This window comes from Eucalyptus grandis, chromosome 3 (genome assembly GCF_016545825.1).
Source record: "Eucalyptus grandis isolate ANBG69807.140 chromosome 3, ASM1654582v1, whole genome shotgun sequence".
Classification (NCBI taxonomy): domain Eukaryota; kingdom Viridiplantae; phylum Streptophyta; class Magnoliopsida; order Myrtales; family Myrtaceae; genus Eucalyptus; species Eucalyptus grandis.
In genome coordinates this window covers 37,390,655-37,462,743 of record NC_052614.1, presented here as the reverse complement: position 1 = coordinate 37,462,743, position 72,089 = coordinate 37,390,655, and the positions used below count along the sequence as shown (strand labels likewise).

The 72,089-nt window shown below is 41.4% G+C and overlaps 1 protein-coding gene and 1 long non-coding RNA gene across 2 annotated transcripts; both read left to right on the top strand.

Moving 5' to 3' along the window:
• Positions 1–31,159: 31,159 nt before the first annotated feature.
• Positions 31,160–33,649, top strand: LOC120291122. Its single transcript, XR_005548967.1, has 2 exons — positions 31,160–32,079; positions 33,386–33,649. It is a non-coding gene; the product is annotated as an uncharacterized LOC120291122 (long non-coding RNA).
• Positions 33,650–40,165: 6,516 nt separating this feature from the next.
• LOC104439598 (glycine-rich protein DOT1) lies at positions 40,166–40,654 on the top strand. Its single transcript, XM_039309587.1, has one exon. It carries the CDS (start codon positions 40,166–40,168, stop codon positions 40,652–40,654), a length of 489 nt encoding a protein of 162 aa, XP_039165521.1.
• The last annotated feature ends 31,435 nt before the right edge of the window (positions 40,655–72,089 follow it).

Here is a 72,089-nt window from a genome sequence, read left to right as displayed (position 1 = left end):
ATATGCATGTGATATGATGATGATATGTGCATGGATGCATGGCAATGATGATGGTACACGTGATATGATGATGATATGTGCATGGATGCATGGTAATGATAATGGTACATGTGATATGATGATGATATGTGCATGGATGCATGGTAATGATGATGGTACATGTAATATGATGATGATATTACATGCATGGATGCATGGTAATGATGATGGAACATGTGATATGATGATGATGTTACATGCATGGATGCATGGCAATGATGATGGTACATGTAATATAATGATGATATGTGCATGGATGCATGGTAATGATGATGGAATATGTGATATGATGATGATGTTACATGCATGGATGCATGGCAATGATGATGGAATATGTGATATGATGATGATGTTACATGCATGGATGCATGGCAATGATGATGGTACATGTGATATGATGATGATATGTGCATGGATGCATGGTAATGATGATGGTACATGTGATATGATGATGATATGTGCATGGATGCATGGTAACGATGATGGTAAGTGTATGATATGATGGTAGTGACTATATGATGATGTATGTACATGAGGTATGATGGCATGAGCATGATACCAAGGTAAGTTGTGTATGTATGCCTTAACGACATGTGATGCTATGATTGTGATGATTGTGTGGCACGATGCATTGAGTGGTCTATTGGTCCTTTACCTGCTGAGTGACTATACTCACCCCTTCGGGGACCAACATTTCATATTAGTAGATGGATTGAGTGGTTGGATATGACCGTGAGGAGGAGGATAGCAAAGGAGGGAACTTTTGGACGCCGACACTAGTTGATGAACCTTAAGCATACGATTGTGGGAGGAGAAGTCGGTCATCTTTTGAAGTATAGCCTAGTATAGAAAACTATGGCATTTGATGTATCGATGAACGATGTCCATATGGTTTAAGTGAATAAAAGTGTGCGGCTTTTACCTATAAATGTTTAGTTGGTGTGCATCGTTTTCTGAATATAGGGAAGGGAGTTGTTGGATGTGCTTCCGTATATAAATTGCGCAAGAGACCGAACTAAAAGATGTAAACCCCTAGGTTGTATGGACCCGCTGCAATTGAAATTGTATCAGAGTGACATGTTATTAGGAAAAGTGAATGGTAAGCGAACTGTGGCGACCCTAATCGGATCGAGGGCTGTGAAGGGGTGCCACATGGGCCTTAGGCCCAAGAGCATGGATTTTTGGAGGAACGAATGGCTGGCCCAATTGAGGCCTATGAGGAGTGACCGTCGACCAAGGGGGTGGAGGAGTGGCCGGCCCACTTCTTCCAAGCCCAATCCAAGCCCAAGCCCATCTTGCATGTGGCATGCCAAGTGGCAAAAAGAGGCTTGCATGCATTGGCCATTGGGAGAGGCAAGTAATCATTGCCAATGATGGAGTTTTGGGGAAATAAAAGGGGAAAGAGTGTGAGAGGGTGGCCGGTTAGTGGCATTCGGCCAAGCCAAAGAGAGAGTGAGGGAGTTGCGAGAGAGTGGAACCGAGGAGGAGGAGGAGCTCGCCCGTCGCCGCCCGCACGCCGTCCGTCCGTCGCCGGTGTGCCATTCGTGTGCCGCTGTCTGCTTGGTTCTAGAGGCAAGTTGGGATCGATTTCCACTATTGCATGTGCATCTTGCATGTGTGATTTGTTGGTGGTAGATTTCGGATGTTAGGGTAGGCAAAACCGAAGCTAGAATGTGACTTGGTCTTGAGAATGCCTGCTGATTTCGTGAATACCGCCTGACCCAGAATCTTGTGAAGGCTTGCATGCATGCTTCGAGTTGAATTTTGACTTCGGTTCCTTCATGAAAGTTGTATCCAACATCTTAAAATACAATATACTAAAATTTGGGACAAAATGGTGGAGATTTAAGGGGTCAAACCCTCATCCTACGAAGACACTAGATCTGGAACTGTTTTGCTGACCTTTCGGTACATTTGTGGTTGGATGTCGTTTTTTACTAAGAATCTCTCTTCGACTTCTGCATGAAACTTGTATAGAGCATCCTAAAGACTCACATACTCAAATTTGAAGTAAAATGAGCAAGTGTAGCCTAGTGAATCGACTTACTCTTGAAGACGGTAAATCTGGAGACGCGGTACAGGACACCTGAGACTTCATGGACCCATATGATGACTATACTGTAGAAAGTTGACTTAGATCCCTTAATGAAAGTTGTATGGGACCTCTTGAAGTAAAACATATCCAAATTTCAAAGGAAACGAAGAAGAATAAAGGGGTAAAAACTCGATATTTTGGAGATGACTATAGTGGACGTTTCGGTGCTAGAATCAGAAGCTTCGGATGACTATAGAAAATGATCTATAACGAATCCGGCCTAGATGTCTTCACAAAAAATCTACGTTAGTGTCTTAACTATATCCTGCTAAAATTTCATAATTTTCAGAGGTCGTTCAGACATTTTAATCGAATTATTTCAAAAACTGCACATTCTGTTTCGATCCGAAATTGCATGCTGTATTTGTGTGAGCTATATCTTCTTGTGTGGAACTCTATTTGGCACGTGTTTTTCATGAAATTGTTATCTTATTGACTTGTCTATCACATGTCTTGATTTCATGATTTTTGAGAAGCATATGCATATTTAATTTAAATATTTTCTAAAATGGTACATGCTGGAATTTTGTAAACTTTATAAAGGCATGAAATATGGACCATTTTATATTGCATGGACTCCGTGAATTTTATTGTTATGAGTGATTGTGTCTTGCTGCATGTATGACGATGATTTGAGATGCATGTATGAATTGAAGGATGAATATGATCTTGATTGCCATCACATCACATGCCATGTTAAAATTGAACTATAATTGAACATGAGAATTGAGATAAATGAGAAGGCCGTCGGAGGTGCGAGCTGACGATGCCCCGGGAGTGTCGGGATGCCTGGCTAGAAGGGTACAGCCGGTTGCCCGGTGGTCATGAATAGCCAGATACCGGAGGGCCTCGGGAGTACCGAGAGGTGTCGAGATGCCCGGAGAGTGGGGGAGCCAGAAGCTCGGCAGGTATTGTGCCGAGGGATACCTCGCGATGCCAGTTTGGGTACGAGATGCCTGGCTAGAAGGGTACGGATGATTGCCCGGTGGCCTTGAATGATTGAATGCCGGAGGGTCCTCGTGATGCTAGTTGGGGTACGAGATGCCCGAAGAGTGGGGGAGCCGGATGACTGATTGTATCTTGGATACATATGGGATGCAAACATTGGTCCCGGGAAAGAGAAATGTGGCGGTCCAAAATGAAATTGGAATTGAATTATGCATGATGATAAATGCATGACATGATAATGATATATGCATGACATAATGATGAGGATATATATGCATGACATAATGATGATGTTATATGCATGGATGCATGGCAATGATGATGGTACATGAGATATGATGATGATGTTATATGCATGGATGCATGGCAATGATGATGGTACATGTGATATGATGATGATGTTACATGCATGGATGCATGGCAATGATGATGGTACATGTGATATGATGATGAAGTTATATGCATGAATGCATGGCAATGATGATGGTACATGTGATATGATGATGATGTTACATGCATGGATGCATGGTAATGATGATGGTACATGTTACATGATGACGGTAAGTGTATGCCTTGATGGTAATGACTATATGATGATGTATGTAAATGAGGTATGATGACATGTGCATGATGCCAAGGTAAGTTGTGCATGGATGCCTTAATGACATGTGATGCTATGATTGTGATGATTGTGTGGCATGATCATTGAGTGGTTTATTGGTCCTTTACCTACTGAGTGGTTGTATTCACCCCTTCGGGGACCAACATTTCAGATTAGCAAGATGCCGCTCCCTGCTGTCACGCGGGGCGTATTTTACGGCCTTCCTTCAAATGTAGAGGTTGAGTGTGTGGAGATCGACTGTCCCACCATTCTTGGCTTAACATTCATTCAAGTGTGCACCTTAGTGATGTACGATGTGGGCCTGGCTGAGGGCCCTGTCATTCAGGAGTTTATATCCATCCATGTTCATCGAGACGGAGTGATGCGTGAGATGTTGCTGCCGCCACCGCCTGATGCACCGGGATGGGTGTGAGGGCCCGTGCGTGAAAAGTAGGAGCTGAAACTTTTTAGGATGATTAGCCGATGCTAGATGATGGGGGATCTTGCATGATAGACGTAGTGGGTTGAGTGTTTCTTTTTGGGTTTATGGCCGAGTGTGGCTACATGTCCTGGCCTTTCTTTTGATGTACTGACCCAAGGAAACCCTTCTTGAAAAATATGTAAATAAAGTGTCATGGCTTTGTCTTTTATTATGATGTTTAGTGGTGTGCAATTGTATCGTGGTTGATGGAGGGAGAGAAATGGCGATATCATATTTTGCTTCCGCTAATGAGTTGCGCTGGGACCGTTTTCAAAAAAAAATGTCTATGATTTACGATGCTTCTACTAAGAGATGTGATTAGGTGTAGCATTAAGTGCCTGTGATGACCTAAGGTGGTTCAGGGTGCCACAGTCGCCCTTTTTGGTATCAAAGCGATGGTTATAGGTGGAGTGATAAGGAGCCTCATTTGGAAATTGAGGAACATGATGACAATGCACACCATAGGATATAAAATGGAATAATTGAATAACGGGTGATGAGTATTCACTCGTAGATCCCTAGTAGTTAGTTTTGAGTTGTCCTTAGGTGCCAGTAACATGTATATGTTACTTATGTAGTAGTAGTAGTTGCTTTGAATAGAGACAGTGAGTCTCAGATTATTCCTGAGGCAATGCTTGGAAATTGCAGGAAAGTCATGGTGCGAGGTGGAAGTGTTCATCCATCGAGGGCTGAAGCCTCTGCTGCTAGGGCTGAACCCCGAATGGAAGACATCCTACAGGCATTGGCCAATATTGGAAATCTGATGGAAAGGTAGGCGCAGCAACAACCTGGAGCAGAACGCCATACTCAAGGACTGGTGGAACAGTTTTTGAAGCTGAAGCCACCTAAGTTCGGTCGAATGGGAAGTCCTGAGGAAGCGGAACATTGGATTGATGGAATGGAGCAAATTTTCAGGTTGTTGGACTGCACTGCTGCTGAGAAAATAACTTTGGCAGAGTACCAGCTAGAGGGAAATGCAAAGTTTTGGTGGAGAGCATCGAGGGACACAATCTTCCCACTAGGTACTGAGGTTAACTGGGAAGAGTTTGTGAGAGCTTTTAATAGAAAGCATTTTTCTGACTGTGCTAAGGATAGGAAAATTACTAAATTTGTTCAATTGGAACAAAAGGAGCTGACGGTAGACCAGTATGAGGCTAGATTTTCTGAACTATCTAGATATGCTCCTAGGCTAGTTGAGGATCAAGAGGAGAAAGCTAAGAGGTTTTGAAAGGGTTGAGGACTGATATCAAGAAACAACTAGTGCCTCTGAACATAAAAGATTATAATGAGATCTATGAAAGGGCACAGTTGGTGGAGCAGGAGTTGGTAAGGGAACATTCGGAGGATAAGAAACCATTGTCCTTTGGTGATGTGAGAAGGGGTAAGAGACCCTATACAGGTCAAGGTCAGACCTGGGAATCTAAGAAGAAGGACAATTTTGGGAACTTTGGAAGAGGTAAGGGTAGCCTGAATTTGGGAAGGACACCTTATCAGGATGTGGAGTGTCGAATGTGTAGTAGGCGGCATGGCCCAGGACCTTGCATTGGGCAACCAAAGTGCTATAGTTGTGGAAAAATAGGGCATATTAAGAGAAACTGCCCTCAGGAAAGAGATCGCATGCGAGTATGGGCTTGGTGCAGCAGTCGTAGCGGAATGCTGTTAGGCCAAACTTACCAAGGAATCCCCAAAGGCCACCAGCACAAGGAAGAGTGTATGCGATCACCCAAGAGGAAGCGGAAGCTTCCAAAAATGTTATCTCAGGTACGATCTTTATAAATGATAAAAAGGCATATGCATTGTTTGATACGAGTGCTACGCATTCATTTGTGTCTGAAAGATATAGACAGTTGAGTAAGATAGAAACTATGCCTCTTGAGACGCCTCTTTGTGTTTCTACGCCTCTAAAGGATATGTTATTGTCTACGCTGGTGTGTGGAAATTGTAAGATAACAATGGGGGGAAAGGATATGGAAATAGACTTAGTTGTAATGGCCATGTATGATTTTGATGTTATCATAGGAATGGACTGGCTTCGTAAGTATCGGGCCCAGATGGATTATTATAGGAAAGTAATCCAATTTACCTTGCCTGATCAGTCTAGTTGTGAATTTCTGGGAGGTCAGACCCACCTACCTGTAGCGCTTATTTCAGCAATAGAAGCCCGTGCGTTACTTGACAAAGGATGTCTAGGGTACTTGGCCATGGTTAGAGATTATACTAAGGAAGAGCCTAAGATTGATGAAATTCGGGTAGTTAACGAATTTCAAGATGTATTCCCCGAGGAATTGCCTGGATTGCCACCAGAGCGAGAGATTGAGTTTGAAATTGAATTAATGCTTGGAACAGGACCTATATCAAAAGCCCCATATAGGATGGCCTTAGTCGAATTGAACGAATTGAAAGTGCAACCGCAGGAGTTGCTTGACAAAGGATTCATTAGACCAAGTGCTTCACCTTGGGGTGCACCGGTCTTGTTTGTGAAAAAGAAAGATGGATCGATGCGCTTGTGCATTGATTATAGGCAGTTAAACCAGGTGACCATTAAATATAAGTATCATTTGCCTAGAATTGATGACTTGTTTGACCAACTCCAGGGAAGTTCGGTCTTCTCTAAGATTTACTTAAGGTCGAGATACTATCAGCTAAGAATTAAGAAAGAGGACATCCCTAAGACTGCATTCAGGACTCGTTATGGACACTACGAGTTCTTTGTTTTGCCATTTGGATTGACTAACGTGCCGCTGCATTTATGGATTTAATTAATAGGGTATTTAAACCTTATCTAGACCAGTTTGTGATTGTTTTTATTGATGACATCCTGATATATTCGAGAGGACCTAAAGAGCATGAGCAACACTTGAGGATAGTTTTGCAAACCCTGAGAGAGCATAAGCTGTATGCCAAGTTTAGTAAGTGTGAATTATGGCTGGACCAAATAATATTTTTAGGGCATGTGGTATCAGGAGAAGGAATTGCAGTAGACCTAGCTAAAGTTGAGATGGTAATAAATTGGCCGAGACCGACGACACTTACTGAAAATACGAAGTTTCTTAGGACTGGGTGGTTATTATAGGAGGTTTATCGAAAGATTTTCACAACTGGCTGGTTATTATAGAGGTTTATCGAAGGATTGACTAACAGGACCTATAACTTTAACTAAGTTGACCCGAAAGAATGTGAAGTTTGAATGGAATGGGGAATGTGAAAGGAGTTTCCAGGAGCTTAAAAGGAAATTGACCTCGGCTCCAATCTTGACTATACTAACTGGACCTGATGGTTTTACAGTGTATAGTGATGCATCTCACAAAGGACTGGGATGTGTTTTGATGCAGCATGGCAAGGTCGTAGCCTATGCATCTAGACAATTAAAACCCCATGAGCTGAACTAGCCAACGCATGATTTAGAGCTAGCAGCTATAGTGTTTGCCTTGAAGATATGGAGACACTATTTATTTGGGGAAAAGTTTGAGATTTATTTGGACCATAAGAGTTTGAAAGGAGTTGAACATGAGACAAATGAGATGGATGGAGTTGTTAAAGGATTACGATTGTGAGATAAAATACCATCTAGGGAAGGCGAATAAGGTAGCGGATGCTCTTAGTTGTAAGTCGGCTATGGAGATGGCCAGTTTAAGAATGGCGGAATGGAGCTTGTTAAAGTCCGTTACAGACTTAGAATTTAAATTGAAAGTAGATCATCTTACCGGTATGCTTAGTGCATTAAGGATTGAACCGGAGATTATTCAGAAAGTTAAAATCCTGCAAGAGTTTGACCCGGAGATTTTGAAAATGAAAGACACTGCGTCTTTAGGAAAAAGACCAGAATTTCAAGTCTCTGATGATGGAATAGTAAGATGCCAAGGACGACTTTGTGTTCCTGACAACGAAGAATTAAAGAAGGAAATTCTATCGGAGGCACATAAAAGTAATTATAGTATCCATCTGGGTAGTACGAAGATGTACAGGAATTTACGATAGCAGTTTTGGTGGAACGGTATGAAGGCAGATACGGCTAAGTACATTTCTTAATGTTTGACGTGCCAGCAAGTAAAAGCGGAACATCGTAAACCCGTAGGACTCTTGAGACCGTTAGACATACCAGAATGGAAATTGGAGCATATAACGATGGACTTCATACAAGGATTACCAAGGACGTCAAGCAGTCATGACTCTATTTGGGTTATAGTGGACCGTTTGACTAAATCGGCTCATTTCCTAGCTGTTCGCATGGACTACCCAATGGACAAATATGCGGACATGTATGTAAGTCAAGTGGTACGCTTACATGGTGTTCCAGTGACTATTTCCTCAGATCGGGATTCGAGATTCACTTCGAACTTTTGGCGAAGTCTTCAAATTGCATTAGGAACTAAACTTCAATTTAGCACTGCTTTTCATCCCCAGACAGATGGACAAACAGAAAGAGTAATCCATACATTAGAGGATATGTTAAGGGCTTGTGTAATTGATTTCAAAGGAAATTGGGATGAAAGATTGCATTTGGTGGAGTTTGCCTAAAATAATAGTTTCCAAAAAGTATAGGCATGGCTCCTTATGAAGCATTATATGGAATGAGATGTAGGACTCCTGTTTGTTGGAATGAAGTAGGTGAAAGGAAATTGACAGGACCTGAATTGGTACAAGTTACCACTGAGGCTGTTGAAATTATCAGAAAAAGGCTTAAAATAGCTTAGAGTAGACAGAAAAACTACGCAGATAAGCGTAGAAGGCCTTTGGAATTTGGCATGGGAGATCAGGTATTCTTGAAAGTATCTCCACTGAAAGGGCTATCTCGATTTGGGATGAAGGGTAAGTTAAGCCCTAGATTTGTCGAACCTTTTGAGATACTTGAAAAGATAGGGGATGTAGCTTATCGTTTAGCGCTGCCTCATAAGTTGGGAAATTTGCATGATGTGTTTCATGTACCGATGTTGAGGAAGTACTAGCTGGATCCTGGTCACATACTCGATCATGAAGCCATCAAAGTGGATGAGAAAGTGAGGTACATCGAAGAGCCTGTGTAGATATTGGATCGAAAGGAGCAAATTATTAGGACTAAGAATGAAGGAAAAGTACTATGGCTAAGGTACTATGGCGAGATCACGATATGGAGGAAGCCACATGGGAAAGTGAAGATCAGATGAAGGAAAAGTACCCTTACTTGTTTCAAGAAGGCACGAGTGGTGTCTAATTTCGAGGACGAAATTCTCTAAGGAGGGGAGAATTGTGGCATCCTGAAATTCTTTGCTAGCCATTAGGGGTGCTCCAGTTAATACCTTGTATTGAAATCTATGGCCGAGTTTAAATGGATAGATCTTGGAAGAGAAAGATTTATCTCTGGCCATGTGCATCGTGAATTAGAATCCATAGGTTTGTAATTCTAAGTGTTTAGTTATTTAATTTTACCCTATAGTATTTTAGTTTAATAAGATTTATTTAGTATTTAAAAAGGAGATTAAAATTGATTTGAATTAGGTTGGGCCTTAGGCCCAAGAGCATGGATTTTTCGAGGGCCGAATGGCCGGCCCAATTGAGGCCCATGAGGAGTGATCGTTGACCAAGGGGGGGGAGGAGTGGCCGGCCCACTTCTTCCAAGCCCAAGCCCATCTTGCATGTGGCATGCCAAGTGGCAAAAAGAGGCTTGCATGCATTGGCCATTGAGAGAGGCAAGTAATCATTGCCAATGATGGAGTTTTGGGGAAATAAAAGGGGAAAGAGAGAGAGAGGGTGGCCGGTTAATGGCATTCGGCCAAGCCAAAAAGAGAGTGAGGGAGTTGCGAGAGAGAGGAACCGAGGAGGAGGAGGAGCTCGCCCGTCGCCGCCCGCACGTCGTCCGTCCGTCGCCGGTGTGCCGTTCGTGTGCCGCTGTCCACTTGGTTCTAGAGGCAAGTTGGGATTGATTTCCACTGTAGCACCCCGAACCCTTCGGCGGTCGCCACAAGGACCGATGTTACTCTTTATTACCCTTTCAATCTTATACTTGGAAGAAGCATCATTATTCACAGGCATTTTTTTTTTTTTTTAAAAGCGGTCCCAGCACGACCCATTAGCGGAAGCAAAACAAAGCATCACCATCTATCCCCCTACCATCCATGATACCAATACACACCACTAATCACCATGATTTTATAAACAAGCCACGACACCTTATTTACATATACTTTCAAGATGGGACTCCTTTTTGGGTCGATACATAACAAGGAAAAGCTAGGACTCTGCCATGTCTAGCCTAAAACCTCAAAAAGAACCCTCAACCCTCTATATCACATGTGTACAACCCCCATCATAAGTGTTGGCTAACTATCCCAAAAAAAAAAACAACAGCCCCTACTCGTCATGCTCGGGCCTCACACCCAGTCCGGTGTGTCAGGCGGTGGTGGTGGCAGCATCCCTCTCATCACCCCATCGCGGCGAACATGGACGGAGACAAACTCTTGGACAACTGGGCCCCCAGCCAGGCCTATGTCGTAAGTGACAAAACAGCGCACACGTATGTAGGTGAGTCCAGGTACGGAAGGACAGCTGAACTCCTCACACTCTACCTCGACGTCAGACAGTAACCCGTAAAATGCACCCCGCGCGACGGTAGGAAGCGGCATACTGCTAATATGAAATGTTGGTCCCCAAAAGGGGTGAGTACAACCACTCAACAGATAAGGAATCCGATAACAACTCGATGCATCATACAAATCATACATGCATTGCAGGCGTTACTTACCTTGAAGTCATGCGCATACTATCACACATCATCATATCATACATGTCATCATCATCATTGTATCATTATATCATACATGTCATCATCATCATGGCATCGTTATATCATACATGTCATCATCGTCATGGCATCATCATATCGTTCATGTCTAATCACATATCATCATCATCATCATCGTCATGCATATCATCATGCATATCATCATGCCACATCATATATCATCATCATCATCATCGTTATGCATACCATCATGCATATCATCATCATTATTATGCATATCATGCCATAGGTGATCATCATCATATCACATCACATATCATCATTTTCATCATCCATATCATGCCATGGGTGATCATCATCATATCACATCACATATCATCATCGTCATCATGCATATCATGCCATGGTAAAATTTTTCCACTTTTAGCTTTCAATTTGATCACCACATCACCCATTCCTCAAATCATCAATTCCATCATCCCCTCGGGCAAAGACCTCCGAGGCGTCCGGCATTCAGCCATCCCAGGCCACCGAGCATCCGGCCCCCCACATTCCGGGCATCTCGCATCCCAATTGGCATCACGAGGCATTCCCTTCGTGCAGAAACCTCCGACAGGGCTTCCAGCATTTACACTCCTTGGCCGGGCATCCCACACCCCAAATCCTAGCATCGCAAGGTATTCCCTTCAGGCAGAAACCTCCGATAGGGTTTCCGGCACCCCCACATTCCAGGCATCCTGAATCTCCCAGGGCCATCCGGCAATGCATCTCTATACATTCCGGGCATTATCCTCCACCACAACCACCTCCTCACTTAACATTATCCACATTTACCATTATTTTGATCTCAATTTAACATGGCATATGGCGTGACATCAAACAAGTCATACTTGGCATAGGACTCACACATACATCTTAATTCGATGTCATACATACACCAAGACTTTATCACACATGCAACATGGTAAATTATTTATTAATAAATTTAATGGAATTTATGGCCAATAAAATAATCTCTTTTATTTTATTTTATTTTATTTATTTATTTTTTATATTAAATTTAATATCTATAAATTCCCAAAATTATAAAAATTCAAGCAATTATTAAACAAACCAATAGGATGATAATTACATGCAAAATTCATGGCCAAATTGAATTTTTACACAATCTCACAATTTTCACAAAACATCCTATGATTCTCGGATGAAACCAGAATGCACGGTTTCCGAAGAAATTCAATTAAAATATCCATATGGCCTCCAAAAATTATGAAATTTTACTGGGTTATATCCAAGATATTTTTGTACAACTTTCATGAAGAACTCTAAGCCAGATTATTTTTATAATATTTTATACAGGCTCACGAAGCTTCTGGATCCATTACCGCATCGTCCAGTGTATACATCTCCGAAATATTGAGTTTTGACCTACCTATTCTCTTTTTTTTTCTCTGAAATTTGGATATGTTATACATCAAGATGTCCTATACAAGTTTCATGAAGAGATCTAAGTCAAATAACCAGAATATGGTCATCATTTGTGTCCATGAAATGTCGGGTGTTTCGGAATACATCACCAGAATCACCGTCTTCAAGATCTAGTTGATTTACTAGGCTATACTTGTTCATTTCACTTCAAATTTGAGTATGTTGTATTTTAAGATGTCGCCTACAAATTTCTTGAAGAAATCGAAGTGAGATTCTCAACACAAACCAACGTGCAATCACAAATCCAGCAAGAGGTCAGTAAAAACTTTCTAGATCTGAGGTCTCCGTAGGATGAGACTTTAACCCCTCAAATCTCCATCATTTTCCACGAAAGTTTAGTATGTTATAGTAAAAGATGTTAGCTACAACGTTTATGAAGAAATCGAAGCCAAAATGGGACTCTAAACACACATGCAAGCTCAAACAACATTCAGACTCACAAGGTACGAGCAAGAACAGTCATGGCTTTCAAGAATAAGCCAACCATACCTCGGTTTTTCTCACTTAACACCCAAAAATTCGACATGCAAGCAACATACAAACATGCAAGAGAAGCTAGAGGACTCCCACTTGCCTCTAGACCGGTCGGTCAACGGCGTAAGGCAGCAAGCACGGCGGCTCACGGCGGACGGACGGCGGTTCCTCCTCCTCTCTCTCTCGGCCATTCCCTCTCTCTCTCGAAACCTCTCTCTCTCTCTCACTCTCTCTCTCGGCCGAATGGGGTAAAACCGGCCACCCCTCTCTCTCTTCCCTTCTTATACCCCCTAATTCCCATCATTAGCAATCATCACATGCCTTCAAACTAGCCAATGCATGGCATTCTCTCTTGTGCCACTTGTCCTATTGCATGCATCATGGGCCTTGAATTTGGGCTTGGGCTTGGGCTTCTTTGTGGCCAGTCGACCACTCCCTCTTGGGCCTCCATTGGGCCGGCCAACTTGGCCCATTAAAAGCTTAGGCCAATGGGCCTAAGGCCCATCCCAAAAATTGACTTTTTCCCCCCTTTTTTTTTTGAAATTCTTCTATAAATATTTTTAAATTTTAATTCTTCAATATGGCCAAAGTCTTGTGACATTTTGTTTATTGGAATTTAATTTATAAAGTACATGGCCATGCATAGGTTATTAATCTATCATATTTAAATTCTCACAATCATATACACAAATCATCTATTTAAAAAGACTAATGGCTAAAGCATAAGCCATGGGAAATTTTATCACCTAATTAGAGACTTTAACACACCTTATGGCTTGTCATTGAATTTTGGGATGCCACATCCACTCTTGCATGTGTGTCTTGCATGTGTGATTTGTTGGTGGTAGATTTCGGATGTTAGGGTAGGCAAAACCGAAGCTAGAATGTGACTTGTTCTTGAGAATGCTTGCTGATTTCGTGAATACCGCCTGACCCAGAATCTTGTGAAGGCTTGAATGCATGTTTCGAGTTAGATTTTGAATTTTATTCCTTCATGAACGTTGTAGCCAACATCTTAAACTACAACATACTAAAATTTGGGACAAAATGGTGGAGATTTATGGGGTCAAACCCTCATCCTACGAAGACACTAGATCTGGAACTGTTTTGCTTACCTTTTGGTAGTTTTGTGGGCTGCATGTCGATTTTTATCAAGAATATCTCTTCGACTTCTTCATGAAACATGTAGATAACATCATAAATATTAACATACTCAAATTTGAAGTAAAATGAGCAAGTGTAGCCTAGTGAATCGACTTACTCTTGAAAACGGTAAATCTGGAGACACGGTACAGGACACCCGAGACTTCATGGACCCATATGGTGACTATTATTTGGAAATTTGACTTAGATTCCTTAATTAAAGTTCTAGGGGACCTCTTGAAGTAAAACATATCCAAATTTCAGAGGAAACGAAGAAGAATAAAGGAGTAAAAACTCGATATTTCGGAGATGACTATACTGGATGTTTCGGTGCTAGAATCAGAAGCTTCGGATGACTATAGAAAATGATCTAGAACGAATATGGCCTAGATGTCTTCATAAAAAATCTATGTTAGTGTCTTAACTATAATCTGGTAAAATTTCATAATTTTCGGAGGTCATTCGGACATTTTAATCGAATTATTTCAAAAACTGCACATTCTGTTTCTATCCGAAATTGCATGCTGTATTTGTGTGAGCTATATCTTCTTGTGTGGAACTCTATTGGGCACGTGTTTTTCATGAAATTGTTATCTTATTGACTTGTCTATCACATGTCTGGATTTCATGATTTTGAGAAGCATATGGATATTTAATTTAAATATTTTCTAAAATGGTAGATGCTGGAATTTTGTAAACTTTGAAAAGGCATGAAATATGGACCATTTTATATTGCATGGACTCCGTGAATTTTATTGTTATGAGTGATTGTGTCTTGCTGCATGTATGACGATGATTTGAGATGCATGTATGAATTGAAGGATGAATATGATCTTGATTGCCATCACATCACATGCCATGTTAAAATTGAAGTATAATTGAACATGAGAATTGAGATAAATGAGAAGGCCGTCGGAGGTGTGAGCCGACGATGCCCCGGGAGTGTCGGGATGCCTGGCTAGAAGGGTACAGCCGGTTTCCCGTTGGTCATGAATGGCCGGATACCAGAGGGCCTCGGGAGTACCGAGAGGTGTCGAGATGCCCGGAGAGTGGGGGAGCCGGAAGCTCAGCAGGTATTGTGCTGAGGGATACCTCGCGATGCCAGTTTGGGTGCGAGATGCCTGGCTAGAAGGGTACGGCCAGTTGCCCGGTGGCCTTGAATGGCTGAATGCCAGAGGGTCCTCATGATGCCAGTTGGGGTACGAGATGCCCGGAGAGTGGGGGAGCCGGATGACTGATTGTATCTTGGATACATGTGGGATGCAAACATTGGTCCCGGGAAAGAGAAATGTGGTGGTCCAAAATGAAATTGGAATTGAATTATGCATGATGATAAATGCATGACATGATAATGATATATGCATGACATGATGATGATGGTGCATGGCATGATGATGGTATGTGAATGATGATGATATGTTATATATGCATGGATGCATGGCAATGATGATGGTACGTGTGATATGATGATGATGTTACATGCATGGATGCATGGCAATGATGATGGTACATGTGATATGATGATGAAGTTATATGCATGAATGCATGGCAATGATGATGGTACATGTGAATGATGATGATGTTACATGCATGGATGCATGGCAATGATGATGGTACAGGTGATATGATGATGAAGTTATATGCATGAATGCATGGCAATGATGATGGTACACGTGATATGATGATGATGTTGCATGCATGGATGCATGGTAATGATGATGATACATGTGACATGATGATGGTAAGTGTATGCCATGATGGTAATGACTATATGATGATGTATGTAAATGAGGTATGATGACATGTGCATGATTCCAAGGTAAGTTGTGCATGGATGCCTTAATGACATGTGATGCTATGATTGTGATGATTGTGTGGCATGATGCATTGAGTGGTTTATTGGTCCTTTACCTACTAAGTGGTTGTACTCACCCCTTAGGGGACCAACATTTCATATTAGCAAGATGCCGCTCCCTGCTGTCACGCGGGGCGCATTCCTTCAGATGTAAAGGTCGAGTGTGTGGAGATCGACTGTCCCACCATTCTTGGACTAACATTCATTCGAGTGCGCGCCTTAGTGATGTACGATGTGGGCCTGGCTGAGGGCCCTGTCATTCAAGAGTTTATATCTGTCCATGTTCGTCGAGACGGAGTGATGCGTGGGATGTTGCCACCGCCACCGCCTGATGCACCGGGATGGGTGTGAGGGCCCATGCGTGAGAAGTAGGAGCTGAAACTTTTTTCGATGATTAGCCGACGCTAGATGATGGGGGATCTTGCACGATAGATGTAGTGGGTCGAGTGTTTCTTTTTGGGTTTATGGCCGAGTGTGGCTACATGTCCTGGCCTTTCTTTTGATGTACCGACCCAAGGAAACCCATCTTGAAAAATATGTAAATAAAGTGTCATGGCTTTGTCTTTTATTATGATGTTTAGTGGTGTGCAATTGTATCATGGTTGATGGAGGGAGAGAGATGGCAATATCATATTTTGCTTCCGCTAATGAGTCGCGCTGGGACTGTTTTTAAAAAAAAAAATGTCTATGATTTATGACGCTTCTACTAAGAGATGTGATTAGGTGTAGCATTAGGTGCCTGTGACGGCCTAAGGTGGTTCGGGGTGCCACAAAAGATGGTCCATTGCGTTTGTGTATCGACTATCGTCAACTCAGTCAGGTGACAATCAAGAACAAGTATCAATTGTCCAGGATCAACGACTTGTTTGACCAATTGCAAGAAGCGTCGATATTTTTGAAGATCGACTTGAGGACAGGGTATCATCAGCTGAGGATCAGAAAGGAGGACTTACCAAAGTCAGCATTTCGTACTCAATACGGCCATTATGAATTCACGGTAATGCCGTTTGGTTTGACAAACACCCCAGCTGCTTTTATGGATCTGATGAATCGTGTGTTAAAGGAGTACCTGGATCATCGATGATATCCTGGTGTACTCGAGAAATCCTGAAGAGCACGAAAGGCACTTAAGGATAGTGCTTCAGACTTTGCGAAATGATGAGCTGTACATTAAGTTCAGCAAGTGCGAGTTTTGGTTGACTCATGTCGCTTTCTTAGGTCATGTGATTTCGGAGAAGGAATCTCTGTGGACCTTACCAAGATTGAAGCAGTTATCAACTGGCCAAGACCGACGACAGTGACAGAGATCAGAAGTTTCTTGGGTTCGGTAGGTTACTACAAAAGGTTTGTGGAAGGACTTTTAGTGTTAGCGTTGCCGTTGACTCAATTACTAAAGAAGGAGTAAAAGTTTGTGTGAACAGAGAAGTGCGAGTGTAGTTTCCAAGAGCTTAAGCAGACGCTGACTACCACACTCGTGATGACTATACCATATGGTCCTGGAGGGTACGAGATCTACAATGATGCGCCGTTTAAAGGATTGGGTTGCGTGCTGATGCAACATGGCAGAGTTGTTGCATACACGTCCCATCAGTTGAGACCTCATGAGCTGAATTATCCAATGCATGACTTAGAACTCGCAGCAATCATTTTCACTCTGAAGATTTGGAGACATTATTTGTGCGGAGAAATGTTCCAAATCTTCGCAGACCATCAAAGTCTCAAATACTTATTCTCTTGGAATGAGTTAAATATGAGACAGCGTCGCTGGATGGAACTTTTGAAGGATTATGATAGTGATATCTTGTATCACCCTGGAAAACTAACAAGGTTGTAGATGCCTTGAGTCGAAAGTCTTTAGTTGCACAGATGGTACTCAATGAATGGATTTTAATCGAGGGAGCTTGAGATTCAACTTTCAAGTTTGAGGTAGGCCGCCTTTCGAATATTATGGCCACCTTCAGAATTGAACCGAAAGTGCAGATCAGAATTAAGATGCTTCAGCCGACAGACCTTGATATTCAAAATATTCTGCAAAAGGGTGCAAAAAAGAGAAAACATGACTTTCAGATTTCTGATGATGGAACACTAAAGTTTCGAAGACGATTATGTGTACCTAACGATGCAACGCTTAAGGAGGAGATGTTGTTAGAAGCTCACCGTAGCAATTGCAACATTCATCCTGGCAGTACAAAAAATGTATCAGAATCTGCATCAATATTATTAGTGGTTTGGTATGAAGGCGGACATCGCCAAGCATGTCGCCAAGTGTCTGATGTGTCAGCAAGTGAAGGCACAACATTGTAAGCCGGGAGGACCTTTGCAATCTCTCGAGAATCCTAAGTGGAAATGGGAACACATCACATTTGATTTTGTGATAGGCCTACCAAGGAGTCAGAGAGGTAATGATTCCATTTGAGTAGTGGTCGACAGGCTGATGAAGTTGGCTCACTTCATTGTAGTACGGAAGGACCTTGATTTGGACAGGCATGCAGATTTGTATGTACGTCAAATAGTTTGTCTGCATGGAGTGCCGGTGATGATTACATCAGACCGAGACTCAAGGTTCGCAGCTACTTTTTGGAAAAGTTCGCGGGCTACCTTATGAATGAAGCTACAGTACAGTACGGCCTATCGTCCACAAACGAATGGCTAGTTTGTGAGGACGATTCAAACCCACGAAGACATGCTGCGAGCTTGTGTGTTGGATTTCAAAGGAAGCTAGGAGAAATAGCTTCACCTTATCAAGTTCGCTTACAACAACAGCTTCCAGTAGAGCATTTAGATGACTCCTTTTGAAGCATTGTATGGCAGAGCATGCAAAACGCTAGTGTGTTGGGATGAGGTCGGAGAACGAAAGATCACATGCCCAAGTTGGTTCAATAGTAGGTAAATGCAGTTGCCATCATCAGGGATAGATTAAAGACCGCTCAGAGCCGCCAAAAAAGCTACGTAGACAAGTGCCAGAGACCATTGCAATTCTAAGTTGGTGAGCACGTCTTTTCTGAAGGTGTCACCAATGAGGGGTACTTTGCACTTCAACGAGAAAGGGAAACTAAGTCCGAGGTACATAGGTCCCTTTGAGATTTTGGAAAGAATCAAGATCCTAGCGTATCGTCTTGCATTACTGCCGAGACTAGCGCAAGTGTATGACATCTTTCACGTGTTGATATTGAGGACATATGAGCCTGACCTGACCCACGTTCTAAATCTTAAAGAATTAGAGATGGACAACAGAGTGTCGTACGTGGAAAGCTCAGTTCAGATTGTGGATCGGAAAGAATAGATTCTGCGCACCAAGACCATCTTGTTGGTCAATGTGGTTTGGCTACACCACGACACTAAAAGAACAACTTGGAAAAGTGAAGATTTGATAAGACAACTGTACCCCCACCTTTTTGTTTAAGGAATAGTAATTGTTTAAATTTCGAGGACAAATTTTTTATACGAGAGTAAGAGTTGTGACATCCTAAATTCATGTCTTCGATTGAATGAGGCGGGCTTTTCATTGATACGCCTATAGTTCTATTCTTTGAACTAATCACTCACGAGATAACTAGTCTATCAAGTGAAGCCGTTAAAGCGTTTTAACGCAATAGACTTGAGAATTCGACTAGGAATCGATTGCTCAATCGTGCTAATCTGCAAGGGTCATTACGGTACTGTCAAAATCGATTAGAGATAGGAGATAGGTCATTTCAACCAAGGTATGTGATTAAGTGTGGGTGATTCCACCTGATTGCAAAATTCTCGTCGAACGGCACTAGATCAATTTTTTTGTATTTTTTGTACCCTATGTCCGTATGTGAAGATAGGTCATTTCATGACCACTGAGAGTCGTCAATGTGTCGAAGATGTACATTGTGACTTGAAAACAATCGACTATGTCAATTGCACTAAAATTTATTGAAAGCTATATGATAGGTTGGATATCGCTAAAATCGCACTAGATTGAAATTAACCGTGAATTTAAACTTGATTTCAGAAATTGAAAGTTCTGTCATGTCACAAATCATTTTAGGAACATCGACTCATCCTCAGAAGATTTTTCTACAAATTGAGATTTTTGGCGAAAAATCAAAAGTAAGGCTATTTTGGATCGGGTAGCTCGTAGGCCCGTTTTTAGTTGCGTTTTTGGGAGTCAAGATAGATCAATTGGCAAGGAAAAGTGTGGAATTAAGTGTAGACATCTTGGTTGGATTTATGGGCTTCCATTTGGGTTGATTTGAAGAGGAATTGAATGAAATTGATGAGCAAAGGTACAAAATTGGTAAGCCTTGTGGGGTGCAACATTTGAACAGCCATCTAAGGCTTGTAAGGGAAGTTTTGTGAGGGAGAAGAGGTTGAGGGCATAGAGCTCAAGGTGGTGGGGGCTTGTGAGTGAGAGATGGACAAGTGTTGGAAGGCTAGGAAGCCTTTGGGGAGCCCCTCTCTTTAGCAGCCTTCTTTTTCCTCCTTGGACTTGCTTTCCCTATTGTTAAGTGTGCTTGGAAGCTTAGAAAAACTAGAGCAACTAGCCAGCCTCTCCCTTGCTCGTCGCACGCCCGCCCGAATCCCACCGGAGTCGCCGCTAGTGCCGTCGCTCGCCTGCACGCCTGCCCACGCATCCTCGCGCCTTGCTCGTCCACCGTCTAGCTTTGCCCGCAGCCCTAGTCACCGTCATGGTCGGCCGGACTATCTCCGCCGCCATCCAGCAGTCGCCTGGACCCGCAACAGCCACCATTGATCAGCCTTGCCGGTTCCAACCCGTCCAAGTCGTGTGTTCAGCCCCTTCGGTCCTTGGACAAAATCAAAAGCCAAAAAGGGCTTTGAAGCTTCAAGGCCCGTTTTCGAGCTCTTCTGAGCCTTGTCGGGTGTCGCCACTAGGAGGTTTTTCGCTCGCCTTCGCGTCCTCGCCATGGTAACCTCATCGAATCACAAAATCTGTGAGTTTACTTGCTAAACCTTGCTTAGGAGGTTAATTATGCTTAAGGGGTGTTTAGATTAGGCTAAGTATGTTTAGGTGGTTAGATTAGTTTAATTAAATGTTAATTAGATTAAGGATTTGATGAGTTTAGTAGGTTGATTAATTAGCCTAATTAGGTGGTTAGATTAGTATAATCTTAATTAGGCATTTAATTAATTAATTGCATTTATTTGATTATTTAATAAATATTTAATTATATTATATGATATTTTTATTTATTTATTTATTTATTTTTCTGAATTAAATTAATTATTTAATAATTCTGGAAATTATGCCAGGAAGGCCAGTTGTTATAATTTCGTGTTGACTGTTGTGGTGTGATCAATTTATGCAATTGCTTGTTGATTGTGCAATTGAGTGATGATTGTGAAAATTATGGTACTTTTTAGGTCCTTAGAGGACGGAGCGGCCAATTCATTTTGGTTGGCCTCGGGGAGTTACAGAGGTGAAGTCCGAAGGTTCAGTGAATGTGTCCGACTAGTAGGTCGTAGGACAGTTCATTTTGTAAGCCGATATTTTGTAGACCTCTGTTTTTATATGACTTAGTTGGTTTATAGAAGTGTTTTGGTTGTGAAATTGTTTCCTGCTTTTCTATCCTATATAGTTGTTGTCATGGGTTTTGTTTCGCTTTCACATGCGCAATAAAATGAATGGATTGACGACGCGTGCTGGGACGTCACAAATTTTTATCAACCACCGAGGGATGGGCATTCGCTCGAGGATTAGGGCATGACAAAAGTAGAGTTTGAAATGCACATGTTCCACACCAACATCTGCTAAACTTGGGCAAGAAAAAATGGAAATTTGCATTGAGATAAAGTTGGTGCCAAAGGATACTTGGATTAAAGGGGAGTGAACCTAATGCTAGAGACTCACATGTGACGGGTGATTTCTTGAGATGCACATGTGAGAGTGTTAAGTGAGAAGAAGGCACACTAGGGATGTGGTATAATGTGAAGTAGTTAATATATAACTTATTGGCTCAAATTTTTAAGTGAAAATGAGATTTATTGGAAATGTTGATGAGCTTGGACTCGAACTCCCCTCCTTAGGCAAAGATATCCAGCTTTTTCTATGCCTCCCAATACTTTTCTGTCTCCTAAATTAGGTTTCAAGATTTCTGATTATATTTTCATGGAGTTTATTACGATAATTTGTTGCTTCACTTAAAAAATTGTGTGATTAGATGTTCAAACTTTTGTGTTGTGGTCATTCATTCAAATGCCAGATTTTTAATCCTAATTTTACTACTACGAAGTAATTATTCGGGAGAAATATTAATATTCTCTTTTCCAGTCAAAAGTGGCCTCATAAAAACATGATCCTGAGCCATTAATCCTTAACTCAGGTTGAGTAAGAAAAAGATTTGACTGTCAACCCCTGCATGTTTCAAGTCAGACTTTTGACACCCTCAGCAGAGGCTAGGGCTTGATTTATGACATTCTCCAAAGTGTTTTCATCCAAATTAATTTTAGTTACTGAGTTGAAGAGGGCTTAGTACGTGATTGACTTTCAAACACCGATATGCGCTTTGATGCTATTTTCCTTTTTATTACCTAAACAGTTTGGACCTTTTGAACTTTTACCCAGAAACTAAACCCACCAAATATTTTATTGTTTTAACCCCTAAGCTAAATAGATATTAGTTTAACTCAATCTTAACATCTCATGTGTCATGTCAACAGATTGGGTTGGCTTTTTGAGTCAATCGGATTGTTGACGGCCCTAGTTCCGCTCATCTCGATTACCATCCTTCCAGACCAATGTAAATTCTGTTGGATGTATGCCCTAAAGCTACTATGTAATAGTTACATATTAGGAATTTCAGTTGTACTTTCATTATTATTATTTAATTAATGGCAACGACATATTCATTCATTTGTCCAATTATTTTATATTTATGAATGATTCCATAAAATCAGTTGCAACTAGACCTACTCTTGAGACGTCAAGAATATATGTGACAGTTTCATAGTTAGACTGAATCTTTAAATTGTTCCTGGTCGATGGATTATTGAGTGGATATCAATAATCCTGTTGAGACCGGTGTGTTCTTAACTTCGCCATTAAGTATTGGATACTTAAGGGAATGACGAGTCACATGTCATTGGGTCATTGATCCGTCTTTATACTTGATGGTCATAGTTTGTTCATATACGAAGTTACACGTGTGCGCAATATGGAATATGTCTCCTTGTTAAATGCAAAGTATAATAATGATGTCCTATGCGATCTAATTGTGACACTACATTGAAATCCTCGGCCGGGGTTGTAACCGAGAATAAATTGTTTATGTCTCGAATAAAATGCATGTCAATTAGATTTGTGCATATGATCGAATTAATGACTTGACAAATATTCCATGGTCTTTGTTTGATGGGGACATAGTAAGATAGAGGGATTGAATTACACTATAACCAACACTGACAGGTTCATTATGTTCTTAAAGTATTCACACTATCTGGGTAGCCATGACATATTGCTAGATGTCAACCATGGCTTATAGGACCCAAAGATTAATCGGGACAATTAATTCTTTTGGGAGTACTAATGAGTCTTACTACCAACTTAGTGATGAACCTAGGGATGTCACACACCATAAACAATTAGGATAACGTGGAACAAGAGAGAAATATAATTGCAAATGTGTTTGCAATTACTACAATCGAATTGAGTCGATTCAAAATTATATTAAATGAGATTTAATTTAATTTGTATTATAGTCACGAGCCTATTTGCATAGTATGCACACGCATGCCCGAAGTGGATATATGTTAATGTACCTCAATTGTACATATAAAGATTATGGTTTTAATTTTATTTTTAAGGGGATTGATTAATTAATTTAATTATTTATTTATTCATTTAATTAATTAATTAATTAATTAATTAATTAAAGTTGAAATGGTCAGCAATTCTTGCTGACCATTTGGCACGAATAATCGTGCACATGCACGTTTGCACGTTTGCTTTGTGCATGATTGTGCACGATCAACAACGGTTTAGCAACCGTTGCTGATTCGTGAAGAAGAAAAGGCCCCATTCGTAAAAGAGACTTCGTGTGTTTGTCTTCTTCTTCCAGATCGGTTCTTCACCATGAACAAAACCATGAAGTTCTGCTAGTTGCTGTAAATTGAGTTAAAAGTGTGCGTGTGTTCTTGTGTCTTCGAGACACGAGGAAGAAAAACAATTCTCTCATTCAGGCTGTGACTATTATACATTAAAAATACAACGGATTGTTTCCACATGATTGCTAGCACGATTGAAGTGGTGAATATCCGAAAGTTCTCTCTTCCGTTCGACGTCCGTTGTTGGTGTGTCTGAACTAGAGGTCCGACGCTTGTGGGGCTCGAACCGTAGAACATCCAAACCGACTTGTTTCAAGCGCGCTTCGAGAGGTAATTCATTTAACTCCCTTTTATGTTTAGATTTTTGATTAAAACGCACGAACAACGCCTTAGGAGAATCATGTATAAAATATATCTTTGTTTCCGCTGCGTTCATTTTGTTAATTTTTCTTGTAAATGATTCATGAAACCCCAACAAATTTCTCCTTGACAAATTGGGTATATAAGAAGACTTCAGAATATATTATATTCTTCAAGATGATAAGAGATTTCAATCCTATGGAAGAGAACAATAACATTTCCTCAGTTGATAAGCACAATGATGCTATACCATGTAGAACAACGTATACATACATATATGATTTACATAAATATAATTCCCCCAAGGGCAAATCAGCCAAAGAAGGAGGGAAACACGTGCACAATTGATTGGTTTGCAGTAATTAATGCCATCATTCTTCCAGATTGATTTTACCATAAGGAACGAGTCTGGAGGGAGAGTAGTGGGTCAGATGACATTGCAATGGAATTCTCATGGGAGAGTGAAAGGAAGCTTCTCTAAAGAAAGGCATGCTTCACTCATTCGGCACATCATGGTGAAAAGAGATGGAACTTATACTTCACAAAGAAAAAACCGAAAGCGAGCAACTTCTGCTCTCCAAGGAAAAAGAGACTTAAATATATTTACATTTAATCACGATAAGTATTTAGAGAAAAGATATAATCTGTGTGAAGGGGCCATGACTACCTGAAGAAGAAACTACATGCCCCACAGAAGGAAGCAAGTTTTCTACTTTAATCAAATGAACCGTGGAATTTTGCATATTTTGCATCTAAAGACAGGAGAGGCAGTACAAAATGCACACAAAACAACCTATCAATGTTTACAAATGGGAGAAGTCTAATTGTCTTGATGTGGTAGAAACCTAATTTTACTCAAACTTAAAGTAGTTGGGGGAACTCTAATTGCTATAGATTGCCTTAATGTATTTTAGACCTAATTTTATGCAAAGTCAAAGTGGTTTGATCATATTATCAAGGGAGAATAAGTCATCGCGGGATAGTAATGCCAAGAATTTTCTGATAGTAAGTTTAGGGGAATTACGAGTTCAACACTGACCAGAAAGCATCGCAAACCTAACATGATCGATGGGCGATTTCAGCGCTAGAAAAAAGACGATCCCCTCATAAACACGCAAAAGACTGAGACTAGGATGCTACTTTATGCAATCTGGAATATTCATCCTGCTTGAGCATAAGTTCTAGCGGAAGAAACGGGAAAGTTGGCTTGGCAAATAAGCAATCAGGTGAAAATATAAAGAAACTGTGGTATAAGCATCCCATTTCCGCCTACCAAGTGTAGTTTCTAAACCAGCATAAAATGGTAAAGAGTCTAAAGACAGCAAAGGAGAATTAGTGAACACCAAGAGATACTTGGTTATGGCTTGTAAAATCAGGAGGACACATCAGAAATCCATTTCATCCTGTAGGCAAAGTAAAAACACTGTCTTATATCAAGCTACCTCATTAAAACCAAATTTACCTCCGCTTTCTTTCTCTTCCAAAGAAAGCAAGAGAACTTTGGGGAAATTATCCACCCTTCCTTAGCCAGCTTCAGATGCAAGCATGTGTTATCCAGCCTTTTGAAGCACAATAAGGGCCTTTTGGTTCACAAAAAGTTTTCAATTGAAATTGAACACAATAAAACAATTTGATCAGTCTCATGGTGATAATTTCCTAAATAAGGAGCATTTTCACAACAAAAAAAAAAGAAAAAGAAAAAGAAAAAAAGAGAGTGGAGAAAGGAAGAAGAATAACACGTATCATTTTTTCGAATGAACGAACCCTTATTTGTCTATCGACAATGAATTGGATGTGTAATGTATTAAATGAACTTCACTTTTTCTCAAGCAATCACATCCATACATTTTCTCCACAAATCAACGATGATCTTAGATGTGTCTCCATCATTCCGAAGAGTTGGTTGCCTTCCTCCTTTTGAAAAGATGATTTGACATGATCCAAATAGTGAAAGAAAAAAAGAAAGATTCTTTATTTTCTTACAAGTAAAATGGATAGGAGATGCAATGCGCATAGCTATCCCAGATAAGGAAGAAAAGGTGCATGGTCAGTGATCAATTTTTTTTTCTTTTTCTGTTTTACTAATTACTCAAGCAAATTTGAGACATTGGATCCTTTTACCACTTTTAAGATTCAAATTCAAATAATCTAAAAAACAATTTTTCTCAAGTCTCATGATGATAATTTCCTAAATAAGAAGCATTTTCACAAAAAAGAAAAAAAAGGAAAAAAAAAGAGAGTGGATACAGGAAGAAGAATAGCACTAGTCATTTTTACAAAGGAACGAACCCTTATTTGTCTATCGGCAAGGAATTGGATGCGTAATGTATTAAATGAACTTTAGTTTTCCTCAAGCAATCACGTCCATTTGTTTTCTCCACAATTCAACGATAATCTCAAACGTGTCTCTATCGTTCAGAAAAGTGCGTTGACTCTCTCCTTTTGAAAGCTGATTTGGCATAATCCAAATAGTGAAAGAAAAAGAGAAATATTCTTTCTTTTGTCAAGAGTAAAATGGATGGGAGATGCAATCTGCATAACTAATCTCGGATGAGGAAGAAAAGGTGCATGGTCAGTGATCGATTTTTTATTTTTTATTTGTTTGTTTTACTAATGACTCAAGCAAATTTGAGACAATGGATCCTTTTACCACTTTTAACATTCAAATTCGAATAATCTAAAAAAAAAAATCTTTTAAGTTTCATGCTAATAATTTCCTAAATAAGAAGCATTTTCACAAAAAAGAAAAAAAAGGAAAAAAAAAAAGAGTGGATAAAGGAAGAAGAATAGCACTAGTCATTTTTACAAAGGAACGAACCCTTATCTGTCTATCGGCAAGGAATTGGATGCGTAATGTATTAAATGAACTTTAGTTTTCCTCAAGCAATCATGTCCATTAGTTTTCTCCACAAATCAACGATAATCTCAAACGTGTTTGTATCGTTCAAAAAAGTGCGTTGCCTCTCTCCTTTTGAAAACCTGATTTGGCATAATCCAAATAGTGAAAGAAAAAGAGAAATATTCTTTCTTTTGTCATGAGTAAAATGGATAGGAGATGCAATCTGCATAACTATCCCAGATGAGGAAGAAAAGGTGCATGGTCAGTGATCAATTTTTTTTTTCTTTTTTTGTTTTACTAATGACTCAAGCAAATTTGAGACATTTGATCCTTTTACCACTCGGAAGATTCAAATTCGAATAATCTGAAAACAATTTGATCAATCTCATGCTAATAATTTCCTAAATAAGGAGCATTTTCACTAAAAAAGAAAAAGAAAAAAGAAAAAAAGAGAGTGGATAATGGAAGAAGAATAGCATGTGTTGTTTTTATGAAGGAACGGACCCTTATCTATCTATCGGTAGGGAATTGGATATGAGATGTATCGAATGAACTTCACTTTTTCTTAAGCAATCACATCCATATATTTTCTCCACAAATCAATGATGATCTTAAATGCATCTCTATCGCTCAGAAGAGTTTGTTGCCTCTCTCATTTTGAAAAGCGGATTTGACATAATCTAAATATTGAAGAAAAAAAGAAAGATTCTTTATTTTTTTGTAAGTAAAATGGATGGGAGATGGAATCCACATAGCTATCCCAAATAAGGAAGAAAAGGTGCATTGTTAGTGATCAATTTTTTTTTTCTTTTTCTGTTTTACTAATGACTCAAGTAAATTTAAGACATTGGATCCTTTTACCACTTTTAAGATTCAAATTCGAATAATCTAAACAACAATTTTTTTAAAGTCTCATGCTGATAATTTCCTGAATAAGAAGCATTTTCACAAAAATAAAAATAAAAAAGGAAAAAAAGAGAGAGTGGATAAAGGAAGAAGAATAGCATGTGTCGTTTTTACAAAGGAATGAACCCTTATCTGTCTATTTGTGACATCCTGAATTTCTAGTCCTATTTTATACGAAATAAATCGGGCAATTCATTAACGCGTCCATGGTGCTATTCTCAGAGCTAATCACTCATGAGATAACTAGACTATTTGGGGAAGTCATTAAGAGATTTTAATGCAATGGACTTAAGAATTTGACCGGAAGTCGACTGCTCGACCATGCTAGTCTGCAAGGGTCATTATGGCGTTGTTAAAATCAACCAGAGGTCAAGGATAGATCGATTCGATTGAGATGTGTGATCAGAGTGTGGGTGATTCCACCTGATTGTAAAATCCTTGTCGATCGTCACTAGACCGATTTTCTGACATTTTGTGTGCCTTGTGCTCGTAATAAAATCTTGAGATTTTTACGACCACTGAGAGTGGCCAATGTGTCAAGTGGGTTCATTGTGACTCGAAGAAAATCGACCACGGGTCATTTGCACTAAAAATTTCCGAAAACTACTCGGTAGCCTAGGTCACTCTAAAAACGCGCTTGAGTGAAATTAACCATGAATTCAGATCCAATTCAGAAATTGAAGATTCTGTCATGTCATAATAAATTCTAGGAATGTCGACTCAATCTCAAAAGATTTTTATGAGATTCTGAGATTTTTATGGAAAACCGTTTTTGACGTTGCAGAAGATTAGCGGAAATTCAGATGGACTAAATCAATGGAAATTGAGACTTCTAAACTGAGCCTTTGGGTGTCGGGGACTTGCATAAAATTGTTCTAACTTTTTCTTCAGCAAAATTGGGCGTTGATTTGGAGAATCGAATGAAGAAAATAAAAGGGAATGTCCTCTCCCCTCCCCTCGTGCGAAACCCTTCCCCACCGCCTACTCTCTCTTCTTTTTCTTTTTGACCAGTCAAACCCCTTATCCCTTCTCTCTCTCCCTCTCTCTTCTCTCTTCTCCCCCACGTGACCGAGCCCTTCTTCTCCTTCTTTCTTCTTCGCGGAAGCAGCGAACCAGAAGCTGAAGAAGATCGGAAGCAGCGGCCAGCCGCCCATCGCCGCCGCACCGGAGCCGAACCGCCCGTGCGCCCGCCGCTCGCCGCCGTGCACCGCCAGCTCTGTTACCTCGCACCAGGCGACCTCCCCGAACGAACTAGCCTCTGTTCAGCTCGGTTCCGCCCTGACCAGCCACCGTCCGGCCACCTCCGGCCACCGCCCAGCCCCGCCGGACTTCCCCGGCGTCCCCTTTGTCCTTCGCCGGCCTTCCTCGCCGTTTTGGCCGCCGGATCTGCTCCGACCAGCCAAGGGCAGAAACCCACGAAATGGGTTTCCAGCTGGTTCGGGCCCGTTTTGGGCCGTTTCCGGGCCCCGAACCCGAGCCGTGCTTTGAGGAGTATCGTTCCTCGCGTCGCCGCCGTCGGATTGATCCGATTTGCGCGCGATTTGGTGAGTAATCTCACTAATCCTGGATTAGTTGGCTAATTATGCTTAAGGTTGGTTTAGATTTAATTAATTATGTTTAGGTTGTTAGATTAGAATAAATTAGCAATTATTAGTCAATTGTGATGTGATTTAGATAAATTGATTGCGCAATTATCAAGTAGACGTGGTCTACTAATTATTGGAAGTGCCTCGGGATTTTTCCCGACTCTTAGTGGGCTCCAATTAGGCTTTTCGAGCCTAAGTGGATTTTTTTTTTAGTATTTAAATATTAATTTTCGGAATTAAATTAAATAATTATTTATTTTCCGAAAATTCAACTGAGATGGCCCGGGACCGGAATATTGTGCTGATGACCGTGGTGAAGTCCGTTTAGTTAATCGGGCTTTATTTTGAGCTAAATTGAATTTTTAATATTAATTATTTAATTTTCGAAATTAATAAATAAATTAATTATTTTTCGGAAATTAAGATTTTGATGGCCGACGACCGAAATCTCGTGCTGATCGTCATGGCGCAGTCCGTTTATTTATTTGAGCTCCACGTTGCATGGAATTAAATAAATTGTGATATTTTGGGGAATTACCCTAGATTGATTGGAATTGATTGAGATTGAATTATTGATCGGTAAATGGCCAAGTATGTTTATTAAGCATTTGCAATGCTTTGTTGAGGGGTAAAGTGAGTAGAATTGTGAGAGTGATTTGAATATACTCTTGGCTAAGATCCATCAGGTATGTTAATATCGTGTGAAGATTGAGTGAGTTGATGAGTATGTGGGGATTCATCCCAAGATTGATCAATGTCGGTATGCAATTAGAATTTGACTATGAGAGGTTGTGAGTTGAACCTCGGAAGCCGCCGAAGTATGGCTATGCCAGTTGGGCCGAGATTTGCCACCGAATTTGGAGTCGGTCGCACCTGTTAAGGCCGTAATTTGCCACCCGATAAGGGTCGCGCCTAATAAGGCCGTAATTTGCCACCATTAAAGGTCGCGCCCATTGGGCCGTAATTTGCTACCTAAAGATAGGTCGTGTCCTTCGGGATTGTAATTTGTTGCCAAGAAATTTGGTAGTCTATGCTTGTGAAGTCGTGAGTACGATTTCAACCTGAATAAGGGAAACGACTGGGGAATTGTCGAATTGACATGAAATCGACTAGGTCGATGGATCGAGATATTGATCTGTGATGTAATTGCTTCGTGCCTATTGAACTGTGCTAATATGCGGGTGGAGTCTCGAGGCCAAGGTAAGTCCTCTCGCCCCGTGCGTGTTTAGGCAGCCTATAGTATAATAGTTTACTAATTGGGCTTAGTGGGGTAGAACTCGCCGAGACGTAGTCTCATCCCGCTTGGGGAAAACCATTTCAGGACCTCGTTGAAGAGCCGAGAAGGAGGAATCCGAGAAGGAGGACTCGGAGGGAATCGAATGAAGAATTAGAGCCAAAAATTAAAGAAATTCGGAATTGAAATTAAAGAAATTCGGAATTGGACTAAGGGCTGCATTTTTGGCTTTAAATTGGATATTATTGTGGGATACTAATGCAAGAAAGTAATTAGGAAACATTAGATATTTGTGTGTGGGCTTTGGGAGACCAAGCATTGAAGTAATTGGATGATACTATTGACTTTAAGCTTCCTCTTCCAAGCTTGCACGCCAACACTCAGCTGGTTTCCACCTTCCTCGCACGAACTCTCCTCACCGAAAGCTTCTGCCTTCATTTTTCTTTCCCTCAGCATCTCCTCATCTCTCTGTTCAATTCTCTTGCGCCAGCCCTAAAGCCACACGTCTCTACCATCTCCTCCACCGAAATCCCCAAGTCAACAGGTGAAGCTTTGTTGATCTTGAAGACCGAGCAGCTCCATCGACCTCTTCGCCCACGCATCCCACCGAAGACCATTTGCTTCCTCGTGTCTTCAATTTGCCGGTCAACCATCCAGCAACGAAGACTCCAAGCTGCCAGGAGTTCTCCTCCACACGTCCGAGACACCATCAACGAAGCTGCTTCGCTTCCTCTTTCTCTGCTTCGTTTCCCAGCGACCAGCATCTCCTTCATTCGCTGCTCCCTCGTCCAGCATCGACGATCGAGCAGCAGTTCGGCCAGAAGCCTGCAGCACTTTGGCCTATCTCCATTTCTTCAGCCGTTCAAGCCCAGTCCAGTCGAATTTTCCCAAGCTAAGTAGCCCAGCAGTCAAGCCTTTTAAGGCCCGCAGCTTCTCGGCCCAGCCCATCTCAGCACAAGAAGGCAGTCCATCTTCAGTCAAGCCCAGCAAGTGTCGCAAGCCCAACTCACATTTGTTCAGCCCAACTTCAGTTTTGGGTCAGGCCCATTTAAAGCCCAAGTTTCAGCCCATCTTCAAAGTTCAGCCCACAGGTTCAGCAAGCCCAGTTCCGAGCCCAAGCCGCGAAGCAAGCCTAATCCAACGCAATAACAAATCTTAGTTTGAGCTGAGATTTGTTGGACCGATTCCAGGCCTGGTCCAAGCCCGTGGGTGTCGTCACAAGCCCAAGTTCGGCCGTCGTCGCACCGCCGTCTCGGTGATCTAGTCTCCGCTTTTAATCAAGTGAGTTTAGCTCACTAATCCTTGCTTAGTTTGCTAATGATGCTTAAGGGTTGATTAGATTTAATTAAGTGCAATTAGGTAGTTATATTAGAGCAGATTAGTGATTATTAGATAATTGTGATGCATGTTAGGCAATTGAATTGTGCAATTAGCGAGTAGAGACGTACTCCTATTTATTGAATGCATCTCGGAATTTTTCCCGACCCGTTTCGGGCTCCAATTAGGCATTACGGGCATAAATTAGATTTATTTATTTATTTATTTTCCGGAAATTAGGCAGAGATAGCCGACGACCAGAATTTTATGTCGATTGTCATGGCGCAGTCCGTTTATTTAATTGAGCTTTATTTTGTGCGGAATTGAATTATCTATGAATTTGGGAATTATTCCTGAATTAATTAATGTTGGTTATTAATTGAAAAATAACCGGGCATCGATTGATAATGCCAACATTTTTTTTAGTGGACTATAAATGTGGGAGTTATGGAAAGGAAAATATTATATTTTGGCTAAAGCCAACTATGTGCCCATGCACGATATTTTATCGGGTATGATAAAAGATAATAAGAAATGTTGTGTGGCATAGCTTGGCGATTATTACATCGCTTTGGCATATAGGATGCCTTAGAGAATGCACGTAAATTGTTGAATATATATCATTTCTGTGTGGCGATAATTGATCATGCCTATGTGGCGATAATTAATCATGCCTGTGTGGTATAGAATGTGCCTGTGTGGCATAGATTGTGGCTATGTGTTTGTATTTTTGTGTGCCGAGTATCGTGCCCGTGTGGCTGAAAGTAATTGGAATGCTTGAAGGAGAATGTACTTAATTGGTTTATATTGGCTTTCTGATTAAATATATCACCACGGCGAAAATGACGCCAGAGAGTATGCACATAAAGTGTTTATTGTATACATCATCTTGGCGAAAAAGGCGCCTTTGAAAATATGTGGGATGGGTGATTGGTACATTGTCTTGGCGAAATCGGCGCTTGAGGGAAAATACGTGGTTCGATGACTAGGTATATACTGGAAATTGTGTAGTATGGTTGGGAGTGATCAAGAGATGGTTCGACTGACATATAATCGACTAAGTCGATTTGATCAATGTTTCGATCCGTGATATTATGATTGGGTGTCTATTTGAACTGTGCTAATTTGCAGGTGGAATCTGAGGCCAAGATAAGTTCTCTGACCCATGTGTGCATAGGCAGCCCATATAGCGTATTAGTTTACTAATCGAGTCTTAGGGGGTAGAACTTACTAAGACGTGGTCTCAATGGTTATTGTATAACCATTTCAGGACCCTGATGAGGAGCCTGAGGAGGAGGAATTTGAGGAGGAGAACCTTGATGTGAAACTTAAGGAGGAGGAAGATTTTGAAGAGAAGATGATCCATAGAAGGATCTTGAGTATGACCCGGATGAGGACTGAGATCCCATCCCGTTTTGTGTGAACCTTGTGTTCTTGTAAATAGGTGTGAGATCAACCATTTGTGAATAGTATGGTAAAATACTATGGGTTGTGCTATGTATAAAAGTAAGGTTGTGAATTTTATTATGAAAAATTATGGCTCTGCTTTTCTATCCCATTGCTTTACTTTCTGGGGATTTATAATTACTTCCGCATGTACTTATGAAAAGGAAATGGTCAGCGATACGTAGTCTTGGGATATCTCATTTAAAATCGACTAAGGTAAGGGATGTGACACCATTGGCAAGGAATTGGATGCGTAATGTATTAAATGAACTTTAGTTTTCCTCAAGCAATCACGTCCATATGTTTTCTCCACAAATCAACGATAATCTTGAACGTGTCTCTATCGTTCAAAAAAGTGCGTTGCCTCTCTCCTTTTGAAAAGCTAATTTGGCATAATCCAAATGGTGAAAGAAAAAGAGAAATATTCTTTCTTTTGTCATCAGTAAAATGGATGGGAGATGCAATCTGCATAACTATCCCGGATGAGGAAGAAAAGGTGCATGGTCAGTGATCAATTTTTTTTCTTTTTCTATTTTACTAATGACTCAAGCAAATTTGAGACATTGGATCCTTTTACCACTTGGAAGATTCAAATTCGAATAATCTCAAAACAATTTGATCGGTCTCATGCTAATAATTTCCTAAATAAGGAGCATTTTCACAAAAAAGAAAAAGAAAAAGAAAAAGGAAAAAAAGAGACAGTGGATAATGGAATAAGAATAGCATGTGTCGTTTTTATGAAGGAACAAACCCTTATCTATCTATCAGCAAGGAATTGGATGCGTGATGTATTGAATGAACCTTAGTTTTCCTCGAGCAATCACATCCATATGTTTTCTCCACAAATCAATGGTGATCTTTAAACATGTCTCTATCGTTCAGAAAATTTAATTGCCTTTCTCCTTTTGAAAAGTCTATCTAACATAATCCAAATAGCGAAAGAAAAAGAGAAAGATTCTTTCCTTTTTTATAAGTAAAATGGATGGCAGTAGCAATCCGCATAGCTATCCCGGATAAGGAAGAAAAGGTGCATGGTCGGTGATCAATTTTTTTTTTTTTTTTTCTGTTTTACTAATGACTCAAGCAAATTTGAGACATTGGATCCTTTTACCACTTCTAAGATTCAAATTCGAATAATCTTAAAACAATTTGATCAGTCTCATACTAATAATTTCCTAATTAGGAGCATTTTCACGAGAGAGAGAGAGAGAGGATAAAGGAAGAAGAATAGCACGTGTCATTTCTACGAAGGAACAAACGCTTATATGTCTATTAGTAAGGAATTGGATGTGTGATGTATTATATGAACTTCAGTTTTCCTCAAGCAATCACATCCAAAGTTTTTGTGGTGGGGATCTAGAACGGGTTGTTTTAGGGACTAGAGTTAGACTTCGTATCCCGATCCTTCGATGTGGAATATACATGCAAACCAAACACTTAATTTGGAAACGCGTACTGAATTGGAAAGACTTGGTAGAAAATTTAGGTGCAAAAGCTAATGAAGATTGGACAGGACCTTCTTGACATTGGTTGAGCAATGTCTTCTTCCTCTCTTATTATTGTATTTGCGGACAAATAGGTAGCAGGAGCCACGCCCAAATCATTTATGTTTTGCTCAGTGAACTTCTTATTCCTCAAATGGGCCTTGAATTCAAGGCATGATTTTCACCTCCGGACGGTACGAAACCGAATTCGAGCCGTTGAAAATTGAAGGCCTCCATGTCAATCCCACTTGATAAAATGGTCCAAATTCAGTTTAATACACGCGCTAAGTCTGTACAAGAAAACGAAAAATGGCCGACGCGCACGCGATAATGGATAGTGGCTGAAACGCGGGGAACATTAACTCCTTAGGACGATGCCAGTCAATCGCCGCGTGGCAGTACACTCCAAGCCACTGGTCCTCCTCCACGAGACTCCTTGGTCACCCGGTCAAATATTTTCCTATATAAATCCCCGTGTTCCCTGCTTTCGATCACCGCACACCATCTCAGCTGGCAACACACCTTTGCAGGGCAATATTTCCTTAAGTGAGGGACACCAAAATGTCTGAGCGCGGCTATCCCAGCGGAGGCGGGTACGGCCCTGTTTGAGGCGGAGGCGGGTACGGCCCAGGTGGAGGTGGGTACGGCCCCAGCGGAGGTGGGTACGGCCCCGGCAGAGGCGGCTATGGACCTGACCATGGCGGCCAGCCTGGAGGAAATGTGGTATATGCGCAAGGCACTGGTGGATCAGGTGGACAGGCCGGAAATGCCAATGGCGGAGCAGGTTCAGCACGCTGGAGTATCTTTGGTGGATCAAGTGGATCGGGCGGAGCGGGCGGACATGTAAATGCAGCAGGGGGGTCTGGTTATGGGGGCGGCTACACCGTGCGTTGAGGCTAGTCCGTCACCGCTTGCTGGTCGTGGGGGAGTAGAGTCCTTTGATATGTGATGTAAATTGACTCTGGTGCCTTATAACTATCTTATATTCGAGGGAAAAAAATAAAGGACAACAAACTAATAAGCACCAAGTGGAGTCAGTCATCTACTTGAGCTTGCAAGCATCCTAATGAATTTCGATATTCCTAATATTATCTATAGCTTTGTGCATGAGATGTTCTTGAACCTAATTCCATAAACAGGTTACAAATGAAAGAAACAGAATTCCAATTGAAGGTTCAAAGAAGCATGATTCTTCACAAGCATCGTTATCAACGGACCTTCTTGACATTGGTTGAGCAATGTCTTCTTCCTGTCTTATTATTGTATTTGCGGACAAATAGGTAAAAGGAGCCACTCCCAAATCATTTATGTTTTGTTCAGTGAACTTCTTCTTATTCCTCAAATGGGCCTTGAATTCAAGACTCGATTTTCACCTCCGGACGGTACAAAACCGAATTCGAGCCGTAGAAAATTGATGGCCTCCATGTCAATCCCACTTGATAGAACAGTCCAAATTCAGTTTAATACACGCGTTTGTACATGAGAACGAAAAATAGCGGACGCGGATGCGATAAGGGATAGAGGCTGAAACGCGGGGAACGTTAACTCCTTGGGAGGATACCAATCAGTCGCCGTGTGGCAGTACACTCCAAGCCACTGGTCCTCCACGTGACTCCCTGGACGCCCAGTCAGATATTTTCCTATATAAATCCCCATATCTCCCCACCTTCAATCACCTTTTGACTCACTGGTGCTCCACGTGTCTCCATCGTTCAGAAGAGTTGGTTGCCTCTCTCCTTTTGAAAAGCTGATTTGACATAATCCAAATAGTGAAAGAAAAAAAAGAAAGATTCTTTATTTTTTTATAAGTAAAATGGATGGGAGATGCAATCCTCATAATTATCCCACATAAGGAAGAAAAGGTGCATGGTCAGTGATCAAAATTTTTTCTTCTTTTTCTGTTTTACTAATGACTCAAGCAAATTTGAGACATTGGATCCTTTTACCACTTTTAAGATTCAAATTTGAATAATCTATTTTTTTTTTAAAGTCTCATGCTGATAATTTCCTAAATAAGAAGCATTTTTACAAAAAAGAAAAAAAAAAGGAAAAAAAAAAAAGAGAATGGATAAAGGAAGAAGACTAGCACTAGTCGTTTTTACAAAGGAATGAACCCTTATCTATCTATCGGCAAGGAATTGGATGCGTAATGTATTAAATGAACTTTAGTTTTCCTCAAGCAATCACATCCATTTGTTTTCTCCACAAATCAACAATAATCTCAAACGTGTCTCTATCGTTCAGAAAAGTGCGTTGCCTCTCTCCTTTTGAAAAGCTGATTTGGCATAATCCAAATAGTGAAAGAAAAAGAGAAATATTCTTTCTTTTGTCATGAGTAAAATGGATGGGAGATGCAATCTGCATAACTATCCCGAATGAGGAAGAAAAGGTGCATGGTCAGTGATCAATTTTTTTTTTCCTGTTTTACTAATGACTCAAGCAAATTTGAGACATTGGATCCTTTTACCACTTGGAAGATTCAAATTCGAATAATCTGAAAACAATTTGATCGGTCTCAAGCTAATAATTTCCTAAATTAAGGAGCATTTTCACAAAAAAGAAAAGAAAAAGAAAATAGAAAAAAGAGAGTGGATAATGGAAGAAGAATAGCATGTGTCGTTTTTATGAAGGAATGAACCGTTATCTATCTATCGGCAAGGAATTGGATACGAGATGTATTGAATGAACTTCACTTTTTCTCAAGCAATCACATCCATATATTTTCTCCACAAATCAACGATGATCTTAAACGTGTCTCTATCATTTGAAAAGCGGATTTGACATAATCTAAATAGTGGAAGAAAAAAAGAAAGATTCTTTATTTTTTTATAAGTAAATGGTTGGGAGATGCAATCCGCATAGCTATCCCAGATAAGGAAGAAAAGGTGCATTGCTAGTGATCAATTTTTTTTTTCTTTTTCTGTTTTACTAATGACTCAAGCAAATTTGAGACATTGGATCCTTTTACCACTTTTAAGATTCAAATTTGAATAATCTATTTTTTTTTAAAGTCTCATGCTGATAATTTCCTAAATAAGAAGCATTTTCACAAAAAAGAAAATAAAAAAGGAAAAAAGAGAAAGTGGACAAAGGAAGAAGAATAGCACGTGTAGTTTTTACAAAGGAATGAACCCTTATCTGTCTATCGGCAAGGAATTGGATGCGTAATGTATTAAATGAACTTTAGTTTTGCTCAAGCAATCAAGTCCATATGTTTTCTCCACAAATCAATGATAATCTTAAACGTGTCTCTATCGTTCAAAAAAGTGCGTTGCCTCTCTCCTTTTGAAAAGCTGATTTGGCATAATCCAAATAGTGAAAGAAAAAGAGAAATATTCTTTCTTTTGTCATGAGTAAAATGGATGGGAGATGCAATCTGCATAACTATCCCGAATGAGGAAGAAAAGGTGCATGGTCAGTGATCAATTTTTTTTTTTTTTCTGTTTTACTAATGACTCAAGCAAATTTGAGACATTTGATCCTGGAAGATTCAAATTCGAATAATCTGAAAACAATTTGATCGGTCTCAAGCTAATAATTTCCTAAATTAAGGAGCATTTTCACAAAAAAAAAAGAAAAGGAAAATAGAAAAAAGAGAGTGGATAATGGAAGAAGAATAGCATGTGTCGTTTTTATGAAGGAATGAACCGTTATCTATCTATCGGCAAGGAATTGGATACGAGATGTATTGAATGAACTTCACTTTTTCTCAAGCAATCACATCCATATATTTTCTCCACAAATCAACGATGATCTTAAACGTGTCTCTAACATTCAGAAGAGTTTGTTGCCTCTCTCCTTTTGAAAAGCGGATTTGACATAATCTAAATAGTGGAAGAAAAAAAGAAAGATTCTTTATTTTTTTATAAGTAAATGGATGGGAGATGCAATCCGCATAGCTATCCTAGATAAGGAAGAAAAGGTGCATTGCTAGTGATCAATTTTTTTTTCTTTTTCTGTTTTACTAATGACTCAAGCAAATTTGAGACATTGGATCCTTTTACCACTTTTAAGATTCAAATTTGAATAATCTACTTTTTTTTTTTGTCTCATGCTGATAATTTCCTAAATAAGAAGCATTTTCACAAAAAAGAAAATAAAAAAGGAAAAAAAATCAAGAGAAAGTTTGGACAAAGGAAGAAGAATAGCACGTGATCAATTTTTCTTCTTTTTCTGTTTTAGTTTTTACAAAGGAATGAACCCTTATCTGTCTATCGGCAAGGAATTGGATGCGTAATGTATTAAATGAACTTTAGTTTTGCTCAAGAAAAAAAAAAAGGAGAGAGTGGATAAACAAAGAAGAATAGCACGTGTCGTTCTACGAAGGAACAAACGCTTATATGTCTATTAGTAAGGAATTGGATGTGTGATGTATTATATGAACTTCAGTTTTCCTCAAGCAATCACATCCAAAGTTTTTGTGGTGGGGATCTAGAACGGGTTGTTTTAGGGACTAGAGTTAGACTTCGTATCCCGATCCTTCGATGTGGAATATACATGCAAACCAAACACTTAATTTGGAAACGCGTACTGAATTGGAAAGACTTGGTAGAAAATTTAGGTGCAAAAGCTAATGAAGATTGGACAGGACCTTCTTGACATTGGTTGAGCAATGTCTTCTTCCTCTCTTATTATTGTATTTGCGGACAAATAGGTAGCAGGAGCCACGCCCAAATCATTTATGTTTTGCTCAGTGAACTTCTTATTCCTCAAATGGGCCTTGAATTCAAGGCATGATTTTCACCTCCGGACGGTACGAAACCGAATTCGAGCCGTAGAAAATTGAAGGCCTCCATGTCAATCCCACTTGATAAAATGGTCCAAATTCAGTTTAATACACGCGCTAAGTCTGTACAAGAAAACGAAAAATGGCCGACGCGCACGCGATAATGGATAGTGGCTGAAACGCGGGGAACATTAACTCCTTAGGACGATGCCAGTCAGTCGCCGCGTGGCAGTACACTCCAAGTCACTGGTCCTCCTCCACGAGACTCCTTGGTCACCCGGTCAAATATTTTCCTATATAAATCCCCGTGTTCCCTGCTTTCGATCACCGCACACCATCTCAGCTGGCAACACACCTTTGCAGGGCAATATTTCCTTAAGTGAGGGTCATCAAAATGTCTGAGCACGGCTATCCCGGCGGAGGCGGGTACGGCCCTGGTGGAGGCGGGTATGGCCCTGGTGGAGGCGGGTACGGCCCTGTTGGAGGCGGAGGCGGGTACGGCCCAGGTGGAGGCTGGTACGGCCCTAGTGGAGGTGGGTACGGCCCCGGTGGAGGCTGGTACGGCCCCGGCGGAGGTGGGTACGGCCCCAGCGGAGGCGGGTACGGCCCCGGCGCAGGCGGCTATGGACCTGGCCATGGCGGCCAGCCTGGAGGAAATCTGGTATATCCGCCAGGAAATGCCAACGGCGGAGCAGGTTCAGCATGCGGGAATATCTTTGGTGGATCAAGTGGATCGGGTGGAGAGGGCGGACGTGTAGATGGAGCAGGGGGCGGAAATGCCAACGGCGGAGCAGGTTCAGCACGCTGGAGTGTCTTTGCTGGATCAAGTGGATCGGGCGGAAAGGGCGGACATGTAAATGCAGGAGGCTACACCGGGCGTTGAGGCTAGTCCGCCACCGCTTGCTGGTAGTGGGGGAGTAGAGTCCTTTTATATGTGATGTAAATTGACTCTGGTGCCTTTTAACTATCTTATAATCGAGGGAAAAAAATAAAGGACAACAAACTAATAAGCACCAAGTGGAGTCAGTCATGTACTTGAGCTTGCAAGCATCCTAATGAATTTCGATATTCCTAATATGATCTATAGCTTTGTGCATGAGATGTTCTAGAACCTAATTCCATAAACAGGTTACAAATGAAAGAAACAGAATTCCAATTTAAGGTTCAAAGAAGCATGATTCTTCACAAGCATCGTTATCAACGGACCTTCTTGATATTGGTTGAGCAATGTCTTCTTCCTGTCTTATTATTGTATTTGCGGACAAATAGGTAAAAGGAGCCACTCCCAAATCATTTATGTTTTGTTCAGTGAACTTCTTCTTATTCCTCAAATGGGCCTTGTTGTACTTTAGTTGGTACGTCCATGATGGGGTGCGATTGGAACGCACCGTTTCGTCTTGATGCGTTACGATGGAAAGACACTAATGGAGGGGTATGAAGGGAGACGTATAAAAGCCCCCCGAACACAACCGTTGGACCGGTTAGCAGATCATTCGCACCAAAATTTTCTCTCCATTTCCAAAGAAGAAGAAGGTATTCCATTTTCACTTTTGCAAGAACAATCGGCATTTACGCTGTGGAAATAGGGTGTTTTCCTTGTGATTGCATCCAGACTAACGTGAGGAAGTGTTGTTCATGTTTCATCGGCAATTCAACGTTCGTTTTGGGGCTATTTACTGTTTGCGCATTGGAATCCGGTAAGTCGTCTCCCGCCGACTTGAATTCCAACATTGGTATCAGAGCCTGGTCGTGGTTTCTACCTTATTTTTCATCGAATTTTCCAGTTCATCATTTGATATCGGGATCAAGAGTATGATATATATACTGGTTGGATGTTTATTAATTGAAATTGATATGTGAATCGTCGAAAAATCAAACCAAAGTGAAGAACGGGTTCGGGGTTGCGTGCATCCGTGCGATTTTCGCCAATTTCAAAATATTTTTTTTGGCCAAAATCAACTTTTGAATATACATGGTGAAAATACTCGTTGAGACGAGTCCGACGGTGGTTCGAGCGCGGCCGGAGGACATCGGATGCACCCACACGCGCGGCCAGAAGCCACTGCGCGTGGGCGCCACGCACCTGACGCGTTGGGCACGCCAGTGAATCGGTGCGTGACGTCACACACTGGCGTAAGCGAACCGACGTGTGAGCATCATGTGCGCGTCGACGAAGCAACGCGTGCTGACGTCACGGATGACGTCATCAAATGGTCGGTAATTGCTTGGATGACGTCATCGATGACGTCAACGCCGGCGAAAGTTGGCCGGCCAGTCACTGGTCGGCGAACCAACCCATGACCCGACCTGACCCGAGGTTGACCCGACGCGACCCGACCCGACCGACCCGTCCGTTGACCGGTCAATGGGTCGAACCGGTCAACCAGTCCAGCAGTCAAACCGGTCGGACCGGTCACCGGTCGGACCGGTCAGACTGGCCAGGAGCCGTTTGGCTCGCTGGCGTGTGCACCACACGCACCGCGCACTCAGGCGGCACGTGGGGGGGCGTGCTAGCTCCGATTGGAGCATGGTCATTAGCATTTGGTTCGTATGAATGTGATATGCACTATGGTATAGTTATTTTTGATAGTTGAATTTTATAAATGTATGAAAATGCGTAGAAAACCCTATGTACGTGTATTTTTTGGGGTTTAAAGCATAATTTATTCATTTTGTAGCTTGTATTTTCTTATGGTTTAGGAAATACAATAGCTAACTTGTGTGCAAATGATGTCATATATGTTGTGTAGAGCTTGGTTTGATGATATCATGTATATATTTTTAATATAATTGCAATTTTCTAGTTGCTAGAAAATTCGAACAATGGGAGGAAATCCATTACATGTTGAATTGCGATTTTAATTATAGTTGAAGCATGATTGTTGTTTATATGTTGGTTATTATCATGCTATGTTTTTTGTGTTAATGGAAAAATGTAGAAATTACATAAGATCATGTAATTATTTTTTCCTAGTGGGAGTTCGTAGGTTGGTAGAATTCGAGGGAGTTCTCACCAATGACTTAAAATTTGCGCAAATTAAACTAATTAATGATAATAGAACAATTGTACATGGAAGTTGATTGGGAACACAGTGAACTTTTGCTTTTGTGTCTTTTGTTGAATTATCATTAATTTAGTTTGTCTTTGCTGCAAATTAAATATGTGTGTTACTTTGGAAAGTGTGCTAGTATTGATTCTGCATTTATTATGTCAATGTGTTATAGCAATTGATTATGGCTTCGGCATCCAAGACCATTGTGGCTGACCTCAATGAGGGTGAGAAGCTGAACGGTGACAATTATGATATTTGGCACCGAAATGTTCAGTACATCCTTGAGGAGTAAGAGGTTTTGGAAACCCTCAACCATACCATAGATGAACGTGAGCATGGAACTTCAGCTCAACACAGGAGAGATCTGGAAGCTTATTAAGCTTGGAAAAAGAAAAATAGCATTGCTCGCATCACGTTGCTAAGCAGTATGCAAGATGATCTTATGTGTGAGTTCGAAAGTTATGATAAAGCTCAAGCTATGTGGGTTCCTTTGAAAGATAAGTTTGGTGGTACATCTGCCACTAAACTAAGGAGACTCACCATCAAGTTTGACACATTCCGAAAGCGCCCAAATGTAACGATGAGGCAGCATCTTCGGGAGATGTCAAACATAATCCGTGAGCTGAAGTCAGCAGGTCACTCCCTTACTTATGAACAGCAAGTTCAGGCTGTTATAAGGTCTCTTCCTGACAATTGAGAGCATATGAAGATCAATATGACACATAATGAGAATATTGTCACTTTTGATGATATTGCGCGTCATTTGGAATTAGAGGATGAGCGCCTAGAGGCTGCGAGATCCTCTACCCATGCTTATGTTGCTGAATCGAGTTCACGCAAGGCTTCGGGCTTCAAGCGCAAAAGGAATTCTCAATTCAACAACAAAGGGAAGAAGACTGATAAGGCATCCAAGAGGGCTAAGACCTTCCAACGCAAGAAACGTGGTGGGAAGAAGGACAAGGCCAAGATGGAGTGCTACAATTGTGGCAAGATGGGTCACTTTGCTCGTGAATGTACTGAGCCGAAAAAGGTACCTTATTACTCCATTAGTTTGAGTAATGCTTTTGTTTCTAGTACTGTAATGCTTGCTGAATCTCATCCAATGTGGACTATAGACTCAGGAGCAACAGACCACGTAGCTAGAGACCGAGAAGCATTTGTGGAGTATCATCGGATACCGCCTGGAAGAAGATGGATATATGTTGGGAATAACTCAAGAGTTGAAGTGAAGGGTATCGGCACATGTAAATTAATCTTACTTGGTGGTCGAAACCTGTTCTTGCATGATGTCCTTTATGCTCTAGATATTCGACGAAACTTGGTCTCTGTAGTTGTTCTTCTTAGCTTAGGTTATGTATTGAATTTCCATGGTGATTGTGTTGACATTTTGTTTGGAACAATTTATTATGGTTCAGGTCATGTATCGAATGGTTTTATGGTGTTAGACATTGACTATGATCAGTACAATATTAATGTCGATGGTTGTTTTTCTTTAATTGCATCTTCTAGTAATGTTGAGATTGATGCAAGTACTTGGCATGCTAGATTAGGTCACATTGGATTGCAAAGAATGCAAATATTAGCTAGAGAAGGCCTTTTAGGTCACTCACTTTGTTAGTCTATCCGTATGTGAACATTGTCTAGCGGGAAAAGTAACTAGAAAACCATTCGGTAAAGGGACTAGAACTGAATTTCCATTGCATCTCATACATTCTAACATTTGTGGTCCTTTGAATGTGAGGGCAAGGCATGGAGCCTCATATTTCATCACTTTCATAGATGACTTCACACGTTTCGGTTATGTCTTTATGATCTCCCATAAGTCATAAGCATTAGACTGCTTTAAACGATATATAGCGATGGTAGAGAATCAGTTGAACAAAACAATAAAGGCATTGAGAACCGATCGTGGACGTGAGTATCTATCGAAGTAATTCAAGGCTCTTTGTGATGAAAAAGGAATTGTATGACAATTGACTATTCCTGGTACTCCACAACAAAATTGGGTAGCTGAGAGAAGGAATAGAACCCTATTGGAAATGGTTAGGTCTATGATGGTGCAAGCAAATTTACCTATCTCCTATTGGGGAGATGCGTTATTGACTGCTGCCCTTATACTTAATTGAGTGCCCTCAAAATCGGTCACTTCCACCCCTTATGAATTATGGACTGGTAGGAAACCAGACTTGAGTAGTATATGCTCATGGGGATGTGCAGCTTATATTCATGATTCTTCCCATAAATATGGCAAATTAGGTCCTAGAGGGAAGAAATGTATCTTTATAAGATATTCTGAACATTCCAAATGGTACATGTTCATAGGTGAACAAGCTAATGGAAGTGTGACCGAAATGGAGTCACGAGATGTCACGTTCTTGGAGAACGATTTTCCTAGTAGAGGTGAGATTGATAAGGACTTCCAATTATATGAGATTGAAGATCCTGATAACACACCCACTGATGTTGTAGAGAGAAATGAAAATTTACCTCAACATGCAAGACCTAGTGAGAGTATTGCATTGCCTAATGAATTGAATTCAAGAGAAATTCAATTGCGTAAAAGTAATCGTAAAAGTATTCCCCGTCGTCGATTTGAGATTGAAGGGGAAGCATTTATGATTGCTCAAAAAGATGATGCCGAGCCTAAGACTGTTCAAGAGGCTCTCTCATCCTCTGATAAAGAAGAATGGAGAAAAGCTTTGGAAGATGAGATGGAGTCAATGAGGGCAAACCATGTCTAGGATTTGGTTGATCTACCACCCAATCGTAAGGCCATTGGAAACAAATGAGTCTTTAAGATTAAGCGTAGGGCGGACGGATCCATTGAAAAGGATAAGGCTCACCTTGTGGCAAAATGTTATACTCAACAAGAGGGTATAGACTATGAGGAAACTTTTTCACCAGTTGTAAGGTTTGCCTCAATACGGCTTATTCTAGCCATCGTTGCACATTTGGACCTTGAATTACATCAAATTGATGTAAAGACGGCATTTCTCAATGGAGAATTAGATGAGGAAATATATATGAAACAACCAATATGTTTCATAGGTAAAGGTCAAGAACATAAAGTTTGCAAGCTTCATCGCTCAATATATGGCCTTAAGCAATCATCTAGACAGTGGTATCTTCGTTTTCATCGAGCAATAATAACTTTTGGTTTCACGATGATCGAAGAAGATCACTGTGTATCTGTCAAGTGGTCCAAAGATAAATTTGTGATTTTATCACTTTATGTGGACGATATTCCGTTGGCTGGAAATGACAAGGTTTTGGTTATCACCATAAAAGAATGGTTGTCCTCCAATTTTGAGATGAAGGACATGGGAGAAGCTGCTTATATATTAAGAGTTAAGATCGAAAGAGATCAATCAAGGAAACTCCTTACTTTATCACAAGAGTTTTATATTATGAAGATTCTTGAGCGTTTCAATATGCAGCATTGTAATCCCACAGATACCCCTGTCATGCAAGGTGAAGGCTTAAGTACTAAGATGTGTCCTAAGACTCCAGAAGAAATTAAAATGATGAAAACTGTTCCTTACGCTAGTGCAGTCGAAAGTTTGATGTATGCTATGATGTGTACTCGACTCGACATATGCTATGCCGTGGGATTGGTGAGCCGACATCAATCAAATCCCGGTTAAGCACATTGGAAAGCAGTGAAGAGGATTCTGAGATACTTGAAGGGCACCATGGACTATCGACTTTGTTACCAAGGGAATGATTTATGCCTATTGGGTTATTTAGATGCCGATTGGGGTGGAAACCTAGATGAGCGTAAATCGACTTCTGGATATGCGTTCTTGCTCAATGGAGGTGCGATTTCTTGGAATAGCAAGAAACAGACATGCACGGTCTTGTCTACGATGGAGGCAGAATTTATTGCATGTTTTGCTGCAGTGCAAGAAGCAGTATGGCTAAAACGTTTCTTGGAAAATTTAGCCAATGTGACTAAAGTTCCAAGACCGGTGACAGTTTATTGCGATAGTCAAGCAGCCATTGCCTATGTGAAAGATCCCAAGTATCATGGAAGGACAAAACACATTGACATAAAGAATAATTTCATCAGAGATATTATAGCGCATAAAGAAGTGATCATGCAATACATTTCAACCAATAGAATGGTTGCTGATCCATTTACGAAGGCTATTCCTAGAGACATATTCTTGACCCATAGGATGTCACTAGGATTGTGTAGAATGTGAGAACTGTTATTGTAGAGGATCATTGGTTTATGTATTTATGAACATATGTATTGTACTTGTTTATTTATTAGTGATTTGATGTTTTATCAATAAGTACAAATCCACTATGAGACTAGCACAAACACACATGTATTATTGAAAAGTATGTCAGCAGGTAATGATTAGCTCACTCACACGAGCAATCGCCTCAAGTGCTTTAGTTAGCACGTTGAGATGAGACGTTATGTACAAATAAATGCTAAAGAGCAAGTCTGGTACATAAAATATGTCGCCTTGATTGGAGTCAAGATGAGGTCTGTGATTTGTTTATAACAAGACCGAACATGATATTCCCACAATCATGTATGCCTGAAAGATGCTAGATGCGAGTACTTAATTGGGCGCTATAGAAAGCAAGCTGATATAGCACTCGGGTTAAACATGAGTACGTGAGAAGCACGTGACTATGTTTAGGCTAAGATCTGTATGGTGGATATATTTGATAAATGACATACGCTCTTATAGAAAGAGTAATCCACTATAGCATGTAATTCATACTACATGTGCATTGTACGAACAATAAGGGAAGATGAGTAAAATTATCCCTATTTACTCATCATGTGAGCCCTTGAGGTAATTTATAATTTACCTCAATTTTGTGTCCTATGTTACTTTTGACTATATTCTCGAAGTGAAAGATCAATGTTGCTACTTTAGCATGTTACGGGCGGTCAAGAATAGATATGGCCTATGGGACGTGTCTAGGAAAGCAATTGTTCTGAAATTGAGAGAGACATGAGTGCGAAGGAAGACTATTGTTGTTTTACATCTATCACATATATTTATTGGTCGACCAATTATATCGCCTTATGTGATTGCGGATATAATTGTAAATACATGGTGTGCTTTTGAGAATAATCAAGTATAGCCTTTAAGGGATAGGTATACTTGGACTGATGTAACAAAATATGTCTGGGGTACTGTGAGACATCAATTGTTTATTTCTTTTCAAGGTTGTAGCCATTATGTCATCCCTAACAGGTGCATAATTTAAGCTCCCAAGTGCAGGTGTACTCACTGGTCGCATAGCTTATTTGCCAGTATGAATTGTTTTGTAAAGTTGAGGAATGTTGAATGCCTTATATTCTTGATAGAGTGCTATCAAGCCCATCATGTCTAAGTGGGAGATGTTGTACTTTAGCTGGTACGTCCATGATGGGGTGCGATTGGAACGCACCGTTTCTTCTTGATGCGTTACGATGGAAAGACACTAATGGAGGGGTACGAAGGGAGACGTATAAAAGCCTCCTGAACACAACCGTTGGACCGGTTGGCAAATCATTCGCACCAAAATTTTCTCTCCCTTTCCAAAGAAGAAGAAGGCATTCCATTTTCACTTTTGCAAGAACAATCGGCATTTACGCCGTGGAAATCAGGTGTTTTCCTTGTGATTGCATCCAGACTAACGTGAGGAAGTGTTGTTCGTGTTTCATCGGCAATTCAACGTTTGTTCCGGGGCTATTTGCTGTTTGCGCATCGGAATCCGGTAAGTCGTCTTCCGCTGACTTGAATTCCAACAGGCCTTGAATTCAAGACATGATTTTCACCTCCGAACGGTACAAAACCGAATTTGAGCCGTAGAAAATTGATGGCCTCCATGTCAATCCCACTTGATAGAACATTCCAAATTCAGTTTAACACACGCGTTTGTACAAGTAAACGAAAAATAGCCGACACGGATGCGATAAGGGATAGAGGCTGAAACGCGGGGAAAGTTAATTCCTTGGGAGGATACCAATCAGTCGCCGTGTGGCAGTACACTCCAAGCCACTGGTCCTCCACGTGACTCCCTAGACGCCCAGTTAGATATTTTCCTATATTAATCCCCATATCCCCCTACTATCAATCACCACACACCATCTCAGCTAGCAAAACCCTTTGGAGAGCAAGATTTCCTTGAGAGATTCACCAAATGTTTGATCACGGCCATCACCGCGAAGATGGGCACAGCCCTGGTGGCGGAGGAGGCCATGGAGGCCCTAGTGGCGGTGACCCTAGCGGAAGCCACAGTGGTCCTAGCAAAGGCCATGGTGGTCCAGGCAGTAGACACGAACATGACCATGGCGGCAAGCCCAGAGGAGACCATGGCCGTGGTGGACCTGGTGAACTAGGTGGGCATGGCCCTTGTGGCCATGGTCCTAGGGGTGGCCAATACCACGGCGGATGCTAGTCCGCCATGGCTTGCCGGTTGTTGGGGGCTAGTGTCCCATGGTTGATACGTGCTGTAAAGTTATCTCCGGTGTCTTTTAACTATTTTGTATTTGAGGAAAAAAAGGACTAAAAAACTAATAAGCATCATGTGGAGTCAGTAGTGTAATTGCCCTTGCAAGTATCCTAATGAATTACGAGGTTCCTGATATGATATGTATTTGTAGCTTTGTGCATGAGATGTCCTTGAACCTCATTCAAAAACTGGTTACAAATGAATGAGACAGAATTCCGATTGAAGACAAGCATGTTTCTTCACGAGCATCATTCGTCAACAGACCAGTCACGACGAGAGACAATAGAAACATGAGCACAGTGCTACCCATTACTTCTGATTATCAACAAGAAAATGGAAGCGAACTAGGTCGTTCTCCATTAGTCATGATCCAAACACATTATACCTCTATGAACAAAAGTTTCTCTCATGCCCCCTCATCAACTCCATTCATCAGTGAAGTTCATAATCTGCTAGTCGTCATGGGGCGGTGTACACTTCAAACCACCGGCCTTCCTCCATGACTCCTTGGTCACCGGCGAGATGATTTTCCCCCAGTCTCATTTGTATAAAATTTATTCATATAAATAACTAATCAATCAAGAAGAATCGGATCCATATATGACTGTAAAATACCGAGATCAATAAGCACATCGGAATTAAAGCGTACCTGTTTGAGCCATTGCTTCACTTGAAGAAAAATAGATCACTCTAATAATCAAAGATCTATTGGAATGCCAGATCTTCCTCTCTATGACCTATTTCAGTATAGTAGCTTTTAATGGGATTAAAGCAACTAATAGGCATAACCTACCATTTTATAGGCTAGAGAGGGGACCTAGCAAACCCTAATCAACAGCGTGTCAACTGAGCCATTCCCATTATGGGTTTCAATTAAACAAAATTGCTTACACTTTTCTACTCAACTAGGCACGTTATTAATAGATGCCAAAACCCAATTCAATAAGATCACTCTATGGTTTAACAAATATTGAAATATCCATTAACCCAATTATTTAAATAGAAAATTAATTAATTAATGTAAGCCCATATTATAGAAAAATTCCAACATCATTTCCAATAAAATTCCCCGTCTCTCCCACCTTCAATCACCAGACAATCTTAGCTACCATAGCTTTGGAGAACAAGATTTCATAGAGCTAGGGGAGAGAGAGTAACCGATATGTCTAATCACGGCCATCACAGTGGCAGCGGGCACAGCCTTGACGGTGGAGGCCATGGAGGCCCAGGCAGTGGTCATGGTGGAGGACATGGTGGTTTAGGTGGAGGCCATGGTGGTCCAAGTGTTGGACACGGACATGACCATGGAGGCAGCTATTGTGACATCCTGAAATTTGGCCTCTGATTTGGATATACGAAATGGTTATTTTGTCCACGCGCTTATGGTAATTTTACTCGGAGCTGCCCACTCACGAGTTAACTAATTTATTAGGTGAAGCTATTAAGGGATATAAATGGGGCAGACTAGAGAATTCGATCAGAAATGGACCGGTCGACCATAATAATCGGCAAGGGTCAATGCGACACTGTTATAATTGATTAGCGAACGGATATAAGTTGATTCGATGGAATTGTGTAGTCAAATTACGTGTGGTTCCGCACAATTGTGATATTCGCGTCGAACGGTAATAACCCGATTTTCTATCGATATTATACTTGGGACACGTAATTGAAACCTCACAATATTATGACAACCGAGAATCATCTATGATTCAAAGATGCACAAACGTGGATAAAAAATTATCCACCACGGGTCAAACGCACTAAAATCTCTAAAAGCTACCCGGTAGGTTAGGTCGTACTAAAATTGCGTTCGGTCGATTTTAACAACAAAATTGAATTCGGTTTCGGGAATTGGACATTCGAGCGTGTCACAATTTATTTATAGGACATCGTCTCATCTTTCGGTGAATTTTCGTCGAGTTTGAAATTTTGCGGAAAAACAATTTTCGAACAAAAAGGGGAATTTGCTGCCTAAAAAGGAATTTTTTGTGAGGAATTAGAGCTAATTTCTAATTGGTTGGGCATGGAGACTTTGGGGCACATGTGATGATGAGTAGATATTTCTCCTAAGCTTTGGATTGGTTGTTAATTTGACTTCCATTTTATCCCCCCTCTCTCTCTAATTCCCTCCTCATGCGTGAGCCCCTACTGCCATCTTCTCCATTTTCCTTTTTTTTTTCCTCAGCTTCATCTTCTTCTTCATCTTGTTGCTGCTGCCAGCCCCCATCCAAGACACTAGCACCATCACCATCATCCCCACCATTTATCACCATATTCCACTCGCCAAAAGACTCATTGTAAACCGAGAATATTCATAGTTTTTAATGCAACTCCACCTTCATCTCATCACCATCCACCGTTAACTAAATCGAATCATCTCACGCTCGCACTCCCTCCACCGCCCATCCACACCCCTCCATGTCCACACCATCACTAGCACTTGTCTCCCCAATGCCACAGCAAGCACCACCCCCCACCACCTACCATTCGCCACCAACTCACCCCACGCCAGCCCCAGCCCATCCAATGTCGCTAGCAACTCCATCATCAGCCACGCTCGTCCAACCACCGCCGAGAAGCGCTCCATCCAACCGCCACGTCCATCATAGTCGCCACCTCCACCAACCGCCAATAGCCCCACGACTAGCGGCTCCAAACCCCCTTGGCCATGAGCCGACTTTGCTACCACCGCTGCTTCTGAGCCTCTATGTAAGGCACGGTTAGTTAATTCCCTAAGCCTTGATTATGCTGTTAATTGCGCTTAGGGGTTAGATTAGTGCTAATGAGGATTAGTTTGGTTAATCCAAGATTAGTGTTAACTAGCATGGTTAGGTTAGTTTACCTTAGTTAGGTTAGCTTACTTTGGTTAGGTTAGTTAACAATGGTTAGGTTAGTTAACCATGGTTAGGTTGATTAATTTGGATTAGCTTAATTAATCGCAATTTACTTAATTAATTGGGATTTAATTAATTAATCATAATTAGTGTAATTAGTGACGGATTAGCCATTTCGTAGAATTTTACGCTCATTCTCTTGGATGGATTTATGCGTGTTTTTTTTATGGCTTATATGTGCTATGATGTGCAATTGGGTAGTTATTGATTTTTAGTATAAAACTCAGTTTTATGGGCTTTTAAATGGAAAAATGCCAGGTGTTGGTTTTTGACGCCAATCTTTTATGTACTATATGAAACCGTGGAGTTTTAAAATGGGAGGGTGTACCAAGTTTGATGGTTCTATTTCTAATACGTGACCACACACGATTATTTTACCAAGATTTTTAATACGAAGAAAAATCGGCCAAGTTCATCATCTGAAAACGAGGTATTTGAACACAAAGCATGGTGGCCATGGCTTAATATGTGTTCGTTTGGTCACTTATTGGAGCCTGTCTTGATGCGTTTACGCGGGACGATACTTGATTAAGTTCGGATGCCCCATGTCAACGGATGCCGAGTTGCGATGGAGGTCGAACTGATGCTCCTTTATGGAATGTTGTCTAGGCGGGTAGTGCTAGACGTTACCGTGCCCGACAGAGCTGGACAATACCTGGTTACGCCAGATGACTGTTGTGGCCATGGCTGATGGGTCGTAATAACTAGAACACGCTTGAATGGTTATGCTATTGCACTTGATTATGGGGCAAAACTATTTGGCATGGTATGAGACATGTCAAAACGGTTTTACCTTATAATCGGGACCCATGTGAATGTTTGAAGGGTGAAAATTATGTGTTTTGGTTATTATGCTTGTTGTATTCATAATGGCATATGTGATGTGCTAAAATGCAGGGACGTATCAAGACGAGGTGAGTTTTGTATGGTGTGTGTTTAGGACCACCTTCGAGGCGAATTTGTGTCCTAATTGGGGTTTGGGCTATTGACTCGCCGAGATTTATCTCACCCCATCATGGTTACATATTTTCAGGTCCTTAGTATGGAGATACGTCCAGTCCATTTTGGGGTTCCATGGGACATGGAATCATAGTCTACCTTCTTCCCTATCCCCGGGACCACCCAGACTCGCGAGTTAGTGGTGACTACGATTTGGGTCGATGAGGGCCTCCTTCATTTGGTGCCTCATCGCTTCAAGGCGTGATTCATTAACGAGCGCAACAATACTCGAGAGGGTCCCCTGCAGGGTTTTGATAGACTGCCCGTCGAAACAGAGGATGGGGAGGTATGTAACCCCATGGACATCGATATCCTAGATGGTGTCGTGGAGGATCCTAGAGCTCGAGTTGGGGGGGTCCAGGGTGTAGGTTGCCTAGGAGTTCTTTTTGAGACAGACTTGTAAATATGAACTCGTAGGATCGACTTGATATATATATAAAGCATAGTTTGTGAAAAAAAAAAAAAAAAGCTAGCATGTTTTTACTATCCCTATGTTTGTTGGTTGACCAGGGGTTTGTTTAACTCGCTTCCGCATATGCTTAATTGAAAGATAAAAATGATGGGTCGGCGATGTGTCAAGGGACGTCGCATTTTTAATCGACTGCCGAGGGATGGGCACGTACCCGGGGTTCGGGGCGTGACATCCCCACCCGAAGTGGTATAAGAGCCTAGTCAATGTCTAGAGTGATAAGGTGCGATGGGTTTTGGGATAGTTAGTAGGAAAGACATTTTCCTTACGCTAATACTTGTGATTGATTGATTGTTTTGTGCGAGTCGCTCAAATTTCTAATTATGTGTTAGAATTGAAAAGTACGTTTCTGTAAAGATTCTGCAAGATGAGCCATCCTGAGCAGAGGACTCCTTGAAAGAGGGCAGTTTCGACTGTTACTCGGGGAAGGACGCCGACTAGGATCAGTGCTCGAGGTAGAGCACCGGCTCAGGCTAGTGCGAGGGAAAGAGTACCACCTTAGGCTGGTACTGGGGGAGGAACACCAGGCGATCCTAGGTTGGATAGGATTGTTTAGGTGCTAGAGATTTTAGGGACTATGATTGGTCAGTAGGCTCACAATCAAGCTGCTGTTCCCACCGCCGCCACTGCTACCGCTAATGCTATTGTTGTTGTTGCTGCCACACCTGTTGAAGTCCCACTAGGAAATGGGAATGGTGGACGGCTGATGCATAAGTTGGTGGAACAGTTCATGAAATTGAAACTGCTGAGGTTCACAGGAGCAGGCGATCCTGAGGCTGCAACCCTCTAGATCTGAGAGCTACAGAAAGTCTTCACACTGCGAAGGTGCTCTAAAGAAGACAAAGTAGTCTTAGCTATCTTCCAGTTGCAAGGGAATGCGAGCACTTGGTGAGAAGCCACCAAATGGAGAGTGTTTCCCAAAGGTACTGTTCCAGAGTGGAATGCCTTCATGGAGGTCTTTTATGAGAAGTACTTTTCAAATTGCGCTAGAGAGCAGAAAATGGCCGAGTTTCAATGTCTTCGTCAAGGTCAGATGTCAGTGGACCAATACAAGGCGAAGTTTGTAGAGTTATCCAAGTATGCGTCGAGGCTGATTGAAGACCCAGTGGACAGAGCAAGGAGGTTCAAAGACGGTCTACAGCCCAAGATCAAGGATCCGCTAGTACCACTAAATCTCAAGGACTACAATGAGCAGTACGAGAGGGCCCAGTTGATTGAAAGGAATCTAAACAAGTGAGCCGCCACATTTGGGTTGCAGTTCAGGCCCAACAGAGATAACAATTAGTTTAGGAAAAGGCTGATGATAGGAGGAAGGTATTCCATTCCTCTAACCGTAAGGGTTGGATTGGAAAGCCAGCACCCAACTCGAATGGTGTATGCCATTTCTATTGAAGTAGACATGGATCGGCCCCGTGTTTTACTAGGACATCAGCTTGTTATTGATGTGGTCAGCACGGCCACCAGATCAAAGACTATCTGCGCAGGCTCATGGGAGCACAAGCGCCACTGCCGTAGATAGGACAACCAAGAGGGAGTGCATCACAGAACGCACCATAGGGTATTTTGAACAAGCCTCCGATGCTAGGAATTGTGTATGCTGTCACCCGAAGGGAGGTGCAGGACTCACAAGACGTGGTTACAGGTATGGTCTCGTTGAACGACCATGCTGCTTATGTTCTATTTGACCCTGGAGTCACACATTCATTTATTGCTAAGTAATTTGTTAGGTTGGTAGGATTGAGTCCAGAACCGTTAAAAGCAGTCATTAGTATATGCACCCCGTTAAAGGATAAAATGTTGTTAGCAATAGGGTGTCCTGGTTGCAAGTTAGTGATTGGTGAGCGAGAGGAAATGATAGATTTGATTGTGGTGGCCATATTTGATTTTGATGTGATTATTGGTATGGATTGGCTCACCAAGCAACGAGCTATTGTAGACTGTTATCATAAATCGATTCAGTTTAACCCATAAGCGAGTGAAAGTTTCGAGTTTATTGGAAGTCGAGGAGGACCCTCAATTACCTTAATCTCGTCACTTGAGGCAACCCGTTTGTTAGAGGTGGGTTGCCAAGGTTATTTGGCAACCATAGTTGATACATCAGTTGAGGAGCCGAAGATGGAGGACATTGCTGTAGTGCAGGAGTTTTCTGACGTGTTTCCTGAGGAATTGCCCAATTTGCCCCTAGAAAGGGAGATCGAGTTTGTGATTGAGTTGGCCCTTGGGATGGAGCCAATTTTTAAAGCTCCTTACCGTATGACGTTGTCAAAATTAAAAGAGCTAAAGGTACAAATGCAGGAGTTGTTGGACAAATGATTTATTCATCCTAGTGCGTCGCCTTGGGGAGCACCAGTTCTATTTGTAAGGAAGAAGGATTGTTCATTGCGCCTTTGCATCAACTATCGGCAACTCAACCAAGTGACCATCATGAACAAGTATCCGTTGCCAAGGATAGATGACTTGTTTGATCAGTTACAGGGAGCGTCAATATTTTCCAAGATTGACCTAAGGATAGGTTACCATCAGCTGAGGATTAAGAAGGAGGATATACCAAGGACGGCTTTTCGTATGCGTTATGGTCATTATGAATTCACCGTAATGCTTTTTGGTTTGACTAATGCCCCAGTTGCTTTCACGGATCTAATGAATTGAGTGTTCAAGGAGTACTTGGATTAGTTCGTGATTGTGTTTATCAACGACATCTTGGTATATTCGAGAAGTCTAGAGGAGCATGAAGGACACTCAAGGACATTATTTCAGACCTTGTGAGAACACGAGTTGTACGCTAAGTTCAGTAAATGTGAATTTTGGCTAACTCGTGTAGCTTTCTTTGGTCATGTAATTTATGGCGAAGGGATTTCCATGGACCCGACCAAGATTGAGGCTGTGATAAATTAGCTGAGACCAATGACGGTGACCGAGGTTTGAAGTTTCTTGGGATTGGCAGGCTATTATAGACGATTCATGGAAAGATTTTCTGCCATGCCTCTGACTAGATTGCTAAAGAAGGAAGAGAAGTTTGAATGGACAGATAAGTGCGAGCGTAGTTTCCAAGAGCTTAAGCAGAAGTTGACTATCGCACCAATGTTGACGATTCCGTCAGGTCGTAGAGGATATGAAATTTATAGTGATGCGTCGTACAGAGGACTGGGCTGCGTTTTAATGCAACATGGAAGAGTTGCTACATATGCATCCCGTCAGCTGAGGCCTCATGAGTTGAATTATCCGGCACATGACTTAGAACTAGCAGCGATCATCTTTGCCCTAAAGATTTAGAGACATTACATATGTGGAGAAAAGTTCTAGATTTTTATGGACCACCAGAGCCTAAAGTACTTATTCTCTCAGAAGGAACTGAACATAAGATAGTGCCGTTGGATGGAACTTCTCAAGGACTACGATTGTGACATCCTATATCATCCTAAAAAAGCTAATAAGGTCACAGATGCATTAAGTCAGAAGTCATCAATTGCACAGATGATGGTTCAGGAGTGGATCCTACTCAAAGGAGTTCGAGATTCGATTTCAAGTTTGCGGTAGGCCATCTTTCAAGTCTCATGGCTACCCTCAAAATTGAACCGGAATTGCAGATAAGGATTAAGACATTGCAGTCAACGAACCCTGAAATTCAGAAAATTCTGTAGGAGGATGCAGAAAAGAGGAAACCTGACTTTCAAGTTACCGAGAGCAGAACACTAAAGTTTCGTGGGTGATTGTGCGTACCTGACAATGCGGAGCTTAAGGAGGAGATCTTGTTAGAACCCCATCGTAGTAGTTACAGCATTCATCCAGGCGGTAAGAAGATGTATCAGAATCTGTGTCAACACTATTGGTAGACCGGTATGAATGCGGATATCGCTAGACATGTTGCCAAGTGTCTAATGTGCCAGCAAGTGAAAGCAAAACATTGCAAGCCTAGAGGACTTTTGCAACCTCTCGAGATTCCCGAGTGGAAATGGGAACATATCACAATGGGTTTTTGTGATGGGATTACCGAGGAGTCAGTGAGGTAATGATTCCATATGGGTTGTAGTCAACGAATTGATGAAATCTGCTCACTTCATCGGCGTATGAAAGGACTTTTTATTAGACAGATATGCTGAGTTGTACGTGCGATAGATAGTTCGTCTTCATGGAGTGCCAATGACAATCACGTTAAATCGAGACCCGAAGTTCATTGCAGCTTTTTGGAAAAGTTTACAAACTGCCTTGGGAACGAAGCTGTAGTACAGTACGGCCTATCATCCATAGATGAATGGCTAGTTTGAGAGGACCATTCAAACCCTCGAGGACATGTTGCGAGCTTGCGTATTGGACTTCAAAGGAAGCTGGGAGGAACCACTTCATCTAATTGAGTTCGCCTACAACGACAGTTATCAGCAGCGTATCAAGATGGCACCCTTTGAAGTGTTGTATGGCAAAGCCTACAGGACTCCTGTTTGTTGGGACAAAATTGGAGAACGTAAGATTATGGGCCCTGAGTTGATTCAAAAGTTAGTCGATGTCGTCAAAGTTATTCGAGAAAGACTCAAGACCGCTCAGAGTCATTAGAAAAGTTATGCAAATAAGTGACGTAGACCATTGGAGTTCTAAGTCAGTGAACACGTATTCCTCAAAGTGTTACCAATAAGGGGTACTTTGCGCTTTGGCAAGAAAAGAAAGCTAAGTTCGAGGTACGTCGGTCCCTTTAAAATTTTGGAGCGAATTGAGACTTTGGCGTATCGTCTTGCATTATTGCCGAGACTTGCTCAAGTACATGACGTCTTCCACGTGTCGATGTTGAGGAAGTATGAACCTAACCCAACCCACGTGCTGAATTTGAAGGAATTAGACATGGACGAAAGAGTGTTGTACGTGGAGAGCCCGGTTCAGATAATGGATCGAAAAGAGCAAGTGCAACATAGCAAGATGATTCCCTTGGTTAAAGTGGTCTAGCAACACCAAGGAATGGAGGGAGCCACGTGGGAAAGTGAAGAATCAATGAGACGTCAATACCCCCACCTTTTTGAAGAAGAATTGTAATGGTTTAAATTTAGATGACGAAATTTTTATAAGAGGGGAAGAGTTGTGACATTCCGAAATTTAGCCCTTATTCGGATATATGAAATGGTTGTTTTGTCGACGCGCTTATGATAATTTTCTCGGAGCTGGCCACTCACGAGTTAACTAATCTATTAGGTGAAGCCGTTAAGGGATCTAAACGCGGCAAACTAGAGAATTCAATTAGAAATCGACTGCTCGACTATAATAATCAGCAAGGGTCAATACAACACCATTATAATCGATTAGCGAACGGATATAAGTCGATTCGATGGAATTGTGTAGTCAAATTGTGGGTGGTTCCGCACGATTGCGATATTCGCGTCAAACGGCAATAACCCGGTTTTTTCCTATCGATATTATACTCGTAACACGTAATTGAAACCTCACGATATTATTTATGACAACCGAGAGTTATCTACGATTCAAAGATGCACAAACGTGGATCGAAAATTATCAACCATGGGTCAAATGCGCTAAAATCCATAAAAGCTACCCGGTAGGTTAGATTGTATGAAAGTCGCGTTCGGTCGATTTTAATCACGAAATTAAATTCGGTTTCGGCAATCGGATGTTCGAGCATGTCACAATTCATTTATAGGACGTCATCTCATCTTTCGGAGAATTTTCGTCGTGTCCGAAAATTTTGTGGAAAAACGATTTTCGGAAAAACAAGAAAATTAAAGGAAATTCGGATCAAGAGGAAAAAGGGGAATTTGCTACCCAAGAAGGAAGTTTTTGTGAGGAATTAGAGCTCATTTCTAATTGGTTGGGCACTTGACTTAGGGGCATAAGACTTTGGGACACATGTGATGATGAGTAGATATTTCTCCTAAGCTTTTGATTGGTTGTTAATTTGACTTCCATTTTCTCTCTCTCTCTAACTCCCTCCTCATGCATGAACCCCTGTTGCACATCTTCTCCATTTTCCTTCTTTTTTTTTCCCCTCAGCTGCATCTTCTTCTTCATCTTGTTGCTGCCGCTAGCCCCTATCCATCACGCCAACACCATCACCATCATCCCCCATACACCACCATCTTCCATTATGCCAACTCCACCCGACCAGCAGCTGCCAGCAACTCCCCACCGCCCGTCCACATGTCCACACGCCTAACAACCCTAACCCCCATCCTCACGCCGCGTCCAATGTCATAGCTACCAGCCCACCACCCATCGCCCACCACCAACTTAGCCCAATGCCAGCCAGCTTCACCGTCCATCACAGCAGTGTCTCCATCCAATAGCCCACCAACAGCCACCTCCACCGATCAGCAACCACCAGCAGCTAAACCCCCTTGGCCGTGAGCCCACCTTGCTACCACCACCGCCGTTGAGCTTCCGTGCAAGCTGCGGTTGTCTCGAGTTCTCGTCGCCGTCGAGTTGTCGTCACCGTGAGGCCACCGCTGTACTAATCCAGTGAGTTAACTCCCTAATCCTTGATTAGGTTGTTAATTGCACTTAGGGGGTTAGATTAGCGCTAATGAGGATTAGTTTGGTTAATCCTAGATTAGTGTTAACTAGCATGGTTAGGTTAGTTTACCTTAGTTGGGTTAGTTTAGTTTGGTTAGGTTAGTTAACGATGGTTAGGTTAATTAAGTTGGATTAGCTTAATTAATTGCCATTTACTTAATTAATCACGATTTATTTAATTAACCGTAATTAGCGTAATTAGTGACGGATTAGTCGTTTCATAGAATTTTACGCTTGTTTTCTTGAATGGATTTATAAGTGTGTTTGATGGCTTATATGTGCTATGATGTGCAATTGATTGCTTGATGATAGTTATTGATTTTTAGTATAAAACTCGGTTTTATAGGCTTTTAAATGGAAAAATGCCAAGTGTCGGTTTTTTACGCCAATCTTTTTTGTACTATATAGATCTGTGGAGTTTTAAAATGTGAGTGTACCAAGTTTGACGGTTCGATTTTGAATACGTGACCATGCACGATTATTTTACTAGGATTTTTAATACGAAGAAAAATCTGCTAAGTTCATCATTTGAAAACGAGGTATTTGAATGCAAAGCATGGTGGCCTTGGCTAAATATGTGTTCGTATCGTCACTTATCGGAACCTGCCCTAATGCGTTTATGCGGGACAATGCCTGATTAAGTTTGGATGCCCCACGTCAACAGATGCCGAGTCGTAGTGGAGGTAGTGGAGGTCGAACCGATGCTCCTTTATAGAATGTCATCTAGGCAGGTAGTGCTAGACGTTGCCATGCCTGACGGAGTAGGACGATGCCTGGTTACGCCGGACGACCGCTGGCTTTTGAGTTGGCCGTGGCTAATAGGTCGTAATAACTAGAACACGCCTGAATAGCTATGCTATTGCGCCTGATTATGGGACATAACTGTTTGGCATGGTATGGGACGTGTCAAAACGATTTTACCTTATAATAAGGACCCAATTGAATGTTTGAAGGGTGAAAATTTTGTGTTCCGGTTATTAATTACGCTTCTTGTATTCATAATGGCATATGCAATGTGCTAATATGTAGGAACGTACCGAGGTGAGGTGAGTTTTGTATGGTGCGTGTTTAGGACCGCCTTCGAGGCGAATTTGCGTCCCAATCGGGGTTTAGGCTATTGACTCGTTGAGATTTATCTCACCTCGTCGTGGTTAAATATTTTCAGGTCCTTAGTATGGAGATATGTCCAATCCGTTTTGGGGTTCCATGGGACATGGAATTAGAGTCTACCTTCTTCCCTATCCTCAGGACCACTCGAACTCGCGAGTTAGTGGTGACTATGATTTGGGTCGATGAGGACCTCCTTCATTTGGTGCCTCATCACTTCAAGGCGTGGTTCATTAACGAGCACAATGATACTCAGGAGGGTCCCCTTTACGGTTTTGACGGATTGCCCGTTGGAACAGGGGATGGGGAGGTAGGTCACCCCATGAACATCAATATCCCGGACGGTGTCGTGGAGGATCCAAAGCTCGAGTCGAAGGGGTCCGGGGTGTAGGTTGCCTACGAGTTCTTTAGACAGACTTGTAAATATGAACTCACAGGATTGACTTAATATATATATATATTAAGCATAGTTTGTGAAAAAAAAAAAAATAGCTAGCATGTTTTTACTATCCCTATGTTTATTGGTTGACCGGGGATTTGTTTAACTCGCTTCCACATTTGCTTAATTGAAAGATAAAAAGGATGGGTCAGCGACGTGTCCTGGGACGTCGCATTTTTAATCAACTGCCAAAGGATGTGCACGTACCCATGGTTCGGGGCGTGACAGCCATAGCGGTCATGGCCTTGATGGAGGTCATTTCGGCCCAAGTGGTGGTCATGGTGGAGGCCATGGTAGTCCAAACAGAGGCCATGGTGGTCCGAGGGGTGGACATGGACATGACCATGGAGGTGGCCGTGGCAGTCATGGCCCTAGTGGAGGTCATGGAGGCCCAAGTGGTGGTCATGGTGGAGGCCACGGTGATCCTGGCGGCGGACATGGACATGACCATGGAGGAGGCCATGGTGGCAAGCCCAAAGGAGATCATGGCCATGGAGGACCAAGGGGTGCAGCCCCGGTGGCCACCACCTCAGCCAATGCTAGTTCGCCAGCACTTGGCAGTTGTTGTGTACTAGAATCACACTGTTGATGCATGATGTAATGCATGACGTGAAGTATCTCCGGTGCATTTTAACCATCTTTCATTTGAGGAAATGACAAAAAATATAATAAGCACCATGTTGAGTCACGCGGTTGAGCTTACAAGTATCCTAATGAATTTTGAGTTCCTAAGTTGATCTATAGGTTTGTGCATGAGATATTGACGCGTGTACATTTAGTACACGAAAATTCTTGGATTGGCGGCAAATCTTGTGTTGGACCCATCAATGGTCGTATTTAATGACGTATATTAGCCTGAGATGCACGCATGTGCACATGCAAAGGGTGCATCTCAAAAATTTTACTCGTGAAAGATCAAGTCCTTAAGTTAAGGTGACTTGAAGACATGAAAGACCAAACAAAGTGAAGGGAACAACAGAACTCCAATTTGAGAGTCAAAGGAGTATGTTTTCTTAAAAGCATCGTCCATAACTGAACAGTCATGATCAGAGACGATAGAAACATGAACGCTGTATTTCGCAATATGAAAATTGAAAGCGAACTAGGCCAGTCTCAATCAGAGACGATCCCAAAACACTATATGAAGAGAAGTCTCTTTTATGGTCCTTATTCAACTTCTTTCATTAGTAAAGTTGTAGTCTGCGATCTTCCTCGCGGTTTCTTGTCTTCATGCAATGTCAGTCAAAGTCCAGAAAATTTGCATTCTGTTTTGAGTACTCTTCGCCTCGTGTTTTGGCAAAAATTAGCAATGTTCAATAAAGATTGATGTTCTTACACCATTTCCTATCAAAGGGCTGCACAAAACAGTCAAACCAGCAAGCCCAAGTGGTGAGTGACAGCCGTTGAGTTCTGTGACACCCCGAACCCTTCGCAGGTCGTCACCAGCGCCGATATTACACTTTATTACCTTTCTTTTTCTTTCGAACAAGCGTCCTAATTTGCAGACACATTTTTTTTTTGAAACAAAACGGTCCCAACGCGACTCATAGCGGAAGTAAATTAAACATCACCATCTATCCCCTACCAATCCATGATACGAATACACACCAGCTAAACATCGGGATTTTTATAAACAAACATCGACACATTATTTACATATTTTTTTGAAGATGGGACTACCCTCGGGTCGGTACATAACAAGGAAAAGCTAGGACTTAGCCATGTCCAGCCTAAAACCTCAAAAAGAGACTCTCGACCCTCAAGATCATGCAAGCACAAAAACCCCCCATCGATCGATTATCTACATCAAAAAGAGATCCAGCTCCTACTCGTCGCGCGCAGGTCTCACACCCAACCTGGTGCATCAGGTGGTGGCGGCGGCAGCATCCCTCGCATAGCTCCATCCCGTCGAATGTGCACAGAAATGAACTCTTGTATGACAGGGCCCCTAGCCAGGCCGATATCATACATCACTAGACATCGCACTTGGATAAAAGTCAGTCCGGGAACAGAGGGATAATCTATCTCCGCACACTCAACCTCTACATCAGACGGTAGACCATAGAATACCCCCCGCGAGACAGCAGGAAGCGGCATACTGCTAATCTGAAATGTTATTCCCCAAAAGAGGTGAGTACAACCACTCAGCAGATAGGGAAATCCAATAACAACCCAATGCATCATGCATATCATCATACATATCACCATGCATATCATCATGCATACCATATCCTAGGTGATCATCATACCACATCACATCTCATCATCATCATGCATATATCATCATGCATATCATATCATGGGTGATCATCATATCACATCACATCTCATCATCATCACGCATATGCCATCATCATCATGCATATATCATCATGCATATCATATCATAGGTGATCATCATATCACACAACATCTCATCATCATCATGTATACGTCATCATCATCATCCATATATCATCTTACATATCATGCATATATCATCATGCATATCATATCATGGGTGATCATCATATCACATCACTTCTCATCATCATCATACATCATCATGCATATATTATCATAGGTGATCATCATATCACATCACATCTCATCATCATCATCATCATCATGCATATCATCATGCATATCATATCATGGTTTAATTTTCATCTTTATCTTTCAATTTTGATCACCACATCACCCATTCATCAATCTCATCATCAACCCTTCGGGCAGAAACCTCCGACAGGGCTCCCGGCAAACTCAGCCATCCCATGGCCACCGGGCTTCCGGCCCCCCACATTTCAGGCATCTCGCATCTCAACTAGCATCACGAGGCATTCCCTTAGGGCAGAAACCTCCGACAGGGCTTCCGGCTTTACCCTTCTAGCCAGGCATCCCGCACCCAAATCCTGGCATCGCGAGGCATTCCTTTCGGGCAAAGACCTCCGACAAGGCTTCCGGCCCCCCACATTCCGGGCATCCTGAATCTCCCAAGGAATTCCGGCAATGCATCTCTGTACATTCCGGCCTCATCCTCCACCACATCCTCTTACTCACATATCATTTTCCACATTCACCGTCCCTTTAATCTTATTATTACATGGCATATGATACACACATGCATCACAATTTATGATCATACATACACCAATATCATACAACAATGCATAATAAATTCAATGAAATTCATGGCCAATAAGATAATCCCCTTTTTTTAATTATTATTTAATTATTATTTAATTATTATATTATTATATTATTATATTTATTTATTTTCATAAATAAATATTAAATTTAATATCTATGATTTTCCCAAAATCATAATATTCAAACAATCGCTAAACAAATCAATAAGATCACAATTTCATACAAAATTCATGGCCAAATTGAATTTCTCATAACTTCACAATTTCCACAAAATAGCACATGATATTCGGATAATGACCAGAATTGCACAGTTTCCAAATAAATTCGATTAAAATACTCATAAGGCCATAAAAAATTACGAAAGTTTACAGAGTGATAGCCAACACATTTTCGTGCACTTTTCGTGAAGAACTCTAAGCCAAATTCTTTTTAGATTAATTTATACAACCCCACGAAACCTCTGGAACCACTACCACGTCGTCCAGAATACACTTCTCCGAAATTTTTAGATTTCACCCATATAATCTCTTTCGTTTCCTCTGAAATTTTAGTATGTTATGTACCAAGGTGTCCTTTACAAGTTTCATGAAGAGATATAGGTCAAATAACCAAATTATGATCACCATTTATGTCCATCAAGTCTCGGGTGTCTCGGAACACACCACCAGAATCAATCATCTCCAAGATCTAGCCGATTCACTAGGCTATAATCGTTCATTTCTCTTAAAATTTGAGTATGTTGTAGTTTAAGATGTGACCTACAACTTTCATGAAGACAACAAAGTGAGATCTTCAACGGAAATCAACATGCAATCAAGAAATCAACAAGAGGTCAGTGAAGATTTCGCAGATCTAAGGTCTCCGTATGATAGAACTTTTGACCCCTCAAATCTCCATCATTTTTCACGAAATTTCAGTATGTTATAGTAAAAGATGTTAGAGACAACTTTCATGAAGACATCGAAGCCAAAATCGAACTCCAAACGCACATGCAAGCTCGAACAAGCTACTGACTTCCACAAACCGAGCAAGAACAGTCACACGGCTTGAAAATAACCAACTCTTACCTCGGTTTTTCGCACAAATCACACCTAAAATTGAACATGCAACCACCAAAACAAACATGCAAGAGAAGTTACAGACTCCACTTGCCTCTAAGATGAACAACGACGGCGTACGGACGGCGGGACACGGCGGCACACGGCGGCTCCTCCTCGGCTCCGCCTCCTCTCCCTCTCGGTCTCTCCCTCTCTCTCACGATTTCCCTCTCTCTCTCGCACCCCTTTCTCTCGGCCAAAAGAATCCGGCCACTCCTCTCTCTCTCTCTCTCCTCTTATACCCCTAGAGCCCATCATTAGTAATGATTGATTTGCCTACAAACCCACCAATGCATGCTCTTGCCATTTGCCACTTGTCTCATTGGGTTTTCTTTTTTTTTTTTAAATTTGGTTTGGGCTTGGGCTTAGGCCCATCCGGCCACTCCCCTTGGGCTGGTCGAATCCTCTTCTTGGGCTCTAATGGGCCAACTAGCTTGGCCCACCAAGCTTTAGGCTAATGGGCCCAAGGCCCATTTCTAAAATCCAACCCCTTTTTCCTTTTTTTTAAAATTCCTTCTATAAATATTTCTAAATTTCAATTTTCAATCTTGGCCAAAGTCTTAGGATATTTTTGCTCATTGAAATTTAATCATATGGCCAAGCATTAATCTATTAAATTTAAATTTCCACAATCATAAGCACAAATCATCAAATTAAAAGACTAATGGCTAAAACATAAGCTATGAAAATTCTACCACCTAATTAAAGACTTTAACACACCTTAAGGCTTGGCTTTGAATTTCTAGGATGCCACAAGTTCAATGATCTCCCTAACCCAATTGATAGCTTCACACTAGAACAAAAAGGTCTTGCCGTCTTATTTTGACGAGGGAGGGATCATGTAATGCAAAATGATCAACAAACTTCACGGTGTCTCAAGGATCCTTACACTATATAGCAATATAATCGTTTGCACAATCTGGTGCAGAAATCAAAGCAAAGCTACTCATAACTTCCGATTGAACCACAAAGAGTGTATGCCTAAACTAACTTAACAGGAATTTCACAGCATTCTAAAAAGAAAAGACAAAAGAGAGAAACTAAAGCTAAGATGAACATAAATGGAATCACGAAGGAACAATTTGGCATTAAAAATCAGAATTGATGATCTGAATCGACAGTGGTCTGAATCCTAGAGCAATATTGCTTTTAAAGGATAATAGTGGCCCTAAAACTGAGAACAAAGAGTCAAAATTAAATGGCCACTTGATGAACTTCAACATAAAAAATGAGAAGGGGTCCCCATACAAAATCATCACATGATGTGATTGAGATCATATCAAAAGTCATGTTCATCGTTACCTGTCACACCCTGATCCTCTGAGCGCATGCCCATCCCTTGGTGGTTGATTGAATAGCGACGTCCTAGGATGCATCGCCGACCCATTCATTTTAATGCGCATGTGGAAGCAAATAATTAATCCCCAGACAACAACAAGATGGAATAGAAAAGTAGGGCCATGATGTTTTTTCAAACCACATCACACCTTTATATATATCAAACCTAGTCATATACGATACTAGCCGATATATATACAAGGTCTACAAAAAGGGGGGGTTGAGGACTACAGATCCTCTCAACATTCGAGTCTTCAACCGAATACTCCAGCAACCTTAGATCTGACAGGCCCAGGTCCACCACTAAACCACCCGGAGGGTCAGCCATACCCTTTCCAGAAGCAACCTCCAGCACCGACATAGGGACCTCCGACTCCAGTATGGGACCTTCTCTTTGTCCATTCCACTTGCGACAATACCACGTCCTATATTGATGGGGTACCTTGTGGGGTACACCTGCATCAACCCAAACCATGGACCTCACAAGTTCATAGACCCATCCCCTTGGGTTCCCATGAAGCAGAATATAAGATACCTGCTCAGTGACCTTCTTCGGCTGTCCAAAATGCTCTGGGAGAAACTGCCATTTAAGGACTTGTAAATGTTATTCCACAACGGGGTGAGACGACGTCTCAACAAGTTTGCCTCCTAAACTTTAACTAGGATGGAAATATGCCCCAAGGGCTGCCTAAGCACAAGCACAAGTCAGAGGACTTACCTTTGCCTTAGATCTTTCCTGCAAGTGAGTACAATTCAAATAATCATCAAATCATTTCAATTCAGATCAACATCGATCAATCGATTTACTCGACTCCATATCATCGATACCATCTCTCAGTCATTCCATTCAATACTATCTATAAAGTCTGATCACATCAAAGACTTCTCACCCTAAGCTGAAGATAGATAGTATAGCTCACTCTAAACTGATAAACAGTATACTGCTAACTCTAAGCTGAAATATCAAGGCCCTCAAGATGCTATAGTATATTGACAATGCTCACTGGGATCTGCTAAGGTATATTGCTCACGCTAAGCTGATATATCAAAACCCTCAGGCTAATATAGTATACCTATAATGCTCACTTTAAGTTGATAAAGTATACTGCTCACGCTAAGCTGATCTATCAAAACCCGTATGCTGATATAATATACTGTTCCAACCAGCTGAGAATTTCACCATTTTTATCATTCCCGATAAAAATAATCGTATGTGGGTATACGGTCGGCCTTAGCCAAAATACAATAGTTTCCTTTTTGAAAATCCCACTAATTCCAATAGTCCACAAACACATTTTTTGCGATGTAAACCGACACTTGGTATTTTCTAATTAAATACCAAATTTATTAAATTTTGTGACAAATACCTCAAAATTACAATTCACACTCAAATTGCACAAACCAACGCTCCATTAAATAAACCAATCACACTGTTGCAATTAGCATGAAATTCTGGTCACCGGTTATCCCAACCTAATTTTCGAAAAACAATAATTAATTAAATAATTACCAAAATCAATTAATAAAAACCAATAAATGCAACTTAGGCCAAAAAAGATTGAATAAATATCAAAATAGGCCTGGAAAATTTCCGAACCTAACTAGATAAATATTACAACTTATCTAGTCTCTAATTGCACTACTTTAACCACCTAACATGCAATAACGATTAATTAAATTGTTAATCCCTTCTAACTAACCACATAATCCATACTTAACCTAAACTAATCAACCCTTAAGCATAATTAACTCCATAAGCAGAGATTATTGAGTAAACTCACTAGATTTCCGAGCCGGTGAGTTCACTTCGACGGGGACGCGAAGGCGGGCCACAAACTCCAAAGCGAGGGCACCAAGCAAGGCCGGGAAAGGCTTGGAAATGGGCCTTGAAGGTCCAAAACGCTTACTAGATCCAGCTTTTGGTCTTGGCCGAACTAGCAAGAACCAATGGCTGGTTGTGGCTGAAATGGCCAAGGAGGGGTGGGCGGACTGCAGCGGCCTAAGCGGGCGACTCCATTGGCAAGCGGTGGCTGAACGGCAACCCAGGGACTTCGACGTCGACCCAGGGACTTCGTGGGACGACAAGGAGAAGTGAGAGAGGCGACTGGATGTGAGGACAGCAGGCAGCGCACGAGGGCTTGCGGTTGAGCACACGACAGGCTACGACGGCATTCCGGGGCTTGGCGAGCTACTCGACGACCAGGGGGAGGAGGCTGCAGCTTTCTCTGAAATTTTTAGAGCTTCTAAAGTCTGGAAATGGAGAAAGCAATGGTAGTGGAGGAAGATAGGAGGCCAAACAAGCTTGGATGGGGCCACTCTTCATCTTTCTATCCTCTTGTCTCCTTGAAGAGGTCCCACTTGGATGGGCTATCTTCCTCTCCAATTTTCTAGCCACAAAACTTCCTTAGGAAGCAATTGAGTTGGTCCAAAGGTGTGGAGGACCATGGGCTACGAATTTTGTGACCTTTTCCCTCAATTTGGATTCGATCTCTCTCCAATTGAAGTCAATTTCGGCCCTATAAAATCCACCGACGTGTCCTCGATCAAATTGAAAATTTTCATTGCCAATAGAACCAACTTGCATCCCGAAAACGCGATAAAAAACGATCCCTTGAATTTTTTGGTTGAAAAATGGCCCCATTTTGACATTTCGCCAAAAGTTTCGGTTTGCAGAAAAAAATTTGGAGGATGAGTCGACGTTCTTAAAATGACTTGTGACATAGTAGAACTTTCAATTTTTCAAATCGGATTCAAATCCGCGGTTAATTTCAATCTAACGCGATTTTAGCGTGACCTGGCCTACCAGGTAGCTTTTAGAAATTTTTGGTGCAATTGACCCGTGATCGATTCGTTTTGAGTCATAATGTACATATTCGACACATTGACGACCCTTGTTTGTCATGAAAATCTCGAGGCTTTAAATACAGACATAGGGTACCAAAATGACAGAAAAATCAGTCTAATGCCGATCGACGAGAATTTTTTAATTTGGTGGAATCACCCACGTTTAGCCACACATTTTAGTCAAACAAACCTATCTTTGATCTCTAATCGATATTTACTGTGCCGTAATGATTTCTGTAGATGAGCATGATCGAGTAGTTGATTCTTGGTCGAATTCTCAAGTCTATTGCTTTAAAATCCTTTAATGACTTCCCCATATACTCTAGTTATCTCAGGAGTGATTAGCTCAGAAAATAGCATTATAGGCGCGTCAATGAAAGGCCTGATTTATATAATTGAAAACATAATTGAAATTTAAAGATGTCACAACTATTCTCTTCTTAAAAAAATTTCATCCTCAAAATTTAAACCATTACAATACTTTAAACAAAAAGGTGGGGGTACAATTGTTTCATCGACTCTTCACTCTCCCTGGTTGCTCCTTAGTGCTGTGGTGTTGCTAGACCACTTTGACCAATGGGATGGTCTTGGTGTGCAGAACCTATTCTTTCCGATCCACAATTTGAACCGAGTTTTCAACGTATGACACTCTATCATCCATGTCCAATTCTTCGAAATTAAGCACGTGGGTCATGTCAGGCTCATACTTCCTCAACATCGACACTTGAAAGACGTCATGCACTTGTGTCAGTCTCGGCGGTAATGCAAGACGATACATTAGGATCCCGATGCTCTCTTTAATCTCAAAGGGACCTACGTATCTCGGACTTACTTTTCCCTTCTTGCCAAAGTGCGAAGTACCTCTCATTGGCAACACCTTCAGAAAAACGTGATCACCAACTTGGAATTCCAAAGGTCTTCAACGCTTATTTGCATAACTTTTCTGATCGCTCCGAGCTGTCTTTAGTCTGCCTCTGATGACTACAACTGCATCCACTGACTGCTAAATCAACTATGGGCTTGTGATCTTTCTTTCCCCAACTTCATCTCAACACACTGGCGTTCTGCACGCTCTACCATACAACGCTTCAAAAGGAGCCATTTGGATGCTTTGCTGGTAGCTATTGTTGTTGGCAAACTCGACAAGATGAAGCTGCTCCTCCCATTTTCCCCTGAAATCCAACATGCAAGCTCGCAGCATGTCTTCAAGGGTTTGAATTGTCCCTCACACTGGCCATCCCTCTGAGGATGATATGCCATACTATACTGCAACTTCGTTCCTAAGGTAGCCTGCAAACTCTTCAAAAAAACAGCTGTAAATCTTGGGTCTCAGTTTGAAGTTATCATCACCGGCACTCCATACAGACGAACAATTTGATGCACGTACAACTCTGCGTGCCTATCTAAATCAAGGTCCTTTCGTACTACAATGAAATGAGTCGACTTTGTCAATCTGTCGACCACTACCAAAATAGAATCATTACCTCTCTGACTCCTTGGTAAGCTTGTCACAAAATCCATCGTGATGTTCTCCCATTTCCACTCTGGGATCTCGAGAGGTTGCAGAAGTCCTCCTAACTTACAATGTTGTGCCTTCACTTGCTGACACATTCGATACTTGGGGACATGCTTGGTGAAGTTCGCCTTTATACTAGACCACCGGTAGTGTTGACGCAGATTCTGATACATCTTCATACTATCAGGATGAATGCTGTAACTACTACAATGAGCTTCTATTAAGATCACCTCTCTAAGCTCAGCATTGTCAGGTACATACAATCGTCCCCGGAACCTCAGTGTTCCATCATTAGAAATCTGATAATTAGCCTTCCTTTTATTGGTATCCTCTTGCAGAATCTTCTGAACATCTGGTTTGTCGGCTAAAGTAACTTGATCTTCATTTGACCATCCGGCTCAATTTTGAGGGTGGCCATTAGATTCGAAATATGGCCTACCTCAAATTTAAAAACT

Bases quoted from the DNA above. Each gene is read 5' to 3' on its own strand.
- LOC104439598 (XM_039309587.1), top strand. From the start codon at position 40,166: ATGTCTGAGCACGGCTATCCCGGCGGAGGCGGGTACGGCCCTGGTGGA.